At 34.3% G+C, this 60948-nt stretch overlaps 1 protein-coding gene across 1 annotated transcript; it reads left to right on the forward strand.

Annotated features, from left to right (window-relative positions):
• Positions 1–44789: 44789 nt before the first annotated feature.
• On the forward strand, positions 44790–60652 carry LOC113754729 (protein transport protein SEC31 homolog B). Its single transcript, XM_027299012.1, has 22 exons — positions 44790–45322; positions 46284–46356; positions 46494–46616; positions 47688–47784; positions 47869–47905; positions 48028–48133; positions 48215–48272; positions 50439–50536; positions 50663–50782; positions 51802–51844; positions 52522–52631; positions 52720–52847; positions 52955–53510; positions 53634–53726; positions 54325–54510; positions 54612–54825; positions 55839–55930; positions 56022–56210; positions 57594–57719; positions 57798–58050; positions 59798–60036; positions 60131–60652. Exons 1-22 carry the CDS (start codon positions 45006–45008, stop codon positions 60218–60220), a joined length of 3348 nt encoding a protein of 1115 aa, XP_027154813.1. The 5' UTR covers positions 44790–45005; the 3' UTR covers positions 60221–60652.
• Positions 60653–60948: the final 296 nt, after the last annotated feature.

Genomic DNA, 60948 nt, shown 5'->3' on the forward strand with positions numbered 1-60948 from the left:
ATAATTACTCTCTAATTTTATGATGACAATAAAGGGGGAGAATAGATGTTATGTATAAGGAGAAATTCTTCTGATATGAGTAAGGGGAGATGCTATGAGTTTGTATTTAATGATTTTGGATGCTATGAGTAAGAGGGAACTTCTGCTCATTTTTCTTCTTTTCATCCATTGTTTTGTCATCATCAAAAAAGAGGAGAATGTTGATCTTGGTCCCTATCTTTTGATATTTACAAAATAATTGGATAATACTAATATCTTTTTAATAACGAATCCTTTCAACTCTGAAGCAACTTGATTTAAAGAACAAGAACAATTGAAAGAAGATAAAGAAAGATGAAAGCTGTGGGACGTTCACAAAGACAACACCAGACGTTTGATAAACAATGCAGATCATATCGAACGCAGAACATCTTCACCGGATGTCCGAAAGAGTTGAAATAATTTTTCAAACTCTTTGTCTGCTTTCGGACACACGAAAAACTCCATCACCGGACGTCCGAAAGAATTGAAATAATCTTTTAAACTCTTTGTCTGCTTTCAAACGCAAGCATCGGAGGTACCGAACGTCCAAAAGAATTGAAAAAGATTTTTCAAACTCTCTGCCCGCCTTCGGACGCAAGCATCAGAAGTACCGGATGTCTGATACTTCCAACAGCTAGTTGACTTTTCAGCTACTTTTTATCCGTTGGAAGCATTAATGAAGCACTTATTGGTCTCATATAAATAGTGCATGGTCAGAAACTTAAAAAGAACTTTTGCACACTAAGAATACAAAATATTAAGAGTAGTTTTAGTAAAAAAATACTCTCCAAGGAATATTTGTACTCTTTGTGGTGTAAGATTCGTATAAGTTTTTCATTTGTGAGAAAATACTTCAATAGCGTAGCTTTGTGAGGATTATCCTGAAGGATTGTAAAACTTCCTAACTTGACCAAGTGTAACTTGGGGTAAAGAGGAAGTGAACCTTCCTTTGTATACAAGATTGGTCGTATTTCATCAACTTAAAGAAGTTTGTTTTGTGAATTGATCTTCAAGTTCAAGAGGAACTTGATAGTCAATTGGTTTGCAATTCTTCCCTTTTTATTTATCATCTTGTGAACCTTAATTGCTTATCTTTTCTACTTTCAAGTGATATTGCTCCTTTATTGATTAATTCATTGTGTGATCATTTAGAAAAGAGGGTAAATTTCATATTGAGTAAAAAGTGTCATTTAACATGATTAGCTTTTTAATCAACCTAATTCACCCCCCTCTTAGGTTGTTTTCGGACCTAACAATTACCAATTACCATTTATCATATTATGTGAGTTGAATTTATTTGTAATTTTATACAATTGTTCAAATTGAGATGCATCGCTCTTCTAAATTCAATTGATATAAATTCTTTGCATTTGTTTGAGGGTTAATTTTTTCTAATGATGACATGTAAGTGATCCCTAACATTTTATTATTTTTGACTAGTTTTTCATTTTCATAAATTGCAATTAAATTGCAACTTGACTAATAGAGATGGAATTTTTTCTTTTGTTTCCTTTTATTTTGATTTAATGTTCTTTTGAGAGTACTACAACATAGTGCACAAGCAATAAGCATTCCATTGTCTCAAAAGTACCATTTTTATTAGTGATACCCATATTAAATAAAAGACATTAACATGGTGAAGATAACCTGGAGGGTAGGCAAATTATTTTATTTGAGAGTGTGTTCTACTTTAATTAGTTAAAAGATATTTCATTTCGATAGTTACTACCACACATAAGAGAGGAGGGTATTACAAAAATAATGAGAACTGATATCACAATATATTAGTTGACAATCAAAACTAACCAAAAGCAATCATTTTGATCAAGATATTTCTTTCTGCCACAATGCAAATATAATGGAGGGTTGTTTTATTTTGATTGTTACCATCATAAATAAATATAATAAAGCACAAATGAAAAAGGAGAGTACTATAAAAATAATAAAAACTAAGACTACATATTGCATCCACTATGAAACCACTAAAACTTAGAATACTTTAATATAGTAATAGATAATAAATAATATATAGAGTTTCCACCAAATGGCAACTGAAATAGTGAAAATATTGAAATAGTGTGTAAGTTGTTATATTTCCTACTTGGGCAACTAGTTACCATTAAATTCGATTAAAAAAATGTAGAAACTCAATCAAATGACTATATGTTGCCTATTAAAAAAAATGTAGAAACTCTATCAAATGAATATGTTGCCTATTGCTATAAATTGTAAGGCCCACTAGTGTCACCTAGGCTAGACTTAACGTACACATGTCACCTTATTAGCTAATAAGAGATACTATTGCTAACTGACTGACCACATTAGCATGATGTGTTTGTGACTTAGCACCTTGTCCCACATTCATGAAAGTGAAGCAAAATGTGTTTGGCAGATTCAAATCCACAACCAACAGTGCAGCAACTAAAGCCATTTCTTACAACTAGTAACTCAATTTAATGACAGCTTAATAGTCAAGGTTCACGGCTGGATCAACTAAATTTTGGACATAAATTATGGATTATTAGTAACTCATGAATGTAGAACTTATATTGCATTCATTTGCATTTACCACTTCGGATGTAAATTCGGGTATCACGTTTATTTTTTGCTCAAAAATTTATTGTGACAACCCAAGAGTTGGAGTATTACATATACTCTTAGAATATTTTGGTCTTAACATGTTTTCAAGAGCAAAAGAATATTTGAATTATAAACAATAAAGTGATGCACTTTACCAAATTATTATGCAAATTTGAATCAAGACAAACATATAGACATCTTTTGTAGACAATATTTTGTCCTCATTTTTTAGATATTTATCTTTTAGGTATGTATTTTCTAAATACTTTGTTAAATAACTAAAATTTTATAATATTTTTACGCACATGTTTTGATAAGGTGTAATTTGTTATTAAATTTATAGTTAATTTCCCCTTTATCCTTGCCAAATATTGTTTTAATTGTCGGATGCAACTTATATTTAGTGTTTAGGTCTAATTACAGGAGGTGGAGCGCAAAAATGCTAAAAAGGGTTATTTTCTTGAAGACATGTTGTAAAGTCCTGATTCTCGGGACTGTGTGCACATGGGAAGCTTCTAGGAAATTGACAAATACGGCTCCAAGTTGTGCTGAACCAATTCTTTCCCTTTTGTTGACTAGTAGTTTACTAGTATTAGGAAACAAGAAACAAGAAAATCTCGGTGGTTGCCTTATCTTTTTCTTTTCCTTATTATGTTAGGAAACTGACTAGTGGATATACTAGTCACATAGGTTTTCATTAGAAGGTGGTTAGCTACAAGACAATAGAAAATCATCTTCTTCGTTCCATTATTATTCGGATTCAAACAAAATATCACGTTGTTTTTGGGGGAAAAAAGATTGATGTCAATGAATTCAACTTATTCGCGTGGAAATTTCTCCATGAGACGTGGCTAAGTTTCTAATCTAGTCAAAGACCAACTCAATGATGCAGTCCTGAACATCTGTGAGATCGAACTAATCTTTACTTGTTTCTTCAATTTATTGATATTTGTGCATTCTCTATTTTAATTTCTTGAGATTATTTCCTTAACTGAATGTCCAAAGCCCAATATCAAAGTGACCTAATAATCTATTACCAAATTAATCAACTAAATCTGTAATTGTTTAGTCGATTAATATTAGTGGTAACTAGCGTTTACACACGTTAGGAGAACGTCCAGTCTAATTTAAATAACCCTCTTAGTGTTATTGATTAGGGTTGTGTTTTTCTAATTTTTAATGTCATTGGGAAATTAAACCCTACGATCGTACCTAGGGTTATTACCTGATTAGAGATAATCAACAGTCGTACTTAGTTATCAATAAACTAAGAAAAAGTCGTCAGAGTTTGTTGGCGACTATAACTGACCTATTCATGAATGAGAGAACCATGTTTGCATCAATGATCGGATGAATGGACTGTGTTTGAGAGATTGTATCTTTGGCTGGAGTTTGTCTACCATTAATTTAATTCCTGCTTACTTACGTGAATTGTTTTATTTACTGGTTGTTTATTTATTTTTGTCTGATTGTTTAATGAACCTCAACTTTATAAAAACCCCCTTACTCTGTACTCTAGAAGAGATAAATTATCCCCAATCCCTGTGGATTCGACCCTATTTACCGCTATATATAAAATTTATATTTTTCTTGAGTAGGTTTTTATTATCGTACAGGCTCGACAACTTGCCATGTTTTATTATTTGATAAAATATCATATGATTGTATGTTACATTATATACATCGGTCCAATAAATTAATTACATATATTAAGTACATTATGCAAATTATAATAATAGATTTTGCACAAGAAAGAATATAAGCAATAAATATTTTTTTAGCATTTTTTTGAAGTATCGAAAAGCGGGATAGCTAGATTTCATGCTATTAATATTTTAGGGACACTTTATATGTGTGCTTATTTGAGAAATGCACATTTTCTTTGCAATAAAAAATATATACATTTAAAAAAAAAGAAAAATATATACATTCTTTGGTACATTAGAAAATGAAAAATATCATCGTAGAGGAAGAAATGGAAGTTTGAATCTTTAAAACTCAAAAACTATCATGCAAAGGATAAAGGGGAAGTTTGAAATTTTAAACTTAAATGGAATATCAATAACTATAAAATCACATAAAGTAACACAAATTGTTAACACCATAAAAATGGAATATTAGTAACTACAGAATTATATAAAGTGATACAAATTGTTTACACCATAAGCATGCTATCTCTTTATATATAGAAAGTATAGATACAAAAGGACCACTCTTGCATTAGCTTTGTAACATAAGAAAAAATATATGTACAAACTAACAAATTTTTGTGTATGTGCCTATTTTGCTTGTATGCTCATGAATATTTCTTATGCATTTATTTTGTCCATGTTTTCAAAAAATTTATTATAAGCTAAAGTTTTCTATGTATATTTCAAAGTATTTTATGGTGAGATATCTAAATATTAGTATTTATATAAAAAATAGAGGTATTTACATAAATATCCTTCCATGATACAAAAGTAAAAAGGCATGGTGCTATAACATATTATATAAATCTAACCATGCCACTTTTGGATCCTCTGAAATATTGATAAAAAATTGCATTTATGCACTTTTCTATTCATATTTACTCTTGCACAAAATGTAGTATAATTTTTTCTTTCTTTTTTAGAAGCAGGTCAATAGCGATTCTCCACTTATCCCTCTTAATAACTTGAATTCAGAACTTGTCAGTTACAGGTGAAATATCTTACCAACTAGGTTATACTTAATTGCCAAATGTACTTTATTATTATTTTTTGGCTAATCCCGTACACGAGGATGGGCGCCACCCCGCATTTTATTAACTAGAACTGAAATTACACAAAGTAAACAAACCTTTACCCCAAAGGCTAACCAATTCTTAGCTTCCTAACTGAAGGCATCCCTAACCGATCTAGCCGAATTGCACCACGAGCCAACTGCGGCAACAAGCGTGCATGGTCATAGACCCTAACCTGCTGCTCAGGGTGGGTAACTCCCACATTAGATAAAATATCAGCAAATGTGTTCGCCTCCCTGTAGCAATGAATTAGCCGAGAAGAATCACCTAGCAACCGCCAAATTTGCCACACCTCCCTTCGGATGTGCCAAATGTACTTTAATTTAATAATGTATTCAATGTATATAATTGTACTAAACCTGTGTACAGGATGTATCATTTATCTATACACATTAAAAGAAAAAAGTGCGATCATAAAATGTAATGTGTAAATCTATATTAAATATTGTTGGCATTCCCCTTTTCTTATTCGTAGGTCATTGAATCCCAGTAGTATAAAATAAGTTTTGGTTTCTATGTCATCTAAGGTTCTAGTCTTCATAAGAAAAGATTGGACCATAAAGGTATAAGGTATAGTTAGGTTATTGCATTATGTGACTTTAAACCACATGATAAAAAGTGAGTTAGGCAATCATATTTTCTAAATTTTTTAGACAGCAAATTATTTTTTATACATGGATCATGGATTCAACTTTAATAATCCTCTAGTGATTCTTTCTTGAGTTCTTATGGTTCACTTAAAACTAGTAGCAGAGTTAGGATGATATTTCACTGGACAATTTTTTAGTTCGGTAAATGGAGTGGACAATTTTTTGTAACCAATTATCCAGTATTTTTTTTGTTATTCTCTAAATACGTTTTTCAACCACTATTTCATCCCATATTACAAGACCATTATAGTGAATAATACAAATTAATTTTTACTTAATATTTAATTTATATACACTTGATAATATTCATATACACATGTATTAAATATATAATATAAGAGAAGCTAAGTAATCCAAGTTTTTTTTGTATAAAAAACTCATAAGTGGACTAATTTACTTAAAGTATTGGACTTATACTTGTAACCGATATTAAAATAATATCTATTACTTGTTTGTTTAGTTAAGAATTTCCATGAAATTTATTAGTTACAACCACATGTAAATTGACTTTTTACATACAGTTAGGGATAAAAACAACATTTTCCTATACCCCAATACACATAAGGATGTAAGGGAACAATCATAAATTATTTAGGTAAAATTAAGATTTACAAGAAATATTATACCTAAGGATGTAATTTTTTGGCCAATAGAAGCACATGCTTCCATTGGCCAATATGCAGCTCCGCCATTATCTAAAACCCTATAAATTTATACTAGTGTAACATCAGTTTTTGGTTTCTATCTTTTCTAAAGCTATAGTCTTTACATGAACTTTAGCAAAGGATAAAATTAGGTTAGTTATTTTGTGTCTTTAGACCACAAAGTGAATTTGATATCATTTTCACTAAATAATAAAATAAGAATTCATTCTTCTAGAAATTAATTGAGGATTAAACTTTTGAAGGATCATCATGGATGATCTTTCCCTAAGTTCATAGGATTCACCTAAAATTGGATGTAAGGTATTATGTCTACTTATGGAGTATTGTTGAGGGTATGTTTTTCGATTCTACTATTTATACTACCAGTAATGAAACACACTTGTTTTGCACATGAATAGGACGTATCATCCTTTTAAAAGTTATAAGTCATTTGATTACTGACAAGTGTCTATTTTATCAAATAGTTTGTGTATATTAGTTTATTTGTAGTTAATTTTGAGTTCCTAAGGCAATAAGAGTGACTATTTTGACAATATTTGATGTTCTTGAGTAACTTTGAGAAGACTTGTGAATTCATCCCTTTTACTTGTAAAAGTTAGTCATTTTTGGTAGGGATGTAGGAGTAAGGAAAATACGAGAATTTTTACGAAAAGTCATCACCGGATTGGATGAGAGTATACGAGACCGGACAATGAATTTCGAGTTAGATACTAAACTGAATACCCACTAGAAGGTTTTGCTAGAGAAAAAGTGTTGAGCAGTAAACTGCGTCAGATAGAGAAAGTCAAGCCAGATAATCGTGCCAGATACTCATCAGAGGATTTTTCGAAGAAGTGTATTTAGCAGTATACGGTGCTGGATTGTGAAATTCGTTTCAGATACAGCATCGGATACTTGAGCGGAAAAAATCTGCAAGTTGTAGAGTTTTCATCATTCTTTCTTGTAGCATCTATGACATTTTGGCAGGCACTTTTTGAACCAACACATCAACTTTTGTCAACTTTATGTCATTCCATCTCAATTTTTTGACTCTTGAAGACAAAGAGGCTTCTTGGAAAAGATTCAAGAGACTTGGACATTATAAATAAAAGAGCCTTTAGTCTTAAGAGAGGGTTTAAGTTTCTAATTAGTTTTAGAGAGGAAGAGAGTTTTGGAACAAAAAAGAGAAACAAAAGGGGTTGGGGCAAGACACAAACCCATCATATTCGTAACTTTTTCATTTCTATTAGTTTATAGGATTAGATTACAACTTGTGTTTCGTATCCATTCAAGTAAAAATTGAGTAAGGAGGAAGATTAGAATGGAAAAGGGGCACGGTGGAAAACTCTAGTGACAATGGTTATCCTTTTCTCCAAACTCTTTATCTTGTATTTAACTTTATGTTTAGTGAATCTACTAGTTTAGATACTATGTTGTTGTTGTTGTTTTAAAATTTATACCTTAGATATTTGGTTGAACTGTCTATGATTCCTATATGTTGATTTCTTGATTATTTTGGACTATTATCTTGATTAAATTATTTAGTACTTTTGATCTCAAAATCATGATTAATTGACCATTGATTATGATAATCTCAAGGTGTTAGATTTGCAATGAAATTTAAAATTTGACACTAATTTATAAAAGTGTTAAACCTAGGGAGTACACTCACGAAAGTAGAAGTACACCTTTGTGGTTTGTTTTGTAGTAGTTTCACAGAAGTAAATAAGTTTATAGTTGACTTCATAACCACAAAAGTAGGTATAGATTAGCTATAGGTATAATTGGTACATCGATGAAAGCGGATATCACGTACATAAGAAAATTATGCCATGATTTAGCCAATGTTTTAGTAATCAATTAGTCGAGAAATTGCACTAACATGAGTAGATCAGGATTGCATTATTCTATAAATTTTTATTTGTATTTTTCTACCCATTAGTAGTTTAGATTTGTTTATTTTAATTTGTTAATAATCTAAATAAAATAAAAACTTTAATAGTGCCGGTAGTTGTCCATTTTTCATGTGGGTTCGACTCTAATTACCTTATACTCGTTCATGATCCGTATACTTGTGAAAAATCACGTGTAGGGTAGTTTAGGAGATTATAAATTAAAAATTTGATAGTGAATTGAGTTTTATTATCGTATGCATACCCCGCACACATCAAGTTTTTGACATTATTGTCGGAGAATATTTGTGACAATATTGGTGTGAAAAGTGACTCTATTAATTTAGACATTGTTTTCTTAATTTCATGTGTTATTTTTGTCCTATTTTTTCATATGTGTGTTGGTGTGTTTGTTTGTGTGCTTTATTTTTATCTTTGTCGAGTGTGTTACTAGCATCTATCTTTCTTGCCTAATCTTACTTTTGAGGTTTTTGAAGGCATTTTTAAGAAATGAGAAGGATAGCTCCTTTTGAAGGACAATGCTTGAGAAGAGAAAGAGAGGAAATATATTCTCTGTACTTTCAAGGCTACAACAATAGAGAAATTCATGATAATCACGCAGATATGTCCCTTGATGATGGCATATTGAGGTTAAATGCTAAATTAAAAAAATTGATGCAGTCGATGGAACAATATGGGAATGTTAAATGTTTCGAATTTTAATTATATGATTTGTGTCTTGTGTGGAGGTTATCATGTTGATTATCAATATATGCAAGCACAACAAGTAGATTACTTTGATGGATTTGAGTATGATACTTCTTATGTTGATTATCACGATCTTAATTGGGGTGATCATTGTATTTGGTATGATCATTATGATTCTAGTGATTTTTAAAATTTTTATGATTTTCAACTTATTGATGTCCAACAAGCTTATAAACTATTTTGGGAATTGGCAATTGAGAAGTTGGCTAATACACCTTTTTCTACAGAGTTAGAAAGAGAAAAAGTTAACTAACCATTCTAAACTATTTTGGTAACTAACTATAGTAAAATTTGTTAATGATATGAATTTAAAACTTGAAAAACTAGTCAATGAGATAGACAACCGTTTTGCTAGGTTAAAGGATAGAATTGAAGAATTTACTTTAAACTTTGGTAGAATATATGATCATTTGAATGTTTTGTATAAAATTGTTTATTCAAATGAATGAAATACTAGCATGAATGGTAGAAATGTACATATGAAAGTAGACTACATTTTGATGATTATTATCAATCTAATTGTGGTATTGATGAAAAAAATGTCCGCCTTGTATAATAATTCTTTTGAAACTAACCTTAAAGGTCAAGGGATGAGTTTTAGTGGTTCATTTTTAACCCCTCTTAAGGAGTGTTTAGAAAATGCAGGTTTCAAAGATAAATTGTCCAAACAATCCTCGCGGCAAATCCATGAAAGTGGACTACCTTTTGATGATTATTATCAATCTAATTGTGGTATTGATGAAAAAAATGTCCGCCTTGTATAATAATTCTTTTGAAACTAACCTTAAAGGTCAAGGGATGAGTTTTAGTAGTTCATTTTTAACCCCTCTTAAGGAGTGTTTAGAAAATGCAGGTTTCAAAGATAAATTGTCCAAACAATCCCTACGGCAAATCCATTGATGAGTCATCAAACGATACACATTCAAGGTGATATCCATTAAACACTTGAGATCGGTATACTCTTTCCTATTCTCTTATCTTTTGGATATATGATTTATTCATTTGAACTGCCATTTGTAGATCCACCACGACCTGAGTTGGTGGACTACTTTTTGACAAAATCTCTTTGACAAAGAGGCAAAATAGTCAAACTAATGACTATAAACAAGCGCTTATTAGGAGGCAACCCAGAGATTTGTTAAATTTTATGTCTTTTTAGTGTGCTTTAAGTGTAATTATTTTCATTTTATAAGTTTAAAAAATAAAGTTAAGGTGCGTACTTTCAATAGAGATTTCAAAATCAATGACTTGTAACCATGACAAGTCGCTTACTATACTAAGGGACTATCCATTTTCTTTTTCTTTACTTTTTCACATTGAAAACAATGTGTAATTTAACTATGGGGGTAAGAATAGTTGGAATTGAATGCATTTCTTGGTATTTATATGAAAATTGGTGTATTTGTTGAAATTTTTGATAGTTGGTAATATTGATATGCTTGAAATGTTAAATTTTATAATTATTGGCAGGGAGAATGGCCCAAATATAAAGAAAAATTCTGTCAAAATTTTTAAAAATCCTTAGTGCCAATAATGTCGTTAGTTTGTTATGCCAATTGATATGAGATTATGTGTAAGATACTTTGAGATTGTAGTTATATAGGTAAAGAATTTTAATTTTTAGGAAATTTAATGTCTTATAAAGTGTAGTTTATAATGTTGGGATTTCCTTAAATTCATGAAATGTATTGTTCTTGATTTGTTTATGTAAGTTGTGTGATTGATATGATTAACAGATGTGAAACTTCTCTTGTGATTCTCCTCATAGTTCTAGTTTTTGTAAGGATCAAGTAATGTGTTTTTGCTTTCACAAAAGAAAAACAAGAAAATGATATGATTATTGATCACACAAGTATTTACTCCAAACATTGAAAATACTTAGTAACCAAGAGTTTGCATTTACAAATGTCAGTGTTTGCATAAAATGGTGTTAGAATTAAGAGTATGTAAAGTAATGAGAGTTTGTAATTTGATTGAGTAACCGGAGGCATGCATTTACCAATGTTTGCTTTCACGTCAAAAGAAAAAGTTCACTACTCGAGTAATGCTTATCAAAAATGAGAAAAAGAAAGAAAATAAGGGAAAAAAAAGAAAGTATGTGATTAAAGTGTGAAAGTTTTCGTAATTTTTTGTCCTTGTTTGTATAAGTTATAAGGAATGGTTACAAGTTTAATCTTTACATTTGTTGAATATGCTAGATGCATGACAAGTATGATTAGATAAGAGATGATACATGGTATTGGATTTGGTCAAATGTTGGCATGATAATCTCTCTTTCGTTTGATATTATGGAGTACTAGAATTAGAATTCAAAAATTACATAGTGATCATCTCTCTTGCTTTACACATAAGTCTCTATTTCATCTACTCCACTACTTTGGAAACATTGACTTTGAATTATTTTTATGCATTATTTGAGGACAAGCAATGATTCAAGTGTGGATGTATGATAAGTGTCTATTTTACCTAATAGTTTGTGTATATTTTATTTTATTTGTAATTAAGTTTGAGCTCATAAGGTAATGAGAGTGACTATTTTGACAATATTTGATATTCTTGAATAATTTTGAGAAGACTTGTGAATTCAAGCATTTTACTTGTTAAAGTTTGTCACTTTTTTATAGGAATAAAAGAGTAAGAAAAATATGGAACCGTTTATAAATAGTTATCTCCGGATTGGATGAAAATATACGGGGCCGGATAGTGAATTTTGAATTAGATACCAAATCGGATACCCACTAGAAGATTTTGTAAGAGAAAGGGTGTTGAACAATATACATTGTAGGATAAAGGAAGTCAAGCCAAATAATAGCGCCAAATACACATAAGAGGATTTTGCAAAGAAGTGTATTTAGCAATATATGACATTAAATAGTGAAATTCGCTTCATACACCGCATTATATACTTAAACGGGAAAAATCTACAAGTTGCACAGCTTTTCATCCTTCTTTCTTGCAGCATCCATGACGTTTTGGTAGACACTTTTTGGACCCAACACATCAACTTTTGTCAATTTTATGTCATTTCATCTCAACTTTTTGACACTTAAAGATAAAGAGAATTTTTGGAAAAGATTCAAGAGACTTGCTCATTGTAAATAAAGGAGCCTTTAGTCTTAAGAGGGGGCTTTAGTTTCTAGTTAGTTTTAAAGAGGAATAGAGTTTTGGAACAGAAGGGAGAAACAATAGGGTTTGTGTCTTGTCTTGTGTCTTGCCCTTTGAGGCAAGAAGCAAACCGCCACATTCATAGTTTTTTTTCATTTTTATTAGTTTGTAAGATTAGATTAAAACTTGTGTTATGTATCCATTCAAATAAAAGCTGAATAAGGAGGAAGATTGGGATGAAGAAGGGGTACGGTGGGAAGCTCTAGTGATCCAAATTCTTTATCTTGTATTTAACTCTATAGTTAGTGAATCTACTAGTTTGGATACTTTGTTGTTGTTGTTGTTGTTGTTGTTTTAAAGTTTATACCTTAGATATTTGGTTGAACTGTCTATGATTGCTATATGTTGATTTTTTTTTTATTGTTTTGGACCATTATCTTGATTAAGTTATTTAGCACTTTTGATCTCAAAATCATGATTAATTGCCCATTGATTGTGATAATCTCAAAATATTAGATTTGCATTGAAAATTAGAATTTGACACTAGTTCATGAAGTGTTAAACCTAGGGAGTACACTCACGAAAGTACAAGTACACTTTTATGACTTCTTTTGTAGTAATTTCATAGAAATAAATGAGTTTATAGTTGACTTCATAACCACAAAAGTAGATACATATTAGCTATAAGTGTAGTTGATATACCGGGAAAAGCGGGTATCACATACACAAGAAAATTATGCAATGATTGAACCGATGTTTTAGTACTCAATTAGTCAAAAAATTGCATTAGCATGAGCAGATAGGAATTCCATTATTCGGGGAGCTTTCATTTGAATTTTTATACTCATTAGTAGCTTAGATTTGTTTATTTTAATTTATTGATAGTCTAAATAATAGAAAAACTTTAGTAATGCCAGTAGTTGTTTGTCTTCCCTATGAGTTCAACCCTAATTACCCTATGCTCATTCATGACCCGTATACTTGCAAAAAATCGCATATGGGACAGTATAAGAGATTATAAATTTAAAATTTAATTGTGGATTGAGTTTTATTATTGTATGCATACCTCGGATACGTCAATTACTTTCAAAAGCAATAAAGGCAATTTAAATCTAGACATAAGGTTATGATGTAGAGAATACAAGTTAAATTCATACTACTCCATTTTCTTGAAAACCTAGACATTTATTTCAATAATGTTATATCGTTATAAAATAGTTGATTAGAGCATGCTTATGGACCAAAGGCCAAAAAAATTAAATATAGAGAAACATCTTGTTTTGTTGGTAATTAACTTGTTACAAAACTAGTATTTTTAGTATTTGAGTTGCATAAAAAAGTACAACTTCATTGCAAAAAAAATCCGGTGAGGAAGTTAATTACATGATAGGATTATTTGTCTTATTTAATTGTCAAAATAAAAAGCATCTTATAAAAACTTTGTACTTTGTCTATTAAACTCAAGTGATCTTGAGATATGTGGTTAAAAATGGCAAAATTATGCCTTTCTTAGGGAGTATAAAGGCACAATTTGTTAATTGAACTCAAATAATTGACAATTTTAGAATTGAAAATTGAAGAATAATGTGCAAAATCTCGAGTTTCTCTCTTAAATGATGATGAAGTGGTAAAAGTATAATGGTTTATTGTATGAGATAAACATAGTACATGGTTTTTTTTATTTAGACGTGTCCAAACATGCTAAAAATTTGTATGGTAGATATAAGTGTAAAATGTTTAATCAATCAATTGAAAATTGAATCATTTGAAGGGATGTCAAAAAATATTTAGTGGGAGTACAATATCGACTCATTAAATTATGTGCACTGATTCTCTGAAATTACCTTCAAGTATTTTTATCAGCCTTTCATAGTGGTGTAAGTCTCTTGGCATGTTATAAGAATTTCATAATATTCAAAATCAATTAATTTCATTTTTTTGAGGTCATGAGAAAATGAACCTTGCTCTTAGTTATAAATAAATAAAGTAAATCACTTATCAAAACAATTCAAATATATGTAATCATGGTATTTGAATGTTTTATAGCAAAAAATGTAAATATCTTCTTAGCTGAGCAAAGAAGTTAGTTTGTGAGACAATAATTAGTTAAATTCAAACATTTTCTCTTACCTACATTGAATTATGTTTCTATCTGATTTAATGACATAAATAGTCAAAAAAGAAAATGGTTCAAATATTCAAGGAAATAATAGTTAAATGAGGTCATAAAGTCTTTTTTTAGATCGAATAATGTGACATTGTTTCCTATATTTAATTTATTTGTAACAATTATAAGCATAAAAAATTTCAAAAACTAAACAAGCATACATTGTTCTACAAAATTTGTAACTTATAATCATGATACGTACATTTGATTGGGTCACATTGTTTTTTATGTTTACTTTAACTATATATAGCCTCATAAGAAAAGATAAAAGGAACTTAATGTAGGATAATTATCTAAACAAAACTCATCAATTCCTTCATTCTATCTAATTAAATTTAATAAATTATCAAAAAAGACTAGTTCCAAAAGTCATCTCTTTTTTTTTTGTTAATTCACAAAGCCAAGTGCACTCACTGGTTATTATTGACATTCCTCGTCAAGTGCCTTGAGTGCTTATCATTTAACATCTGATGTGAAAACTGAAATATTGAAAGACACCGGCCTCTAGAAATGCTTGGCCACTTTAAATGTGTAACCACTTTAAAGATGCTTGGCCTCTAGAAATGTGTAACCACTTTAATGCTTGGCATGGAAATAGAATAGTTCTGGCCTCTAGAACACTACCAAGGAATTGTCAACACTTATTTTACCTCTGGAAATAAACTTTAAAAGTTCCACCATTCATCTCCTAAGGCAGCGCCATCAGCATTACCCCTAGTTGTGGCATCAGCATTAGCCCCAAAATCCGAGGTAGAATCATTCTGATATTTGGGGATGTATTTTTTCAATGACATGAACACATCTGCAGCAGTCCTGCAAAAACCTTGAGTACAAATTGTGGACCTAATGCCCTCCAATAACTTGCAAGTCATTTTGTGATCTACGATGCTTTTCTATTGCAATGGGAAAAGGGTTGGAACAGACTTCTCTGTTTCGAGGAGGATAGTTCCAAAAGTCATCTCATTAAATAAATAAAGGCAAATTGAAAATGAAAAAAACCGAAATCAACAGTTACTAACACTAGTTTTACCAAGAGTTACCATACTTTTAATATGAGCATGAATAAATGAATAACAGATACATCAATTAGATAGATTGCTGTTTGGTTTATTAATTTGAGATTATGTTTTGATGGTTTAATATAAATTTTGGTAAGGTAATCATTTGTTGATTTACAACTTTGAAGGAGAAATTACAAGAACAATTGGCTATTAAAATAAGTTAAAAGTATTTCAAGCAGATTGTTGAAATATTGGTGTTCATTTATATGTTTGTAGAATGAAAAAAAAATTAAATTCCAACACTTTTGGATTGGTTTTAAATAAAGGGTATGATGCTATCATATACATGCCCATGAATATTTTCTTTTTTACAACCGTTGTTTTATATTAGATGATGGTGATAAGCACCTGAGTTGTGCACCTGATTTGTTGATATTATGCATCTGAATTATGGTGGACATGTGATGACCCAGAAAAAAAAATTATTATCTTACCTCCCAACTATTTGCATTTCTATTTAAATTATATTTTTATAAAATCTACATTCATTTAGTGAATTATTTGTTAAGTGATAAATGAGTTTCTCTTGCTTGCTTAGTTTAACCTTCGAGAGATTAATTTCTTAAAAATTGTTGATTTCGTGACTTATTAGTGAATTTGGCTAAAACCCTAGGAGAATATAAGTTAAGATATTATTAAAAGAAGGTTAAAAAAGCTAAGGGTGGATAATAAGAAAGTTTAAGTAGGAGACACTATTGGACACTATTCAAAGTTGACTTTACAAACCTTTCTTGTGGCTTGCATATTACCTCTGAAGAACAACCAAAAGGCCTTTATTTCTTCACTAGGCTGGCTGAAATTTGAGAGAGGGAGAGAGAGAGAGAGAGAGAGAGAGAGAGAGAGAGAGAGAATGTTCATCCTTCTTGAAAATTTTGAAGATCCAACTTTTCCTTCCACCAATCTACTTGCACCTTTGGATGATCTTGAGAGAAAGAAGCTCCTAGGGTTGATCTTGCCATCATCTTGAGTTAATTTTGCTAGGGTTTGAAGCTTTGAATAGGTAAGTGACTAATCTACTTCATTCTTTTGCTTTTCAAAGAAATTTGGTCTAGATTTTGGTAGATTTATGGTATTTATTGAAAGCCTATGAGGGTTTGAAAGTTCTATGGAAGTTTGGTATTAGATACTTCACTGATCTTGGATTACTTAAATCTTGATATATTTGGCTAGAAATTAGTGGATTTTGTCTCTTGAGATCCTATGGGTTAATGATGGATGAGCCCTTGAGGATTTGAGTATAATTTATAGTGGATTCTTGTCTCTTGAGATCCTAGGGTTAATGATTGATGAAACCCTTGAGGATTTGAGTATGATTTATGGTGATTGTTGGTGAAAATTGGAGTATATATATATTGAAATTTTGTTTAGATGATTGATTGTCATGGGTAAATTTTTATCTTTATTTTCCTTGAATTTGTGGCTTGTTTGTGCACCAGTGCTGGAATTTTTTTAGAGAATTTAATGCTACTTAACTCTATGTATCTTAGTGGAAGTATGTTGAAAAAATTTGTACGAAAATGAAGTGGTGATGTGGGCTATTTGTTGGAAAAAGTAAAGTCGCCAAAAGCTGAAAAAAATGGCCTAAGCCGACCGAATTTGTGAACTAAAGCTCTAACTTTAATTTTTTGTTATAAAAACTGTTTTGGGTGGAATTTAGCTCAAAGGGTTCTAGTGGACTTTGGACTTGGTATATATAATGCTTTTGGATCAAAATTTTGAAGTTTTAAGGGAAGAAAGTAAGATTTCCTCCAAAGTTTAGTGGTTGACAGTTTTATGGACTAATTTGACTGTGAATCCTTGCTTTTAATGAAACTTTGGTTGGTTTAGTTCAAGAAAACTTATTAAAGTTTGATTCTTGTTTGCAAGATGTTTTGGGACAAAATTACGAATGTAGGTATTTGAAAAGTGGACTTTTACAATGATTTGCTTGCTAGAAAACTATTGTAGGATCAGGAAGCCTTGTTTCAACTCTTGAAATGCGTTTGCCCAATGGAAAGTTGTATTCTCTTACCTGAATTGGCGATTTGAAAGCTTGATGGGTTGAAGTGTCTTGGACACCAAAGTTGACTAACTTGAAAAATAAAGTTTTTGTGCTTAAGTGAGTTGATTTGGTGAACACTATAAGTTCACTTATATGTTGCATTTGTCTGTCAGGGTTGCAATCTGATCGTGCAAGCGATCCTTCTGTGGACGCTTAAGTGCTATTTGATGAATGTTCTAAGTACATGGTAGCACTATATATATGCTTGATATGTCAATGAGTTTGAGATATGTGATATGACTATGAACTGTCATTCTTTGAACTTGTTTATGAACGATTGAATGTGTACTTTGTCGCACTCAACCCTACTGAACTGTTATTGCTATAGGTGATTATGATGTGATATTAATGATATGTTGGGGCCTCGACCCAATGGCTAGTTATTCGAGGTTGAGCCGACAAGGGTTTGGTCGTTTCAATTGGCGAACCTTGGATAGTATATGTGTGTTGGATCCATACTGTACTGGGTATACTCGAGTAAAACCAATTTTAAAAATTTGTGGTGTGCGGGCCCGATAAGGGGTGAAAGGTGGACGGAGTGCTATGAACTGGTGATTCTACATGGACATGAAAGTTGACAGAGTGTCAACTACTTGAATTACTGATTGATTGAGTGATTGCCAGTACTCAGTATCTGTGACGCCCCCACCACTCCCTAGAACGAACCCTAGAGTATCAGCGGAACACCTGCCCAACTCTCGTCAGGACTCATGCACTCGTTCAAGTTAAATATAGAGCGACAAAACATCCAACGACTTAAATAAGAAGTACTTCAAGTATACAAGTTACAATTTCTAAGGTTAACAATTATAATTACAATCCACTAACAAAGAGTAACAAAAGTTACACTTTAAAAGTCACCAAATTCATACAACATATACTACCTTTCACCAAATCGCTAGTCTAGATCCTCCAATCCACCTCCAAAACCTGTTAAGGAAAACAAACTTAAAGGGATGAGCGAACGCTCAGCGAGACCAAGAAAACTTAAACAAGCAAGCACGTAGTACCAATCAATCAAATAACATACTTGAAAGCACTTTCAACATGAAGTTTCATTTCAATACACAAGTAGGAATTAACACACAAGGAGCATACAGGAGCTCTCAGGAGCTATTCCCACGTCTCGATCAATTTGAGCCATTTGGGGTTGACCCTCCATCAACCGAAGTAATAACACGACCGTAGTGCTCCACTTACTCCTCCATCTAACATAACATCCACTCAGATCTGGAACCAAACATATATGAAGTGACGATACTATTCGAGTATGCCTAACGAGATTTCAAAAGATCAAACTATAAAATTTCTCAATGTTTACCAAGCTTCTCGACCAAGTCCTTGCCGACTCGAGTTACGAGATTAGCCAATGGGTTGGGGCGTCCCTACAAGTATATTTGGTCGATGAGACAACACTCCAATCGACTTTGAATCGTTCATAGCACTGAGTCGGGATGAGCGGTACCTCCTACCCAAATAGAGCGTGATACATCTAGCCGCTCAGTACTCACGAGTTAAAACATTTCATGTACAAGTGCAAGTCATATATATTCATTTGACAAGTATCATTCAATCCTAAGAGACGGAGGATGAGGGTAATAACGTACACCCTCGTCTCGGCAAGTTCACGTATCATATATATAGTACTTGTACATATATCATTTCAATCACATTAGTATTTAACATGCACTTGACACTCACCACAAGTCAAGGGCAAGACAAGGGTAAAGCAAGAAGTCAGACGAGCTCTTCAGCGTCCTCATGACCACCTGAGACATGCACAATCACAATTATCTAGGTGCTCGACCAAAGTTAATAAAAAAGATATTTTCTCGTTACTCACTTTCAAGGTCACAAGTTCGAGTCAAGTTAAAGAAGGTTTTCTTGCTAAATCGTTGAAATAATGCTCAAAGAGAGTTCGAATGTCGTTTTTGATTCAAGTCATGATAAATAATCTCAATTCCAACAGAAAGTACCATTTTCACTTTTGACACGAAAATCGAGAAAAAAGGGGTGGATGGTTTTCATCTCCCAAAACTTCAAATCTCATGTCCAAACTTTAGAATATAAAGAGCGTTCATTTTTTTTCCAAACTAATGGAGTCAAATTCATTCAAAACTCCACTCATTTTCATAGTAAATATCAAAGCTAAGGTTCCAAACTTCGAGTATAATACTAGTGAAATTCACCAAGAATTACTCTAGTCAAAACGCTCTCTTTTTAGAGTTCAAACTCATGGAAATAGAGGTCATAAGAATAGGGGTTGAAGTCTATAATTTAAGTATGAAGAGAGGTATCATTAACTAAGGAAGTTGAACAACCAAGAAAACGTATCAAGAGAGGTTTAACCCTTTGGAAACCAAGATTAAAAATGAAGGTTTAAAGTTCCAAAGAAACCTTGTGTCCAACCATGAAATTAAACTTAAAACGGACCAATAATTACAAAGGAAGGTTGGAAGTACTTAAAAAGGTACTTTGTTTGAAACCAGAAAATTTTCAGCTTGGTATGACACTATTTGGAAAAATCATATCTCGAGTTCCGTAAATTCAAAAATTAGAAAATTTATACCATTGGAAACTAGACTCAATGCACTAAAACTCTTTAGAAGACACTTTTCTCAGTATCCAATCTGAAATCATTCAAATTTTAGCTTAAATTCACTGTTCTAGACAGGATAAGGCAAAACAGGCTTGCAATTTCAGTCAAGTTTGAAAATTCGGCAAAATTCTTAAAAATGGAATTAGCCCTTGAAATTTATACCACAATTAAAAATCCAAATCTAGTTTCAAAAGCAACCAACGAAACTCAATTCAGACCTTTCTACACCAAGATACAATAGTTCTAAGAAAACTAATTTTTAGAAACCTGTTTTACGAAATTTTCAGTTCTGACGTACTTGACAGAGTTTTAAAATCTGATCATAACTAATGCTACACAACTCAAAATTTAGCGTGGTTTATGGCATTGAAATTTAGGTTCAAAATTCTGCAAATCACTGGTAGGAACTGTCTTAAAATTTATTTTGTAAGATAAGTAAAATTGAGCTATAAACTGCAGCTATGACTGTTCCTCGGATGAAAGCAGCGAAGAAATTCAGTCATCTTTGCCGATTCACTACGGCTCATAAGAAATGAGTTAGGAGGTGCATTTCATACCGACGGAAAGCTCTTGGAGTCTAGTTTCGGATGCCATAAACAACACTCGATTTTAGCTCCCAGAAAAAAAGTTATGATCCAAAACGTGAACACTAGTTGGGTCTCCTGATCAGAAAATTTTCCAGATTTCTTCTTCATTTTAACCCTACTTTAACACAAACAATTGAAAAGTTTTTTGGAAGATACTCAACACACATAACCACTAACATGTATCAAGCATTATTGCACCAAAATAACATCAAAATTCAAAATTAACATGAGGGTTTCAATAAGCCAAAATTCAGACAGCATGCATCTCTCATCTTCTAGCTTTCTTTTCCAACTTTCCAACTAAAACTAAGCCATATCTTCTCAAAATAAGCATCAAACAAGCAATAAACATACAAAATTCTCAAGGCCTCTACCTATAAAGCCACCTCAAGTCCACTACCTAGTGTCAAGGTTCTTGTAAACCCATCAACAACCCAACAACTAACTAGCTAGACTAACTTTCTATTAATAGTTGAGAGGAAAAAGATGAGAACTTTTGGATGATTACCTTGCTTCCAAGATGAAGACTAATCATTAGTGTATGAGCTCTTAAATCATCAAAGTTTCTTCCTTGATCAAATCACCTTTCAAGCTTGTATGAAGAATCAATAGAAGAAGCAAATTTGGAGTGTTTTCTTGGAGGAAAATGGAAGACAAGGGAGTTGAAATTTTGGTAGGAAATGAGGGAGGCAAAGTCGGCCAAGGGAGAGAGGAGGAAAAAAGGTTTTGGGTGGTAGTTGGGTGATTTGATGGTGTGACAAAATGAATGACATAATGGTGTCTTGATACCCCAAAAGTCAAAAACCGATTAGTGAGCAATTAGTGCTCCTAATAGAGCTTAATTTAACTCACACATCTCTAATCTCTCAGTTAACTTTTCTTAGTCTACTATTAATTATCCTTAATTCTCCAAGATTAATGTACTCTCGAATCGAATTTCCCTAAAAAAAAGTGCATTCATTATTTCTCGCTAAACGAGCCGCAGAAAAATTAAATTCGCTAACGAAATGTTTTAAAAATATAAAAGAGACATTGTTCCATACAAATGGATTTAAAATTGATGAAATAAATTATTCAGAGTAAACGGGTAAATAAATAATTAAATAAGGCAGTAAAATAATATAAAAGTAAGTAAAATAAAAATTCAGGTCCTCACAGTATTCTTATTGGTTTACATATCGATTTTATTGATGTGCTTATATAGTACTTCTTGTTTATGTTTCTTGTTGACCTAAGAAAATGTGAAATCTTTGCTCTCTTGAATTGCATGTCTTTCCTAGACCTCACTGGACGCAAGCTCATGCCTTTCTATTGTTTTTCTTAGCAGGTTGGTTCGTGATTCGCGGAATTAGCACTTAGCTTTTGTTTTAGTTAGACTAAATGATCATGGTACTATATTATTTTGAATGTGAATTGTAAGATTAAACTCTCTTTTGTATTTTAAGTTATTTCGACAGACAACTTTATGTATTAGTTACATTGAGTGTATCTTATGGTAAGTCTGGACATGGGAGAGTCCTGAGCAAGGTTTGTTAATGAATCCTGATGAGAGTTGGGCAGACAGTCCACTGATACCCTAGGGTACACCCTAGGGAGATGTGGATCATCACAGCAGAGATATGAAATTGACAAAAAGATGGATATCTACATCACAGTTGCGACTTGGTGTTTTAATTGCTACATCACTTTTCTCATCAAATTTTCTCACACTTATATATGTAATAATTCTTAGAACATAACAAATGTTAATTTAGCATATCTAAAAATAAATAGACAGTCTGAGTGGATTTTATTTTTAATTTTAAATTTCTATGTGTGGATGCATGCTAGTTGTTCAAATACACTAGAAAGGCACTTACTACATGACCATCATATCCAACAACTTTGATAATTGTTGTTGTGCATATTATTAGATTCAGAGTGGAATAATTTTCAGCGTCTACTTTCTTTGAAAAATAAAACGCATCCTACACAAATGTAAATCCACCACCTCATTCTTGATGCTACAATAAAAGATCTAAATAGGAAAAGGGCAAATAAAAGCTAGAAAGAAAGGGCAAATAAATTTTATTAGGAAATGCTAAAGTAGCGAATATATATAACATAATAAAGTGTTGAATTATATTGCAAACCAATGATTCTTAGATTGGTACATTTGTAGGGCCCAGACATCAATACAAAGGGGCAGTATCTATTGAAATGATTTGTTTTTGGAGTTGTCTACTAGATTGATAAATTCACAAAATATGGATTTAAATGCTATGTTAAGCAGAACTCCCGACTCTTGCAATCATCATTACAGAAAAAGCACTATCAGTAGTACTGCAAATACCCCTATGAGCAAGGAAATGGTGAAAAAGATAAATTACCCAATTATTGACAAAACAAATAAAAAAAACATGACTCATTAGTAATTTAACCAAAAGACCTTTTAAGTGATAGCCCTTCATCCTCTTATCATCCTTGATGCGACAAATTTGGATTATATATTATCATTTGCTTTGTATTATTAGAGCTACAATTTACAATTCACTCTATTAGTAAATTCTTTCTTTTCTTTATATTTATTGAACTAATTAGTTTGGACATTACTACAAACATTGGCTTGCTTATTATATTTTTATCTTCGTTATCTATTATTTTCTTGAAAATATTGATAAGAATGTTGAAAATATCTACTTATGGATTCAAAATAATTTCAGAGTGTTTGTACTACTTGGCGAGTAGATACAAAATGTCCTATAATTTTTCTCATAACACCCCTATAATAGAGAAAATAAATAGATTTGAATTGTAATATATAGTTTAGTCAAAAAAAAGATGCCCAAAAAATTTTCTTCTATTCCTTACCAACAATAACTAAGAAATAGAGAATTAGATAATCCAAATGCATTATTAGTCTATTCTCTAGTATCGTATAAAATTTTCTAACATTTTTCTTAGATTTTGGTAGCTTTGTTTCATTCAACAAATTTAGATTGTGAAAGAATTAGATCCGAATTTCTACACTCTTATAACTTAAATTGTTAACCTTTTAGACTTTCAGTGATACCATGTCTGCTATCAGAAACTAATATCAAATTTTTTGTGTGAGATTATTGAACTTCAATTGATTTGATTAAAGTGATATTTATTAGCGTAAAGATGAAATTAATTGAATTAGTACAACTTCTTTAGTTGCCTTGTAGGATCCTTCTTCTTATGTTGCTCCTTAAAATTGTCTTGCTATTATATTTTGTATTTAATTTATACTAACTTTTTATCTAAGTGATTATTCAATGTGGGCATTTCAGCTTAATATGATGTTAGTAAGATTTCAATCTTCTTCCTATCTTTCAAAAGATAAAAATTAGTTGGAGGCAAGACGTTAAAAAAGAGCAGTGTAGAACCATGAAAGTTTATTGACTGAGTCATTTAATTTTTAGTTATTGACTTAGTAGTAAGTTGTATCATTTTTAGAAAAAGTACAGTTGAGGTGGTTTAAAAAGTCACATTTTTCATAGGATTTCTTGCAGGTGTTTACAAGTCTTATTCTAAGCATGGTAATATAGAGCGGAAATGATGCTCAGAAAAAGATACACGATATATTGTCTAATAATTAAAAAAACTTAGGAAACTTAAGAGAAAATTGTTTGAATCAATCTAAATATTTTTTAAATTAATTAAGGTCCTATTATGACAACCTTAAGTTATAACATATTTATAGGCATAGAGAAACCAAAATATTTAAGAAAATAAAACAACAAAAAACCCTGTAAATCACTAAAAGATGTTGATGGCCATCTTAAAGCTCTTCTAGCATCTAGCTCAGCGCATCTATAGAGCCTGTGCAGTCTATCTAAGCAAAAAACTATATAGACTCATACGATCTTAGATTTGGCTCTAGGTCCTCAACTGATATGGCAAAAGATTCACCCTTTATAGGACTTTTATAGCATTGCATCCTTAATAAAACAAGACTGTTTAGCTCCTCTAAGATGATGTCTGAGATAATATGATCCACTAAATTGGTTTTCAAATTTTATTTTTCAAATGAACAATGCCCTTATTAGAGAAAAAATGTAAACAACTAGAAAACTAGGAAAGTACTTGAAATTAGTAAAGAAAACTATGAAGAATACTCTAACTAGGAACCCTCAAAGGCTCATCGCACAACTTTATTGAAGGCATAAGGCTAGATAAAAATTCAAGTTCATGTATATTAGACTCCCTCATTTTAAAAGAACTCATCTTCAAGTTTCATGAAAAAACTCGATACAGATAAATATGTAAAATATTGCTACAATGCTTTCATGAATTTTGTAATGTCTCTGCTCTCTCAAGAATTAGTTCTTCCAATAGCTTCATGTCTTTTTAAAATCCTTGTACAATGCATAGGATTTTGACAAAACATGAAATCTACTATCTTCTTGGTCTACTATTATTAAAATAGATTTTATCTTGCCTTCTTTAGTGCATGAGTATCTACTTGCTTAGCCTTCAAGTGAAAATTCTTAATAGAAGAAAGTTCATTAAATTCAATTTTCACATATGGATTGACATTGGTTAAAAGTAACTGACAAATTTGGTGGCAGTAAAACTACTATAAATTCATCAAAAAATGAACTCTTCAAATTTAGCTAACAACTATTGATTCATGATTGAGGAATTGAATTCATATTCGAATGCCATCCATACCAATCTCATCTTCGTCATTAGATTCACAACAAATTCTTCTCGTTGTTCTTGTGGTCATCCTTCATTATGTCAGCCGATAATATAATCTTTAAGATCTAATCTTTAGCTATAAAGTTTTTAAAGGATAGCATGACAATAGGTTCATCAAAATCAATGTCCTAATTGTATTTCTATTTTATACACATCTCCTATTATTTTACTATTCCAACCATTGCAGAATTCCCATTGTTTTGTCAAGAAATGATCAATGTGATCAAAACAATTGTTTCATATAGTACTAACTGCTGCTGAAGTGATTTGAAAAAAAAAAATTTTTGTTAGATCTCTGTAGAAGATTCTGTTATGCAAAAGTTTTATTTTTTTTGACCAAAACCCTCTTACTTGATCTTTAGAGTTTTTGAAGTTCTATGATACGATGACTTTTACAAGTTTTAAAAAAATTGGTTTGATTTAGTTAAAGGAGGAACCAAATGTTTTACTCAATTAATTATGCATGGTTCTAAACAAATAATGAATCTAGATGCTAAAAACGTTTACAAAAGGATTTAAACACTCAATTGGTTAGTTAACCAATCGACCCAAAAAATCAATAGATATTTTGCTTCAAAAAAAATCTGATCATCTTAATTCAAAAAAAAAAAAATCCTACTATTTTACTAGTGAAAGTTTTCTTCTCTCCTAAACTATCCTAATGGGAGTTTTATTTAGTTTTTTGTTAGTTTTCTTAGATCTAATAATTTTTTCATTTCTATATGTTAAATTTGGAATTTCTTGGGTCTTCTCATCATATCTCAGCATCAGTTTTGAGCTTGAATTAGTTGGATAGCAGATTTGAGAGAACAAACATGCATAGATATTTATGAAGTAACTTATTCAATTGTTCAGATTTGATGTAACTTTGTTAAATTTAATGATTCCTCATATCAGATATATCTGCATCGTATTCTATGCATTTTTTAACATTAGTGCAGCTTTTTTTTATCAAGCAAATCATGCTGGATCATTTTCAGTCAGTTTGTTAATAATATTAGTTTCTGTTTTATTAAGAAAAAAATGAAAGGCATAGTACAACTTAGTGCTCAATAAATTTTAACTTTCTTTGTGAAAATCTAATACTTACAAGGCAACTACTTTAAACAAATTTGATAAATCAGGTGCTGTTAGAGTACTTCCTCCATTTGTTACCCTACATTTTTTACCAAAATACTAATTTGTTATATACTATCAAAATCATAAAAATACATTTATTATTTAAAAGTAAAATTTAAGCCATCAACATCATATAATTCATAGTTTATAGCTCTTTGATTACATAATTCAAGATTCATTAATAGAAAAGATGAAAAAAAACACAAGAATCTTAGCAATGGCAATATGAAAATTCCTAAACTAATTGCTTGAACTTTTTCCATTCAAGGAAACTCAGTAATTGCATATAAACAAACTTTAATTTGAAAAACTCTACATAAGCATACCAATATTTTATTTGAAAACTAAACATGAATCAAATTCAAATGGTTGCTGCAAGTTGAATTAGCACACAATTTACACATATATTGCGAAATGATATCTATCAAAGTTAATAAAACTATTGTTTGCATAATTTGGATCATCTTAACCATTTATTTTACACATATGTTGTGAAACAATATCTATTAAAGTTAATAGAATTATTGTTTATATAATGTATACCATCTTTGTGACGCCCCCACTTCTCCCTAAGGCGAACCAAAGAGTATCCTCGGGACGCCTGCCTAGTTCTCGCCAGGATTCAAGCAATTCCATTCAAGCTTATTATCGATCTACAAAACACAAGTAAATAACTTAAATATAGTAAATGCGGAAGCGTTCAAGTTTAACAATAGTCATCCATTATCCAACCCGCACGTCGAGTGTTCAAAGTACATCATGAATCCCAAATATACATCACGCCCCAAAAGTTACATTTCAATTCCAAAAGAACAACCCAAAACTAGGGGCATAGTCAACATATAATAGAAATCCTAAACAAAAGTACATCAGGAGGGTTTCTCCAATACATCTCCGAGTTCAATCCTGTTAAGGAAAATAAATCTACAGAGTAAGCAAAACGCTCGTGAGGCCAAGAACACACATGCAAGCACGTAGTCCAGATAACAGTCCCAAATAACAGTTCAGGAGATAATTACAAGTAATTAATAAAGCCAGTGAAAATAAGCAGAAACAATTCAAGGATATAGTAGCTCTCAGGAGCTAAGTTCCACTTGCTTTGCCAGTTCATTCGTATATCTTCCCGCGATGACTCTCCGTCAACCGGGTTGATATTTCCAAACTGTAGATCACCACTTACTTCTCATCCATCCACCCTACACCGCTTCGGGCCCGCACGATATTTATAAGGCTATACTCCACGAGTATGCCAAGTAAGATCTCTCAAATAGATCAAGCTTATCATGTGATTCTCATGGCTCACCAAGGTTCCCGACCAAGCCCATGCCGGCTCGAGTTCCAAGGTCGGCCTATGAGTTTAGGCGTCCCTCTTGTATCATGTAAGTGTCGAGAAGATTCACTCCAACGACGTATGCAGCCATAGCATACCATGTCATGTATTCAAGTATTTGACAGGTTTAAGCATGTATTTCAGGTCATGTAAACCAGGCAAAACATGTTAAGTACGAGTCATTTGTTTCAAATGAGAATGAGTGCGATAAATTACACATTCGACTCCATTTTTTCAAAAACCAAGTAGGCTAAGCATGTAATCGGGTAAACCAAGCATGAATCAAGTCTATAGAGTTCAAGTAGCCATACACTTGACACTCACCAAGTAGAAGTAGTCTCAACCGAAATTTAAGCGTTCACCGTGGGATCCTCTTGAGGGTCCTCGTGTGTGCCTGAGCATATAATAGTGGAGTATCACTCATATATCCCAATTATCAAGGAAGATTGTACACTAGTACAATCTAAGGAAATTTCATGAAAACGAACCTCAATTACTCGTAAATCGAGATTTAAATGGAGTTTCTTAAAGTACACGGTAATCGAGTTTCATTTTGGAAAATCAAGTATAAAACGTTCAAGAAATATTGAAGGAATAAGGAGTACTTGAAAACTCCCTTCCCTTGGAATTTGGGAAAAAAATTCAGGTTTGATACGATACTTTGAAAAATCGTATCTCCCATTCTATATGTCAGAAATTAGAAAACTGGGTGCCGTTGGAAACCTCTTTGAAAGTACTAAAATTTCTTAGAATACACTTTTCTAAGATTCCAAATAGAAAACATTTAAAAATGAGCTCAAAGTTGCTGTTTTGATTCATAAGGCAGAGTTAAGTTGATTTTTGGCCAACTTTGAGAATTCGGCAAAATTCACTTGAGTGAAACTAGCCTCTGAAATTTGCAACTCTAATAGTATTGTAATCCAAGTTTACAATAAAATAAACGGAATAAGAAATAGAGTTTCGAGAGCCGAGATATGGTGACCCAAAGTTAAAAAAATTTCCTTGATAAACAAGGGTTTTTCAGCTTAAATCATGAACTTTGGAAGTTTGATTGAACATCGAAACGGCTTTGGAATAGCACCAAATTTGGTATGGACATACTACCATATTAGGGTTACTCCTCTACCAAATTTCATGAATAAATATGCACGGCAAGTTGGTGAACTAAATCACCAAAGTTTCAAAGTTTCCAAGGCAATTTACCTTGTAAGTTCCGTTTTGCCGTTTTCAAAACGTTTAACCTAGAGGGTACCTCAACCATGGTCCATTTACATATAAAAGGTCTAAGGGCATCCCAAAACAACATTTGTGGGTGATTAACACCAAGAAATTCAATTAGCAAGTCTACACCAAGCCTTGCATCAATTCTGTCCAAAAGTAAGGGTTTTCAAGAGCAGGGCAGGTTCCATATTTTGATCACAAATCACTCAAATTAACTCAGAATTGAGCATGGTTTATGGCGTTGGAAAATAAATTCATAGAGCTATAATTTCACAGAAGAAATCATTCTGAAATTCGGCACACAACTAGCTCGAATTCGAGCCACAAGTTGCAGCCTCAGCATTTCATTCCAGAAAAACAGAGAAACAGAACAGCCGACTTTAAATGGTTGGTTCGGCTCACATACATGGAATCAGAACATATATTTTATACCGTTGAAAAGGTGGGAATGTCTAGTTTCAAATGCCACTAACGGCACTTAATTTTGATGTCGGAGCACAGAGTTATGGACGAAACAAGAAAGCTGGTCTGAGCATTACGGGAACAGTTTCCAGGTCTGCTACCTTTACGAAAATAATTCATTTGACCAATCAAACCTCAATATTTTTCAATGAAATTTTGTACACCATCTATACAACATATAAACATCATATACAAGCCATTAAACCCCCAAAATTCCATAGAAATAGATACGTTCAAAGTAGGGGCAGAATCGAAACTTTTTACTCCATGCACCCCTTGAAGTTTCTACTAATAATACACCATTAATCTACTATTTTGATCACTAAACCAACATTAAATCCATCATCAAACATGAGATCAGTCCCCAAGACAAAGGTGGGAGTTCATAGAGCCCACCCATTTCATTTTACACCATAAACAAGCTAACCAAAGGCATGCTAGAGCTTAATCATGCTATATGACTTCCAAAAGACAAGATTCTATGAGTTGATCATCACTTACTTTGGTTTGATGTACAAGCAGAATTTCGGCCTCCTTTACTCCAGCAAAACCGTGATTTTCAGCTCCCCTTTGCAGCTCAAAATGATCCTTAAGTGTAGAGCTAAGTGCTGTGAAAATTTGGTAGGATTTGAGTGAAGTTTGATGATGATTTTGGTGAAGAGAGTTTTGAAAGAACTTGGTGTTCTTGTTGCTCTCCTTGGCCGGCTGACATGAGAGGGAAGAGAGAGGGAAATTTGATCAATTTTCAGCTTCCTTGCGAAGCTTCAAACGTGTGGCTCATGTTGATGCAAAAGTCAACTCTTCTACACGCGCGCACTTGCGCGCGATTCGTGCTCGATTCCTCTCGCATTTGTTTCACTAGTGCACTAAACCTCTAGTACACTTATATTCATACAAATATTATTCACTCTTAATTGTCCCAAAATAAGGGTCTAAAGTACCTCAATTGATCGCACACGTGAAAACGCTTATTTCCAATTTAGGCGCGATAGAGTGAAACCTTCGAGAAATTCTTAAAACGATCGTACCACTAACTATCACTTGAGTACGTAAACCTAAAATTACCTATTTTAGGACCATTGTACAAGTCTCCAATTTTCCAAACTTATTGTACTCGATTCAATCATGTACTCCAATCGCGTATTTACTATTTTCACTTAACGAGCTTTCGGAAATTAAATTTTGAAACGAGTCACTTTAAGAATATAACTAAGCCATAGACCCCTTTAATTAGGTCTAAAAAGGTTAGAAAATAATAATCGGAGCAAATGGCCAAGTAAATAATTAAATGAGCTAAAATTTGGAGTTAAAATAGATAATTTTTTTTGTGGGTCTTTACATGAGTCGAGTATTAAATCCTCAATTAACCTTTCTTAATCTACCATTGATCATTCTTAACTCTCCAATATTAATACACTTTCGATTCAAGTATAGCCTCGAAAGACGTGCACTCGTTGTTCCGAACTAAACGAATTTTTGAAAAGTGAATTTTCCAACAAAACGATTTAAAATTATAAAAGAGGCGTTGTTCCATATAAATGGATTTTAAATGGTCGAAATAAATAATTCAGAGAAAATGAGTAAATAAATATTTAAGTAAACTTGTAATATTCGATAAATAAGAAAATTTTCGAGTCCTCACATCCTCCCCTCCTTAAAAGGAATTTTGTTCTCGAAATTCAAACTTAGAAAAATATCACATCTCTCAATAGTCATTCTTAGCAAGTTAACCAATAACTTACACTTTCCAATTCGTATCTCATAATTTCTATCCGCCCAATTAACAATCAAATTTTTTATCACCAATATGCATTTTAACTTCCAAGTCGGATGGTAGCTTAATCGGCTTCATGTCTTCCTCATATAGGAAATGTCTCTATTTCTTTAATGCGAATATCATAGCCACTAACTCCAAATCATGAGTTGGCTACTTTCTCTCGTGATATTGAACCTTTAGAGGCATATACAATCACCTTATCATGTATTAGTGGTATACATTCTAAACCATCATTTGAAACATCTGTATAAATCATAGAATTGCCTCCTCAGCTCAGTAGGGCTAACACAAGTCTATCGATTAAACATTTTTCACTTTCAAAATCATCCTTACATCTAGAATCCCAAATAACTTGTCAAGTCTTGCACTCTTGGAAAATTCCTTGATCAAATCAAAGGAAAGGTTCGACTACCTCCAAGAACTCCAAATTTCGATAGAATTTTCTAGTCATTTCCTCTTAAACAACATCCACTATAACTGAGTCAATAACGATTCCTTTCTTAGATGTTGTATGACCTAGAAAGGCTATTTCCTTCCAATCGGACTCACATTTATTGAACTTAACGAAAATTGGTGCGTTCTTGAGGTTTGTAAAACATCAGCAAGTATCTTTCATGATCTCCTTAAATCTTAGAATATACCGATATATCATCAATAAATGCCACCACAGATTAATCCAGTTACGATTTAAAACCTTGATGTATTAAGGTAATAATTGCTGCTAGTGCATTAGTCAACCCAAAGGGCATAATTGAAAATTCAAGCATCCCCATCTTGAATTGAAAGTGGTTTTAAACACATCAGTTCCTAGGATTCGCGGTTGGTAGTAACTCTACTTTAAATCCCTTATGCGCTGCTCCTGGCCCTTGATTATAATTCTCGTTTATGTGAGACTACGGAGTATTTATTCTTAATAGTCACATCGTTCAAATCTCGATAATTTATATATATATATATAGCCTCAAGCGTCCATTCCAAATATGATATCCGGTCCTTAATCGTTAGTCTCATTCAATCCATCAAATATTTCCTTTCACTAACCCAAATCTCACCACTTTTAATATCTCAAATTGGCGATCAAACTTTGGATCTCAATTTCAACATCAAGTTCTCAATTTGGTCACAATCCCTGGTCGCCTCCAAGACCTCAGGGTGGTCTATATTCTCAAGCCCAATCTTGATCACGTCTAACGCCGTTCGTGTCTTATTATAAATCTAAAGTGTGGGGCAAGATTTGAATATATATGTAAGTCATAAAATCAATTAAAAGCGGAGTAAAGTTTCATATGTTATAAAGATCATAATAAATACATCAAGTTGGGATAAGTTTATCAAACTATTTCAAAAGGGGAAGGGAAACAACGGAAGTATAGCAAAACGTGCCGAGTTACCAAGATACAAACTAACAAAAGATTTTCCCTTATACAAAAGATTAAATCTCCAAAAGTGCTAGTCTAATCTAGGGTAAAGTTATAAGCTCTATCCCTCGAGTGGAGTTATCTACCCCTATTCGAAAATTTCCAACACTTAGACCCCTTTCTGACACTCGATTATTTTGTGGCGAGTCTAACTGGCCGTTGAGCATTTCCTCTTTCTAGATACACTGGGGCAATTCGAAAACTTATGCTCGGTACTACCGCATCTCAGACATTTTCCTTATTTTCTCCAGCACTTGTCCTCAGTATGGTTAATCTTGCCACAGTATCCACAATTCACGTGAGAAGTGACGGCTTGACCAGTTTGAGGATTTTCTTTGTATTTCTTCTCTAATTCTACGTTCTGGCGTAGCAACTCAGTTTTCTCTGCATATTCTTGTTTCCGCCGTCCTTCCCAGTAGTCAGCCAATTTTCTTTGAAATTTTACCTCATTTCGAAGAACATCCATTTCCTTACACATTTCTTCCAAAGTTGTCATCTTACCAGTTGATTTAAGTCAAATACTAGCCTGCCAGGTAAATCAAAGGTTCAAAATAAGTAGCTATTCATAATGGAAGCTTGAGTCTTAATACTCTTTCATTCTTTTGCTTATAGGTTACTCCGGAATGCAATTCTCAACTATTCTCTGCTTAATACGGGCGAGTTCTTAAATCTCCATGAGATTACTATTATTACATACAAACACAACCAGATAGAGGGACCTCATTCCTTAATATAAAATTTTCATGTCTTAGTTCACTCTCCAATACTTGTCTACGAAGTTGTTCGAGAAGAGATCATAACATCTTACTCTCACTAGTGTCTTATCGTATCCTCTTAAATCAATCTTACTATTTCGAGGTTAGGTTCCCCGTGAAATCTAGATAGGTACACTTCAAGAATCATTTCATTTTCACATCTCGCTGGGTCCCCATGTGGGTTGATTGGTTTAGAGCTTTAGTGCTCCACTAATCGTGCTAGAGCATCAATCATTTGGTTAATAGCAATAACTACACGATTATTTCCCTTCATTTCTAGGATTTTGGTTCAGTCCAGCAATCGTTCTATAATCACCCCCTTGAGCTTGGAGTTGCTTAACTCCTCGCCCTTAATCCTTTTTCACTCCTTTGGCCACCCATAAATTTAACATGTTTAAAGGCATGACATAAAGTGAGTGCACATAAACGGAGTTTGAAAAGTGATACCTTTATCACGCCAAATAAATACAAGAATAAAAGGAAAGACACCGAAATAATCGCAAATGTGTACAACTTGACAGGTGTCGAACCTGTGCAATAATAATAAATAAAACCTTATTACCACCTGAAACAGTCAATAATCAATTCGAGTACTGGAGCAGGGACTCTAGGTGTGCAATGGGTTATTTGATTCACCCTATTCCCGAAGAGTTTGCTTAATCCGATATACCTGAATTAATTATTTAACTGAATTTCCTAACTAGTAGACAGTGGTAAGCAGGGTCGTCTCCTCAGGGACTGGAGAGATATTTGTTTCTCTTCAAATCAAGATTAATGGGGGGGTTTTGGTATCAAATACCAGCTGAACAAATTAAATGCAGAAAATAATTTATTAAAAGAAATAACTAAGAGAAACTCTAGCCAAGGGTGCACTTCAGAAATGGTTCATGCAACTGATCATTGATTCAAATATAATTCCAACATTCACTGATAAATTGGTTATAGTTGTCTCGCACGCGCTAAACAACCAACCCTTCCGTAATTTATCGATAGCTAAGGTACGACCGTTAGCTATTTCTCTAACCCAAAAACAACCCTAGGTACGACCGTAGGATTTAATTTCCAGATTGCATTAATAATTAGAAAGGCCCAATCCTAACCAATAAACACGCTACGAGGGTTTATTTAAGTTAGATCATATATTCCCCTGACATAAACCCAATTATACCAGTTGCTACTGGGATAGAGGTAACGAACAATTACGGATTCAATTACCCCTATTTAGCAAAATAGTCTCTATGAATAATTAATTATTGCGCACTAATCAATCATACATAAGAACTATAACAATTAAGAGCAGGGAGTATATAAATACCAATAAACGGAGAAAATAATTAACAACGGCTTAGATCTCACAGTAATCGGTGAACCAATTCGTCAGTTGCCCCCTTGACTAGAATTAGGGGTTTAGTTCCCCATTAGTGAACAGGCCGTGCGTACAAGGTAGGGAAAGGCCATCGATGCTTTGGTCTCGATTCTCGTCCAATTCAGCAGAACCCACGACGGGAAAGGGACCAATTGATTATAATTGCTCTCGATTGCCTTTCGCGGCTAAACGTACGATGCGTAGGCACTATCTATACTTCGGTCAAAGCCAAATTGACAAACAGTTGGTAGGTCCACAATTGCGGCTAGCCTTTAAGCCTTCTTTCTTTTCCCACACAAGAATCATACGAGAGATTGGAAGATTGTTTGATTTCTCAATTTGGTCAAAACAAATGAAAAGCTCACAGGCATCCCCAAAGTCAACAAAAGTGGCTATTGTCTGCTGCCTTTCTTTCTACAAAGCTGCGGCTCTCTAGTCTCATTCCAGAGCCAAGAAAAAACTCTAAAGCAAAACGTAAGAAGGGAATTATTCACCTAAGCCTCCCTACGGAAGTCTAAATACTTCCCTCCGTTTGTGTCCGACATTTTCGGGAAGGGATTTTTCCCCAATTAAAACAAGACTTCCTCCAATAAAAATAAAATTAAAATAAAACCTATTACAATTAGATTTCTTCATCTCTCAAGCGGGCCCCACGTGCGATGAATCTTCTAAAAGTTGAATTTAAGCACTTTTCAGCATCCCTTCCTGCAATTAGCGCCCAAAACAAAATATCAGTAGAATCCACCCAATTAAGGAGAATATTTAGTCAATTAATTGTGCAATAATGCCCAAAATACCCACTAAAATGTATCCTATCACAACTCAATCATGGATTTGAAATCGTAAAGCAGTAAAGTCAAGCATGTCATGAGTAACGTTCTAATTGCCTCAAAATATAGAAAACATAGTAAAACAAGATACAAAATGCAATGGCCTTTAAGCGAGTGCCACCTCGTCTATCTTTGGCAAAACGATTAAAATAGTTTAAATCACTAATTTAGTGATTGGCGGAGTCAAAAATCTTACTATCTCCGTAGAATCATTTTCATTTTCAGCACTAGGAGTTTTAGATCTCATGTCCCTTATCGAATATCTTATCATTCTCCACTTGCTCAACCAAGGTAACATACCCAGTCATCGACTTATCCATCATGTCTTTAATTTCGGACACTACCCTAACAAGTCGGGTCTTAGCTTTTTAAAGCTTCTCACAAGGAGCCTTTGTCTTCCTCGCTCCTTAAGTATCTCAATCTCCACTTTAGGAATTCTAGTAGTCTAGGCATCCGCAATTGCCACCAGTTCTCAATTATCCCCTCGAGTTACCCTAATTTTCTCGGATAGCCACTTTTAATGATCGACCACTATTAACACCCCATTATTTGGATGCGAGCAAGTCCTTTGAAAATCACATGAAATCCTAGTTTCGTGAATTGGATTATCTCTCCAATGCTCCCTTAGGTCTTTCTCAAGAATGGGCAACCGGAAGGCATTCCGAGACCATTTAATATCACCCTTACCTCCAGTAACTTACCCTTAAAAGTAAAAACTCATGTAAGTCCAGGTATATTTAATAAACTAGATCTGATCATTTCGTACTATCCCACATGTATCATACAAGATCAAGACTTCTTGTCGTCCACTAATTCAAACCTAGGTTCTAATTTTCATTTTCACAAGCAGTCACTTAACATTCAATCCAATTCCACAGTCCGGCATCCTAAACGTTTAAACCTAGGATACATTACAGAGATCTAAAGCCTAAACTCTGATACCAACTGTAACGCCCCCACTTCTCCCTAAGGCGAACCAAAGGGTATCCGCGGGACGCCTGCCTAGCTCTCGCCAGGACTCAAGCAATTCTATTCAAACTTATTATCGATCTACACAACACAAGTAAATAACTTAAATATAGTAAATGCGGAAGCGTTCAAACTTAACAATAGTCATCCATTATCCAACCCGCACGTCGGGTGTTCAAAGTACATCATGAATCCCAAATATACATCACGCCCCAAAAGTTACATTTCAATTCCAAAAGAACAACCCAAAACCAGGGGCATAGTCAACATACAATAGAAATCCTAAACAAAAGTACATCAGGAGGGTTTCTCCAATACATCTCCGAGTTCAATCCTGTTAAGGAAAACAAATCTACAGAGTAAGCAAAACGCTCGTGAGGCCAAGAACACACATGCAAGCACGTAGTCCAGATAACAGTCCCAAATAACAGTTCAGGAGATAATTACAAGTAATTAATAAAGCCAGTGAAAATAAGCAGAAACAATTCAAGGATATAGTAGCTCTCAGGAACTAAGTTCCACTTGCTTTGCCAGTTCATTCGTATATCTTCCCGCGATGACTCTCCGTCAACCAGGTTGATATTTCCAAACTGTAGATCACCACTTACTTCTCATCCGTCCACCCTACACCGCTTCGGACCCGCACGACATTTATAAGACTATACTCCACGAGTATGCCAAGCAAGATCTCTTAAATAGATCAAGCTTATCATGTGATTCTCATGGCTCACCAAGGTTCCCGACCAAGCCCATGCCGGCTCGAGTTCCAAGGTCGGCCTATGAGTTTGGGCGTCCCTCTTGTATCATATAAGTGTCGAGGAGATTCACTCCAACGACGTATGCAGCCATAGCATACCATGTCATGTATTCAAGTATTTGACAGGTTTAAGCATGTATTTCAGGTCATGTAAATCAGGCAAAACATGTTAAACATGAGTCATTTGTTTTAAATGAGAACGAGTGCGATAAAGTACACACTCGACTCCATTTTTTCAAAAATCAAGTAGGCTAAACATGTAATCAGGTAAGCCAAGCATGAATCAAGTCTATAGAGTTCAAGTAGTCATACACTTGACACTCACCAAGTAGAAGTAGTTTCAACCGAAATTTAAGCGTTCACCGTGGGATCCTCTTGAGGGTCATCGTGTGCGTCTAAGCACATAATAGTGGAGTATCACTCATAGATCTCAATTATCAAGAAAGATTGTACACTAGTACAATCTAAGGAAATTTCATGAAAATGAACCTCAATTACTCATAAATCGATATTTAAATGGAGTTTCTTAAAGTACACGGTAATCGAGTTTCATTTTGGAAAATCAAGTATAAAACGTTCAAGAAATATTGAAGGAATAAGGAGTACTTGAAAACTCCCTTCCCTTGGTATTTGGGAAAAAAATTCAGGTTTGATATGATACTTTGAAAAATCGTATCTCCGATTCTACATGTCAGAAATTGGAAAACTGGATGCCGTTGGAAACCTCTTTGAAAGTACTAAAATTTCTTAGAATACACTTTTCTAAGATCCCAAATGGAAAACATTCAAAAATGAGTTCAAAGTTGCTGTTTTGATTCATAAGGCAGATTTAAGTTGGTTTTTGGCCAACTTTGAGAATTCGGCAAAATTCACTTGAGTGAAACTAGCCTTTGAAATTTGTAACTCTAATAGTGTTGTAATCCAAGTTTACAACAAAACAAGCGGAACAAGAAACGGAGTTTCGAGCGCCGAGATATGGTGACCCAAAGTTACCAAAATTTCATTGATAAACAAGGGTTTTTTAGCTTAAATCATGAATTTTGGAAGTTTGATTGAACATCGAAACGGCTTTGGAATAGCACCAAATTTGGTATGGACATACTACCATATTAGGGTTACTCCTCTACCAAATTTCATGAATAAATATGCATGGAAAGTTGGTGAACTAAATCACCAAAGTTTCAAAATTTCCAAGGCAATTTACCTTGTAAGTTCCGTTTTGCCGTTTTCAAAACGTTTAACCTAGAGGGTACCTCAACCATGGTCTATTTACATAGAAAAGGTCTAAGGGCATCCCAAAACAACATTTTTGGGTGATTAACACCAAGAAATTCAATTAGCAAGTCTACACCAAGCCTTGCATCAATTTTGTCCAAAAGTAAGGGTTTTCAAGAGCAGGGCAGGTTCCATATTTTGATCACAAATCACTCAAATTAACTCGGAATTGAGCATGGTTCATGGCGTTGGAAAATAAATTCATAGAGCTATAATTTCACAGAAGAAATCATTTTGAAATTCGGCACACAACTAGCTCGAATTCGAGCCACAAGTTGCAGCCTCAGCATTTCGTTTCAGGAAAACAGAGAAACAGAACAGCCGACTTTAAATGGTTGGTTCGGCTCACATACATGGAATCAGAACATGAATTTTATTCCGTTGGAAAGGTGGAAATGTCTAGTTTCAATGCCACTGACGGCACTCAATTTCGACGTCAGAGCACAGAGTTATGAACGAAACAAGAAAGCTGGTCTGAGCATTACGGGAACAGTTTCCAGGTCTGCTACCTTTACGAAAATAATTCATTTGACCAATCAAACCTCAATATTTTTCAATGAAATTTTGTACACCATCTATACAACATATAAACATCATATACAAGCCATTAAACCCCCAAAATTCCGTAGAAATAGATACGTTCAAAGTAGGGGCAGAATCGAAACTTTTTACTCCATGCACCCCTTGAAGTTTCTACTAATAATACACCATTAATCTACCATTTTGAGCACTAAACCAATATTAAATCCATCATCAAACATGAGATCAGTCCCCAAGACAATTGTGGGAGTTCATAGAGCCCGCCCATTTCATTTTACACCATGAACAAGCTAACCAAAGGCATGCTAGAGCTTAATCATGCTATATGACTTCCAAAAGACAAGATTCTATGAGTTGATCATCACTTACTTTGGTTTGATGTTCAAGCAGAATTTCGGCCTCCTTTACTCCAGCAAAATCGTGATTTTCAGCTCCCCTTTGCAGCTCAAAATGATCCTTAGGTGTAGAGCTAAGTGCTGTGAAAATTTGGTAGGATTTGAGTGAAGTTTGATGATGATTTTGGTGAAGAGAGTTTTGAAAGAACTTGGTGTTCTTGTTGCTCTCCTTGGCCGGCTGACATGAGAGGGAAGAGAGAGGGAAATTTGATCAATTTTCAGCTTCCTTGCGAAGCTTCAAACGTGTGGCCCATGTTGATGCAAAAGTCAACTCTTCTACACGCGCGCACTTGCGCGCGATTCGTGCTCGATTCCTCTCGCATTTGTTTCACTAGTGCACTTATATTCATACAAATATTATTCACTCTTAATTGTTCCAAAATAAGGGTCTAAAGTACCTCAATTGATCGCGCGCGTGAAAACGCGTATTTCCAATTTAGGCGCGATAGAGTGAAACCTTCGAGAAATTCTTATAACGATCGTACCACTAACTATCACTTGAGTACTTAAACCTAAAATTACCTATTTTACATTTGTACAAGTCTCCAATTTTTCAAACTTATTGTACTCGATTCAATCATGTACTCCAATCGCATATTTACTATTTTCACTTAACGAGCTTTCGGAAATTAAATTTTGAAACGAGTCACTTTAAGAATATAACTAAGCCATAGACCCCTTTAATTAGGTCTAAAAAGGTTAGAAAATAATAATCGGAGCAAATGGCCAAGTAAATAATTAAATGAGCTAAAATTTGGAGTTAAAATAGATAAATTTTTTTGTGAGTCTTTACATGAGTCGAGTATTAAATCCTCAATTAACCTTTCTTAATCTACCATTGATCATTCTTAACTCTCCAATATTAATACACTTCCGATTCAAGTATAGCCTCGAAAGACGTGCACTCGTTGTTCCGAACTAAACGAATTTTTGAAAAGTGAATTTTCCAACAAAACGATTTAAAAATATAAAAGAGGCGTTGTTCCATATAAATGGATTTTAAATGGTCGAAATAAATAATTCAGAGAAAATGAGTAAATAAATATTTAAGTAAACTTGTAATATTCGATAAACAAGAAAATTTTCGGGTCCTCACAATCTTAACCTAGAAAAGAATTATCTAATTGAGAAATGTGACAACTTAGTAATTAAACTGTCATGTGCAGAATATATCATGTGATGCCCAAGTATTATTTTCCTTATGGTTGAGTTCCTAATGAGGTAGTGGAAGTTAGCTTATTAAATGTTTGGACCATCTGAACGACTTGTAATTTTGAGTAATATCTGTTCAATGTTGAGGTTGAAGTTGAACTAGGATGCTCAATTATCCAAAGATATGATCTTTGGTTTGTTTGAATAGTTCGGATGAAGAAAAATAGACATGTAATTGTTTGCCTTGCATCCAAGCACCATTTGCCTTGTTCTTGTTCATCCAAAAAGCTTTTTTTATGAGCTCTATATACTAGGACCATAGAACTAGGGAGAAATTTCTAAATTTATGATGAAATTTAAAATTTTTCTACAAATAGGGCTTTTTGAGTGTAGCATTCTGTCTAAGTGGTGTTCGCATTTGCCGAATGCAAGCTCAGTGAGCTCGCATTCCGCAAATGCGATTTATTATTGAATTTCTAATTTTGTAAAAATAAAAAAAAATTTGCTTCAGACCTCGCATTTGTCAAATGCAAGGTCAGGCAACCTTCCCCGCTCACCATAGCTGCCTGCCTTCACTCCTCTGTTTCCTCCCGATTCCCTTCTTAAAGCCGTCTACTTCTACTACTGAAATTTATACCCGCCATTAAAATTCCAATTTATTAGTATTAATTACATACCATTTGAATACCCTCCAAGTCAACTACTAGCATTTTTTTTTTAAACCAAAAAAAAAAAGATAGCAGAACGAAGGAGCTAAATTTGCAGAAAATGAGAGGAACAACTTCCTATTCATAATTGTTTTTCTTTCCGCCGTTTTTGCGTCGTTCGCTACCAATGTTACGTTGGATCACCATGCTTTAGTGATCGATGGCAAACGGAAAGTTTTGATCTCTGATGCCATCCATTATCCTCACAGCACTGCGCAAGTCCGTACAGCTCTCCTCCCCTGGACTTCAGCTTCAGACATATTAGTACTAACTTTTACATGCATTTATACGCTTTTTGCAAACTATTTATGTTAAGTGTGTGGAAATTTATTGGAAACATGGAAACGCAGATGTGGCCGGACCTGATTCAGAAGTGCAAAGATGGAGGTTTGGATGCCTGACCTCGCATTTGACAAATGCGAGGTCTGAAGCAAATTTTTTTTTTTTTTTTTTTTAGATTTTTGCAAAATCAGAAATTCAATAATAAATCGCATTTGCTGAATGCGATCTCAGTGAGCTCGCATTCGGCAAATGCGAACTACCTATTCTTAGAAACCCCAACACAAACAACCCCTCAAATAGAAAACTTTTTTTTTTCATAATAGTTTTAGAATTTTCTCTAGAACTAGGATCAACATTCTCATGCCACAAGGATACGAAACTAAGTATATTAAATTCTCATTGTAGGTGGGAGAGGTGACTTGGATAGCTTGAATTGAGCTTGGAGATAGTTCAATTATTTAAGTAATTCACATATACTTTGATAGTGTAAACTACTAATGTGAATTTTCAAACTCTAGAATTGGCTTTTATTCTAACTCTTAACATTAGAAAATTGAGATTGAACACTAAAAAGACATCTTGTAGGAGGAGCAATTGTGTTTGATTTAAGTGGTTCATATATTCTTTGTCTTATGATTTTTTATGACTTTAACAATATTGAAAGTGTACTTTTCAGAACAAATATACATGTGTTCTATGGGAAGCATTTTGGGGGATCCAAATTTCAAAATTAAGACTTATGCAAAGTGGCATGAAGAATGAGATAAACAAAAACTGTGGCAGCCATGGTGTTGCCAGAAGATATAATCCATCACATACTTTCTTTCCTGAATCCAAAACAAGAAGTCAGAGCTAGATATATGCATTTCATTTATTTATCTATGAAAATGTGATAGTCAATTGATAGCAATACTTTGATTTTGTTAAAATTTTCATTACTTGTTAACAGTCAAGGGGGCTAATCTTGACTTTTTATGAATATTTGTCATAATCATTAGGAGGAGGAATATTTAGGATTACAGTCCTTCAAGTTTTTCCTGGGAGTATGAATATTTGGCCCCTTGACAAGAGAAATAGTTAAAATTGAATTTCTAAATTGTCTATAATTAGAGAGAACTAACTGTGTATCGAGTTTAATATGAAAAGATTGAGCACAATGTATATGAATTTGACTCTATATAATTTGATGATCACATTTCACGAATATGCACTTAGACTATTTACTTAATGATATCATGAAATGTATTATACTATGCTAACATATTTAAGCTAATAGATAAATACATGCATATTTATTAGCCAACATATACTTCTTTTGTTAACATTTTCTTGAATAAGATCATGGCAATACATGGGGCTATTGATAAATTGGAAGACATGGCACGTTTCTCTTGTTGACAAGCATTTAAGTTCCTGTTTGGATCATTTGATTTTGCCTTGTAATGTAATTATATATGTTAACTTGTATATTGCCTTATAATGTAATTAATGGATTATGTCTCAAGTTCCACACGCGAATGCTATATCTAGGTACATGAGACATTTTTGCTTAAGATGCATTTATCTAATTTGGAACCTCTCCAAATCAGAAAAAAAGACACATGTTGTTTCGCCAATTTTGTGTTGGTACTTCAATTTATGATTGTCCTTTTTTCTCATGAATTTATAGTTAAATTTTACTTTTGGCCTCTTGAATACAACTATTTTTCTTTAATCTCCAAAGAAGCATTATTTTCTTCTTCCTTTTTCTTCAAAGTATTACATGCAAGATTCTTAGAATTTTGGAGTTAGAATAACTTGTGACTAAAATTTGGTAATATATAAATGGCAATGAATGATTAAAGGTTATTCATACCTTGTACTCCTACTACTAAATGATAGTGGCTAAAGCTACTATTGATCCACTACAAAAAGTCAATAACTAATGGCATTATGACACTTGCATTATATAATTTAGAATAAATCTTGTATATACTGATAGTGTGTATACTATTATGGATAGATAAATGCTACATAAGTGAAATTTATGTTTGAAATTCAAATTCCGCATATGTGCCGTGGCATTCATCTAAGCATAGCACTGTATACGCAGTAAGATAGAAGATTAATCGTATAATTTATGCACTAACATGATAAATGTCAACTTAAAAACCACAAATACTAACCTGAAACTATAACTTGCACAAGCGAACAATATTAATGTCTTTCTATGTTGCATTAATTTCGTACACTGCATGATGCAATTGCCATAAGTAATTGCAGGAGCCCTTCATGCGCAATAATGCCATGCGAGGGGGAGTCAAGAAAATTGAGTTAGAAACAAATGAATATTTTACAAGATTTGCTTGTAATTTGATAAGTTAATTCCAAGAATCCGTTTGGATTGACCATTTTTTCAAAAATAAAATTTTCAAATATAATGTTACAATAATACATAATAATTCACAAAAATATTTTATCTATATAATATATCAAATATTTCAAAAAAATTTGATAATAAAAATTTTTCATATACACTGTTACAATAAAATTTTTTAAAAATACCCCAAAAAAATGTTAATCCAAACGGAGCCGAGCAGGCAGCATAATTAGTTCAAAATTCAATATGACTATGCCCATAACTCACACCGTTCAAAAATTCTCTCATTTTTTCCTTTTGGGCTTAACACCACTTCTCTGGTGGCTCAGCCTTGGCACGGCGCCCATACTCAGGTAATTAGAGGTGGCAGAGGGGCATTTCCGTCCTCCAGCTAAATTGATATACAAGTGTCTACGTGGCAAACCCTCGTTGGATAACATGACTAATCACTCAAATTAGTTCCCAAATTCTCAATCTTCCAGTTCTAGAGAAAAATTCGAGTAATAGAAAGATAAAAAAGAAAGAACAATAGAGCGAAAAATCAGGCACCACTCTCACTCGCTGCATCTCTTTCTTCTTCCCCTTTCGATCTGTTCTTCTTCTCGGTTTTCTCTCTCACACAGTCACACAGTGGGTTTCGGAACCCTAACCCTAGATCGTTGGATTTGATAGGGACATAGAGATTTAGATTTGTAATTGGGGGTGATGGCGTCTATAAAAGTGGTGAACAGATCGGCCTGCGCGGCGTTCGCTCCGGAGGGGCCGTATTTGGCAGCCGGGACGATGGCGGGGGCGGTGGATCTGCAATTCAGCTCGTTGGCGAATCTTGATATCTTCGAGCTGGATTTTGCGTTGGATGATCGGCAATTGGTCTTAACTGGCTCCGCTCCGAGCACGGAGCGGTTCAATCGGTTGTCTTGGGGGAAAGGGCCGTCGGATTCTGAGGAATTTTCGCTCGGACTTATCGCTGGTGGACTTGTCGATGGGAACATTGGACTGTGGAATCCAAAGCGTCTGATCTCGTAATTCGATCTGAATCCCATTTCTTTTATAATTTGATGAATTGACGAAAAAGCTTGATTTTTCATCCGTGTGTTGCTTGAAATATGCTTTCTTTGATGGTTGTTTGTTGTGCAATTAGTGCATTCTTGAATTTGAGGATCGGAGGGCTACGGATTTATAGTGATGCAAGTGATCTTTGATTGGATTGCCACATAAGCACCTCCTGGATGGAAAAAAATTCCAGTGAATTTAATAACTGTCATTAAACGTTGATTTTTATAATTGAATCTGTTTCTTGACGTGCTTTTGATTCATAATGTGCAGTTCTAGAAATCTGGAATTAGAAAATGGTTGTGGTTTGGGGTGAATGCTTGTCTTTTTAGAGTACGAGGCTTTAGTTTTTTTTGGGAAACCAGGATACCAATCGGGGCTTGAAGGATCAATTTTGAAGTGGATGAATCTATTTGGCTCAGTTTACTCTAATTATTGGGAAATTAATTTGGCTGTTAGGTAAGCTACGGTTGGTTGAAATTCAGTTGATGGCATAAGTTTTCCTAATGCTTAATCAATCCAGGTAATTGAGATTTGGGAATGGAAAATTGCATTTTGACCTTTTATTGAAAAAGGGGAAGAAGTTTTCACTTAAAGCAAATTTTATGCAAGGGCATCTTGGCAGATTAGATTGGTAATTGAAACAAATGAATATGAGGGCAGTTAAATCCTTGCTTCATAGACTGTGATTTGACTGTTATCTTGAAACTTTGGGGTTAACAATATCAACATTGCTTGTGAAGACGTAAAAGTAGAAAAAACATTGGTTGCGAAGATGTAAAAAATGAAAAACATTGGTTCTGAAGATATTGCAGTATCTGATCTATGTGAATTTTAACTCTGTTCATCCGCTTCTCTCTTCTTGTGGTTTTTTTTTTATTGGTATAAAGCGATATAGCCAATCCTCACTCAGTCTATGGATCTCTTCAGTGCTCAATCAGGTAATAGAAGCTCCGAGGCAATTGGTGCTTTTCTTTGCCATCTTTCAAGGCATAGAGGGCCTGTAAGTGAGCTAATCTGCTTTTTTAGTGCTCCTTTTTCATTGTTTTCTTTGTTCTGTGAGGAGAGGTAGGGCTGTTAATTTTTTCTTTACAATCAGAGAATGCATGATGCGAACCCTTTGAACCTTCTAATTTTCAGGTTCGAGGACTGGAATTCAGTACTCATACTCCAAATCTGATTGCTTCTGGAGCTGATGAAGGTGATGTTTGTATATGGGATGTTATTAACCCAACCGAACCCACTCATTTTCCTCCTCTCAGGGTATAGCCTTTTACTATATTTGCTCTTTGTAGAATGGCTCTTCTACTTTTGCTTGTATCTCAACTTTTGATGGATCATAATTTTGTCAAAAAGATAATTGAAACTGTTGCCAGAATATTTTTTGCCTCTTCCTGAAATGTCTGAACAAATATTCAAGAACAATTAACTCTAAGAGAATAACCTGAGTAGTAGAAGTTGTTGAAGTACTATTACTAATTGGTTACTGTCACAATGCTGCCAATCCTTCTGCAAAATTTGTTCTGGGTACATCAGTTCCTCGCATGGAATTGCAGTTTCTATGGAGATTTGATTTAATTGTAAAAATATCATCATGCAGCTTTTAGACTACATTTTCCTTTTTTTTGATGCAATTTTATTTGGTGACAGTGGGAAAGTGTGAAATCTAATGCTTGCCTGTATTTTAATGAGGTCTTACTGTTTGGACCAAGTAGCGGGAGTTTATGCATTCTAGATAGATGAGTTTCACCATTTGTTTTAAATGTTAGGCAGTTACTTTGGTAGAGATTGTAGGGCCACTAATTCGCTTTGGAATTTTTTGGAGATGTATTTTACTAAATGAAATACATGTTCCTGGATTAAGTGTGACAGAACCATTAACTACCTGTGTCTTCTTAATCCAGTGATCAGTGTATCAGCTTTCTTATATGTTATTATCAAATTGATGTGTGGTTAATTATAATGAACAACCTCATAATAATTAAGGCGATTGACTTGTGGATTTCCATGGTTTATGTATGTTCAAAGAAGTGATAGTTTGGGATGTGGGTTTAATTATTCAAAATCCTTATTTACAACTAAGACAACTGGATGATGGATTTCATGGTTTGTGTTAAATTTAAGGGTGTGCTAAATTATGTTTATTTCCTAGTGAGAAGGTACCATACTTACCTCTAGCATTAAAAGTACTGCAATTGAGTCTGTATTTTCTGCACTTGGCTGAAAGTTTCTGTTGCTTTGCTTTGATCACTAAGTTTTCTTGGATTCTCTTGCTTGCTTCGATGTGTAAGTTTTCTTAAGGTATTTCACTTAGTTTTCTAGAACCTTTTGCAGGGTAGCTCGTCTGCCACTCAAGGTGAAATATCGTTTTTATCATGGAACTGCGTAACTTCGCACATATTGGCCTCAACTTCATACAATGGCACAACTGGTGAGAAATGGCTCCTTTTTAGTGAAATGTTTGCTGCTTACCTGTTAGTTGTAACTTGGACTTTGAAATTTTCTGTAATTTCAGTGGTTTGGGATCTGCGGAGGCAAAAGCCAGTGCTAAGGTAAAGCTCTATGCCTTTGATGAGAAAAGCATTTGTATCATTGGTGTTGTCTGCTGATATGGTGTAACCATCTCTATTGGCCTTTATCATTGATGAGCTCACATATAGTTGGCAACTTGCAGTTTCGCTGATTCAGCTAGGAGACGATGCTCTGTTTTGCAGTGGAATCCTGATGCTGCAACTCAACTAATTGTTGCTTCGGATGAAGATAGTTCACCATCTCTGAGGGTAATACATATGCACGGTGGCTTTTTCTTTAAGTCATTAAATACAATACTTTAAGTCGAACTCATTGATATGTTGGTTCAGCTCTGGGATCTGCGGAATGTAATGTCTCCCAACAAAGAATTGGTGGGGCACACAAAAGGTATTTCAGTTTATCTTTAATCAACTTGTTTCCGTTTAGTTGCGTTATGATAGTGGTTTATAGCTGGACTTCCTTGTGTTCTTTTCAGCTGTGTATCTAATTCTGTAGGAAAATGGTCTTTAATATTGATTTTATCCTCTCTTGAGCCCTTACAATAATCATCATGTGTTTAACTCCAACATAATCACAATCTAATTCATTTTAGCTGGAATTGTAGAGGTTCTTCATAAACCATTGATTTTCATGCATCATTATCAGTGCATGGATGGATCTGTCTCAATGGTAAGAGTTTTCCTGTCTTGCATGCACAGGATAACTTAGAGTAAATCAGAACAAGTGGCTGATGGCCAGTCTCTAATCTGCTATACTTGTTCAATTAGTTTGTCACTGAGGTCTTGATTCAGGTTTCATGTCTGGATATGGTTTGTTTGGTATTTGCTGGTTCTTCCAGTTATATAGAACATCTATCGAAGCTATTTGCAAAACTTGTTATTTATGATTTTGTTGCAAAACTATGTGTTTTACTCATTCACCTGATCGAATTTTTACTTGAATCAAAATTTGGTTATCTTCTGTTCCTTTTTTGGTTCTATAAATCAAGTTGCTGGACCTAATTGTTTATCTCTACTGTATATTGAGAGGGATAGCTGTTTTTCTGTCACTTTATAATATTATTTTTGCCCTGCCAATTAATTTCCTTTACCAATACCCACGTGTATTACTACTACAATTGATCAACTCCCAAGGCAAAACCCCAAACTATCAAACATCTGCATCTCTCTCCACAACAAGTCCATAGATTAATGCCCTTAAAGGGGATTTTAGCATAAGATGTCTTTCTCTGCTTTTTTATTTTTGTAGTTGAGGAATCTTGTACTTAATCATGTACCAAATAACTATCTTGGGTTCAATCCACAAGTTGGCAAGTCCCTGATATAGTTCACACTTATTTATTTGTCAAATTTTCTACATATTTTAGTTGTCCACATGTGAAATCAATTAAAATTTTTTTTATTCATGAATATACATAAAAAATTTCTTCTACAAGTCTCTCTTTTATTAGCAATGGGTGTGCCTTAATTACTAGATGTAATTGCATCTTCCAAATGTGTGTGTGTGTGAGAGAGAGAGGGGGGGGGGGGAGGGGAGGAAAAGGAAAGATAAACCAATGTGAATCTATTGAATGTCTAATTCTGGATTCGCCACTAGATGCAATTTGTTCAGTGGAGCAGAATGAACATTAAATGTCCTGGTTTATTGAAGCTATTCTTGGTTGGTCACTTTGGCAATTGATCCAATACGAAAATGGAATTTGCAAAAGGCATAACACAATGAAAAGCCTAGCACAGAGTACAGCTCATCATGGTTTGCCCTAGAGGCATAGGGCCTTTGCTGAATGTGGGTTACTCTCAGGTCATTTTTCAATTTGTGTTGTTGGGAGTCACTGGATTACCTTGTGTTGGATGTATTGAGCACAGCCAGTTCATCTCCCGTCATTTTGGTGTAGAGGTAGGTCTGAAAGATGCCTTTGCCTTGTCTGGGGCATTAGAGAATTCAGAAAAGCTCATGTTAGTACATATTAATGCAAGTGTCAACGCGATTTGGGTGCTTTTAGCGAGATGGAATGGATTTAGTTAACTAACTGATGTATTGGAACTTTTAATAGAGCTGCCTCATATTTGGTTTCTGGTGAGTCTTGTTAGCAGAAAGCCTACACAAGTCTACAAATAGCAGGTTCTGGTGTTCGTTTCTGGTCTATATGGCCATTCCCTAGTAGTTAAACAGATTTGTCATAATAAGATTGGGTGTCTTAGTAGATATTTGTCTTTGAAATCTAAGCGAATAATTTGGACCTGATACTGTAGACTGAAAAGAATAGTAAATGAATTCTAATTCGCAAAAATGGATGTTGGATGTCTGTACCTGGCATTCACTTTAAAGCTAGGAGATGGCGGAGGGAGTAGGATGTATGAAAGTAGCACCTTGGTTAGTGGTACTTCTATATTGCTTGTGGGAGATAAACAGAACTGCAGATCAAAATTTTGTCTGCGAATTGCTGGTGTTTGTATTTCAGTTTTGTTTTTCTTTACATGTTTGTCTGATGAGAATTTAGGCTTAATGAAGTCTTTGAGATTCAGTTCTCCATGTTTTGTCTCTTACATTCAGGTGTGATTGCAATGTCTTGGTGTCCCATTGATAGTTCTTATGTGCTTACCTGTGCCAAAGATAACCGCACTATCTGCTGGGACGTTGGATCTGGAGAGGTAAACAAGCAAGTTGATGCCTTTTTTTTTTACGCCCTCCATGTCTTCCTCTGGGTGTGTCTCCGTGTTGGTTAAGGCATCTGCAATACGTACTATATAGTTTAAGTGTCCTTCAATGTTATGCAGATCATTTCTGAGTTGCCAGCTGGAACAAATTGGAATTTTGACATACACTGGTATCCTAGGATACCAGGGGTTATATCAGCATCTTCTTTTGATGGAAAGATTGGGATTTATAACGTAGAGGTTAGTATCTTTGATTTTCTTAATGTTTGTTATGTTTGCTGCCGGTTTTCTATGGCATTGTCTTATCCAATTGTATTTGGATCTGTGGAGGATAAAATGTCCATTTGTTTCTGTTTTTCTCCTTATCCTTTGAGACATAACTTTGAAGGAGACATAACTTGGATCACCCGTTGAGACATAACTTTGAAGGAGGCTGTACCTAAATGCTAGAGGTTTTTGAGTTGTTATGCGATTATGTAGTTACATTGTGATAGTAAATCGTGATTCTTGTTATGTACTCTTTTTAGTGGTTTTCCAATGAAGTATTTCTTTGTTGGTACTTGTTGAAATAACTTGCATCATACATTCAAGCTCCATGTTTCCTTGATTGTGGTAAATTAAGGTATCTTACACAAGTATATGTTACAAAATGATTGTGGTCCTTATCTGTGATGGAGGTGATTGTGTGGAAATTGTAGATTCAAAGGATCCTTATACCGCTCTTGTTTATAAATTTTATGATAATCAATTAGGGTGGACATATCCTGATTACTAAAAGGACACTATTTACTTAGTGGTGTTCATGTTTTCCATGACATTTTAGTGTCCTATTTGCATTTAGAGTGAAGAAATACTCTTTTGGGTGGCTCAATGCACCTTTAAGTAAAGGTGTGATCAGGTATCGATCTTTTCTTTTTCCCTTTATGATATGTTGGACACAACATGCACACGTAAAGTATGGTGCCCTTTTATGCATATGGATGTATGTAAATGCATGCATATCTTGAAAAAGCATGTAAGCTTGTATCAGCATGGTTAGTTTCAACTGATGCCTTCTTTTTTTTGATAGTCATATTATGGCTTTGGCTAGGATGTTGGGTACAATTGCAATAGGAATGTGAAGCAGTAAAATAGGAATTTTGCTTTTCCAAACAAGAGACATCTGGTTTTCAATAGTAGTATCGAGATCTGCCTGATAGACCATCATATCATACCTTATATAATGGATTGCTTCTAAGGTTTTATGCCTCATTTTGCAGGGCTGTGGCCGATATGGGACTGGGGAAGGTGATTTGAGCACAGGTATGATTTCCACTGGATAATATGATTTCACCTATTTTTGCCTTTGATATAAATATTGAATACTATCTTTCTTGCTTGTGGACAAGATATGTGGTAGCAGGAATTCATTGTCCTCTTGGACCAATATATTATGCTATTATAAGAAAATAAGTTGGAATTTTCCTTTCCATTGTGATCCATTGTTTTTTATTGACTTTGCTGAAGCATTCTGATTGTAATTTGAGTAAATCATCTTTAACAGCTACAGAAAGTAATTTTGAAGGGTTTGATGTGTCTCTGAATTTTTGACTTGTTGAGATGTTTCACTTGTGATTTTTTGCTTCCGAGAATGGTGGGGTACATTCTGTATGATTTCACTTCTGGTATTTGGAACTGGTTGCATAGGTGTTGGTAGCTTGAAATACTATTAGGATTGTGACAAGTACTTCTGAAAACCAGTGTGTAATAACAAGCATGGGAAAGGACCATGGTTAAATTTCAGTCCCAACCGCCTTTCAATACTACACATCATGTGTCTAGTGGCACGCAAATTTTGCTTGTGCGTTATTTCATGTGGCCATCTATTCCCATTTTGTGTCCATCCCTAGCTCTGACTGAAGTGCTGTTTTGCTCCATTATCCTATTTATTTGACTGTACTTTTGGGCTGATTATCTTGTATTTGATTTATCTTCTTCAGCACCTTTAAAGGCACCAAAATGGTACAAGCGTAAAGCCGGAGTTTCATTTGGATTTGGTGGCAAGCTTGTTTCATTTAACTCTACCGAGGCTCCAGCTGGATCGTCAGAGGCATGCTCAGTGCCTCTATGCAGATCAATTTAGCTAATTCACTCACCTTGAAAAAATGTAAAATATGATGCTTGCGTGTGAATTGCAGGTTTATGTGCACAGCTTGGTCACGGAGCATAGTTTGGCAACCCGTTCTTCTGAATTTCAAGCTGCCATACAAAATGGGGAGAGGTCTTCTTTGAGGCTTTTGTGTGAAAAGAAATTTCAAGAATCAGAGTAGGTTTTTTTTTTTTTTAAAGGCTTGTTGAAGGAAAATACTACTATTATGATTGTAGCTGTAATCTGAGTTACTGACTTTAATTTTGCTTTGCTTCTTTGGCCAGATCTGAGGATGAGAAAGAAATATGGGGTTTCTTAAAGGTTATGTTTGAAGATGATGGGACAGCACGATCAAATTTGCTGTCCCACCTTGGTTTCAGTCCCCCTTCTGAGGAAACAGACGCAGTTGAGAATCATATTTCTGAGCAGGTGAATGCTCTCGATCTCAATGAGAGTGGAAAAGATAAGGATGGATTTACTACAACTAAGGAAACTGTCATGTATGCCAATGATAATGGGGAGGATTTCTTTAACAATCTTCCAAGTCCCAGAGCTGATACACCAGTTTCTACTTCCGAGAGCAAATTTATAGGTGGTGATTCTGTACCTGTTGAGGAAGGATCTCAACAAGAAACGGAACAGGAGGATATTGATGACTCATCATTTGATGATGCTGTTCAACGTGCTTTGGTTGTTGGCGATTACAAAGGGGCAGTTGCACAATGCATATCTGCAAGTAAAATGGCAGATGCATTGGTTATTGCTCATGCAGGTGGTTCTGCATTGTGGGAGAGTACTCGCAATAAATATCTTAAAACAAGCCATTCTCCTTACCTGAAGGTAATCATAGTAGATTTTATTTGGGTTGGCAAAGTTTGATTGTTATTAGTTTCATCAGTGGCAATTGTCTTCATTGTATTGTTGCACAGATTTTACATTATATGGTTTGCTGATATGTTACAGGTTGTTGCCGCGATGGTCACCAAGGACCTCACGAGCCTTGTGAGTATGAGGCCTTTGAAATCCTGGAAAGAAACAATTGCTCTTCTCTGCAGTGTAAGTTTCTAGTTTTGAGAATTTTTGCCTATTTTTGCTGCTGTTGTCCTACTGACAATTAATATCATGTTCAATTATGTGTACAATTTACATAAGTTTGACATGTTGCTTTGCACTTCACGGCCAAATTGTTGTTCTAGTGTTAGTCATTTTTAACGAGTGATGATTTATCATTTAATACCTATTAATTGTGAATGAGCTTGAATCCCTCCTGTTTGCTGCTGCATGTCTATTGCCATCCCTTTCTGGAGATCCTTGGAGTACTTTCAAACACCCCAAACAACACCCACCCCCCCAAAAAAAAAAAACCCAACCCACCCAAAAAAAAAGTCAACTAAAATTTACAGTTCTGTTATGTAGCACTTCATTTACTTGGAAGGCTCCAATCAGAAAACCTGAAAATTTGGGCTATTGATTTTATAACATTGTCTCACTTGATCAAAGGGCGGAAATGTAGAATTTGTGAGGTTTTATAGGGCCTGTGGTGCACTTCTCCTTCCTTTTACTGTGGATTTACTGTATTTTGCCTGTGGATTTGCCTGTGGTGCACTTCTCCTTCCTTTTACTGTGGATTTACTGTATTTTTGGTGGATTGTAGTTTGCACAGCCAGACGAGTGGACGTTTCTATGTGATACACTAGCTTCCAGACTCATGGCTGCTGGTTATACGCTTCCCGCAACACTGTGTTTTATATGTGCTGGAAATATTGACAAAACAGTTGAAATTTGGTCGAGAATTCTGGCTAGCGAGCATGATGGAAAATCCTATGTTGAGCTTCTTCAGGTTCTTTGCTCTCTTTTGATGCTCATTAAGTTTTTTGCTTTTTGCTTTTTTTTTTTTTTGAGCAAGAAGACTAATTTCTGCCTTTGGATTTTTATTAAAAGGATTTGATGGAAAAGACGGTTGTCCTGGCTTTGGCAACTGGGCAGAAGCAATTTAGTGCTTCTATCTACAAGCTTATTGAAAAGTATGCTGAAATATTGGCTAGTCAAGGCCTTTTAAGTACAGCAATGGAGTACTTAAAGCTCCTTGGCACTGAGGAATTGTCTCCAGAGCTTAAAGTGCTACAAGATCGTATTGCATTATCCATTGAACCAGGTTTGTCATAGTTTAGATGTATTTTACATGTTACATACTGACGTTGAGTTGGATGTTCAAAATTTTTTTTTCTAGTCATCACACTTTTTATAGGGGATTCTGTTTCTTGTCCTCAATGTGCGCTTAAATATTAGGACTACATTCTTTGCAGAGCAAATTCTGCTCCCGATGCGTTGACTGATTTTTAAATGCTTTAGAGTTCGTAAGGCGACAACTCTTTTTCATCCAAGGGCTTATTAAGTTTGAGCTCTTGGCAAACATTTCTTCTAGTGTATGAGTTGTTCTTCGAACATGTTGTATACATAATTAGGTTGTTAGCATTTTACCGGGAGATGGATTTGCCAAGCCTCTCCATCTCTCTCATTCTCTGGAGGCTGTTCAACGTTGGTCTGGACTTGATAGATCAATAATGTAACTAATAACGTTTCTTGAAGAGAAATCTGACTTTGAAACATGTTACTGACTCACAATACTTTTTCCCTTCATCTGTCAATTGGCTTGGGGATAAATCATCTGACAGTAAAATATAGTAATAGCTAAATGAAAGAACTAGTTTGGTAGGCCTCTAGATTTAAGTTTGAATTTATTATTTTCTGTTATCCTGCAATTGAAGTCTTTTGCCTCCCTAAGCTAGGTTCATGTCATGGACAGGTCTCACTCAATTGACTACTGTTTTCTAGAGTGCTCGAAGTGATTGTTATGAACAAGTGACACATGACATGTTCTTTATGAACTGAATTCAGACCGCATACAATGGAACCCTCATAGCTAGTATGAAGTTTGTGAAAAAATGAACTACGAACTTGATCAAACACAGATTTTGAATACTTCCTGTACAACAATTATTTTAGTTTTTCCGAGTAAGGCTGGCATCAATTTCTCAATTAGATTATATCAATGTCTAATTGCTCTAGGAAAAGAGAATTCTTGTTATTTGCCAATGAAATAAAAACAATGGTTTTGTTTCTTTTTTTGCTACCAGAAACTTGATATTGATCCTCTGGACTTGACAGATAAAGATGTACAACAGCCTGAACCTGGACCCGTTCATGGATTTGATCAACCAAGTTATGGTGGTGTTGATGCATCTCGCAGTTTTTATCCGGTACTCTTTCCATTGTTTCTCAGAGTGAACTGCTTGTGTGGTTTTTTTGGATATTCTGGCTATATCTGATCACTGTCCGTTTCCTGCTTAGGAGCCAACTCCACCACAGCTTCAGGCTAGTGTTCCTAGCAGTCCATATGCTGACAACAACTATCCACAGCCACTTGCTTCATCATTTTCAAGGGGTTACTCTCCAGCTCCCACATATCAGACTACTCACCAGCCCAGCATCCAGCAGCCCAACATGTTTATGCCATCTCAGGTTGCGCAACCTTCCCAGGTATATGCACAAAGTTGGGTTAAATTCACTTCTATGTTTTGTGATGTTGAGAGATTATGTTATTGGCCTGCATGTATGATTTGAAAGTTGGTGTAAGCTTGGGCTGCTGTCTTCATCGAGTTGGGTATCTCCTATATTTGGCTCAAACTAAAGTTTACTGTGTCGAACTCAAGTTTGAGCTCGAGCTTGTCTTGATTTTTTGGCAAGAAGTTTGATTAAAAATCCTGTACTGAATACAGTTAAATATGTACCAAAAAAGGTATTAGAATTTTGCAACTTTTCACAAAACTAACATCAAGCAATCATTATATTACAAAAATTCATTGGAAAGAGAGTAAAAATGTTGTAAACTAAAATTGCTGATCTGACCAAGTCTTGAGGTGGGGTGCTGTTGTACCAAAGTATCGGCAAGACTGAGTGTTGAAGAGTAGAAGCGAGATGGCTGATAGCTGTTGGTTGCTGTCTGCCACTGAATTTGTACACAGAGAAACTAAAAAAAAAAACAATAAAGGGGAAGATAAAGGCAAGGAGGGAGAAGAAGATGATGTTACTTTCAGACTGGGAGAATGAAGACTAATTGGGTTTTGCCTTGTGGAAGACATGACATGCAGAGGGAATGGAGTAATATTTAGTGCTATTCTTCATGAATAGTTTTTGACTTTCTAGATTGGTGACTGGATTTTAGAGGTATCAAGGATTGTTATGGGAAGGAAAAAAACATAACACAACCTATTTATTTTATTTTAATTTTTTATCTTTTGGTCTTAAATATGTTATTTAAAGCTCGGTTAAATTGCAAGATGAGTATGAGTAATTGAAGTCAATGCTTAATCGAAGTTTGTGAACTTGACTCTGCCTAATTGAAGCTGTGTCTTTCTCCAAGCAAGCTGTTCACAAGCAGCTGGCATCCATTGCAGCCCTCGCATTAACAGCCTGAAAGTGAATGAGGAATTTTTACTGCTGTAACTAATATCATACAACATCCTTGCTAGCTTCTATTTCTAAAGTTGGACTGTATTGATGGGCAAGGCAGTGTGACGGTTGTCTAATATTGTCTATATGAAAGTCTTATTGAATCTGGTAGTCTTGGTACAAAATTAGTTAGTTGGATATGGATGGTTATTGCAACACTATCCTTCTGTGGTTGTGACATCAATCTATTTTATTTTAGATGATTGCATTGCAGAAATTGCTGAAAATTCTTCCTTTCACTGTTACTAGGGTGCATAAAATTGAAACAATGTTGTAGATATCATTTCCCCTATCACCATCAAAATGTTAATATGAGGTTGAAAAAGTCACTTTATATTATGAGATTATTGGGCTTTTAAAATCTGATAGTAGATTATAGTTCTGATATCCTGTTGTTTTTGTTCCTTTTAGGGTAACTTTGCTCCACCACCTGTTAATACTCAGCCACCCTTGAGACCTTTTGTTCCTTCTGACACCCCTATGTTGAGAAATGTGGAGAAGTATCAGCAGCCAACGCTGGGTTCCCAATTATATCCTGTACGTTTTTTGACAATAATAAACAGAATATACTGATTTTGGTTTTAAGCTAAAACTTGCCTTGCATATTTGTTTCAGGGGCCTGCTAACCCTAATTATCAGGTTGGTCCCCAGATGGTTCGTCCACCTCCAGTACAGAAGATGCCTCAGGTTGTGGCTCCTAGCCCAGCATCCAGAGGATTTGTGCCAATTAGTAATTCAGGAATTCAAAGACCTGGAATGAATCAAATACAGCCTCCTAGCCCTAACCAGGCAGCTCCAGTTCAAACACCAGTAACCTCTCCTGGACCCCCACCCACAGTCCAGACAGCTGATACTTCTAACGTACCTGGTATGCTTTTTTCTGCTTTGCATTTTTCCCTTTTGAAGATTATATTATTATTGCATGAATGGAGTCTGCTTGCCCCATTAGTTTCCTTGTTAATTGCATTGCTTGCAGATCTGCCAAAGTTTTGTTGGTATTACTTGCCCGCATTTGGCAAATGATTCGATGGATTCTTGAATCATCTCAGTGGAATGACATTTGGAAGCCATTGTTTTTGGTCCTATTCCTATTGAGAGTGGGGAACCTTTTATTAGTTAGACTGGATTTGACAGTAACCTGGAAACTGGCATGACCCCTGGCAAAGATGACTTGATAGAGTTCTAAATTTGAGATTAATAGTTTCCTTTTAGATCCTCCTAAAGAGGCGTAATTGGAAGCCTGTTCTGTTTTTGAAATCTAGAATACTACCTGAGCTTTGTGTTTTTATGTGGTTGTATCAGGACCTTCCTCCGATTGTTACAAACCTGCTTCTGGATTTTCCTTCCCTTGAATTTCTTGAAAGATATGTTAACAGAGATACAAAATAAGTAATCCATTCTACTGTAGCAAACATGATCATCAGCACTAAATGATTTGCTTTCTCACTTGTCTGCAATGTATGGTTGTGAATCCTTGGACTATGATGAACAGGAGATTGATTTATGTCTGGATTAAGTGCAAAGTGAGAAAAGATGCAGCTTAAGTGATGCTGTGCATTGTCCAAATTCCTTGTGGACTCAAATTGTTGATGAAATCATTTCTGGTGCAAATTTAAACTGCAAGTGTGACCGGAAACGGGCTCTAGTTGTCCAAGAAATTTTTTGTTTTGGTTCTCTTGTGAGTGCCACCTTTTTTTAGTGATTTAATTGCAAATTCCCTGTTGGAAGGTTAGCTAAGCTTCAAGGGCAGATGAAATTGGACTGTTGACTGTTTGAGTTTGAGGCAAATCTCTCTTGATTGACTAAATCTAATAAACATGCACATCAAGTTGAAATTTAATTCCTCTAATTTGAATATCTGCAAGTGTGTAGCCGGATTTCCTGGGTCCATCTTCTGAATAGGGTAAAACATGAAAGTCAGTGCCTGATTTATGCAAGTTTCTCATGTTTTGTTTAACTTCATACTGCACAATAATGAAGGAATTATCTATATGTAGAGAAGGTAGGGAGTAATTTTTCCAGTATCTAGGATGTAAAGAGCTACTGCCAAAGGGAATATGTTCGGAGTTAGATAGATTATGGACGAAATGTAGTATTTGTTATTACATATATGCTTAATTTTTAAGCCATTTGGCTACTTTCTACAACTTTTTTTGCATTATGTAATTCATCTATTTTGGAGATCATTTTTGCCATTGAGTAGAGAATTTACTGAATTACCTAACTCCCAGGATCCATGCTATAGGCCATTATTTTATTTCAGTCAGTAATATAACATCATTCTTCACTGGAAATTGTGGAATTAATGAATTCAGTTATTCCAGCTACCATTATTAGGAACATTAAGAGAGGCCTGTGAAAGTATCCTTTGTCTTTTAATTTGGTGCTTGGAAAAGAAAACTATGTTAAGTTTAATCCTTTACTCCTGTCCTCATGTCCAACCAAAAAGTTCTGTTTTTCCGTGTAGTGACTTTTTGGTGGTTGCATTGAAGCTTATGTTTAATATTTACTTTTTCCTCCAACTCTTTTCTTTAGTTGTTTTCTATCTTTCTTGTTGACATATGGTGAATCCCTTCCACTGTAATACTTGAGCTGTTTTATGTTCGCTGTTGCAGCTCAACAAAAGCCTGTGATCGCAACTTTGACTAGACTGTTTAATGAGACATCAGAAGCTTTCGGAGGGTCACGGGCTACTGCAGGCAAGAGGAGGGAAATTGAGGATAATTCGAGGAAGTTGGGTGCCTTATTTATGAAACTAAATAGTGGTGATATATCAAAAAATGCCGCTGAGAAGCTTATTCAGCTGTGTCAGGCACTGGACAATGGTGATTTCAGTACTGCCCTTCAAATTCAGGTACCTGTCAGAAGAAATTTGTGATTGATTTCTCCGTTAAAGCACTAGGTTGATATGGATTTTCAATGTGCTATGTATTTTTGTGCCTCGACAGGTACAGCTTACGACAAGTGATTGGGACGAATGCAACTTCTGGCTAGCAACACTGAAACGTATGATAAAAACAAGGCAGAACTTTAGATAAACTACTACTACGGGCATTAGTTAGAACGAGGTTTGCTTCCTTCAAAGTTTGGGATCATCCAATGTGTACACAAGGCTGGCATCTTAGATTGTGATGGTGTCAGGGTTTTGGTTCATTCTTATCTCTGTTTATCCGAAACATCTGACTTCAAATTTCTTGCTATTCTTGAAAGCAGTTAGAGATGATAGTTCCCAGGATAGCAGTGGATTGGTTGATTGTTTTTCCATTTATATGAGATATATGTTAGTTTTGATATAGATCTGGCTTTCGTCAAATGTGCTTGAGCTGTAATTTTGCCCCAAGTCAATATTCTCAAAGAGCAATGAATGATTGGCATCTAAGATTTTGCCTCGTGGTTTTGTAGGAGGCGGTTAATTTGTACGCTCACCAATGTTTTCAAGCTTAATAAGTAAAACTTTTTTTCTTGGTTGATGCTGCGAATGTAAATTTACTACTAATCTTGGTTATCTGTTGATGGATGCTGGGCTTGCTTTTGGTAGGTCATGAACTCTGCATTCCTTCAGTTTCTAGTAATTTAGGCCCCATTAAGGTTCGATCCTTTTATAAGTATAATTATACATATAAAGTATGTATAATAATATCTATAATTTATGGTCATACATATTATGGCCTAAAATGTTAACAATTTATATACAAATTTATAGTGATTTATAATTACAAAATATATTTTGTGTATAATTATACATTTAATTATGAGTTTGGACCAA

Source organism: Coffea eugenioides, chromosome 2 (genome assembly GCF_003713205.1).
Source record: "Coffea eugenioides isolate CCC68of chromosome 2, Ceug_1.0, whole genome shotgun sequence".
NCBI lineage: Eukaryota > Viridiplantae > Streptophyta > Magnoliopsida > Gentianales > Rubiaceae > Coffea > Coffea eugenioides.

What these genes read in the sequence shown, in the direction of transcription:
- LOC113754729 (XM_027299012.1), top strand. Translation starts at nt 45,006, where the DNA reads ATGGCGTCTATAAAAGTGGTGAACAGATCGGCCTGCGCGGCGTTCGCT. An exon ending in AAGAAATTTCAAGAATCAGA is followed by an intron (nt 52,848 to 52,954) that starts GTAGGTTTTTTT and finishes TTCTTTGGCCAG; the next exon opens with ATCTGAGGATGAGAAAGAAA. An exon ending in TGGGTTCCCAATTATATCCT is followed by an intron (nt 57,720 to 57,797) that starts GTACGTTTTTTG and finishes TATTTGTTTCAG; the next exon opens with GGGCCTGCTAACCCTAATTA.